The sequence below is a fragment of the Lactuca serriola genome, chromosome 8 (genome assembly GCF_051521515.1).
Source record: "Lactuca serriola cultivar US96UC23 chromosome 8, Lser_US96UC23_V15, whole genome shotgun sequence".
NCBI classification, from domain to species: Eukaryota; Viridiplantae; Streptophyta; class Magnoliopsida; order Asterales; family Asteraceae; genus Lactuca; species Lactuca serriola.
The window spans coordinates 142,907,752-142,979,840 of NC_136415.1; the positions used below are offsets into that span (position 1 = coordinate 142,907,752).

Sequence of the window (72,089 nt, forward strand, 5' to 3'; positions counted from 1 at the left end):
CTGGAAGAGGGATGCCGTAATCCAAGTTATAAAATAGTTGAAGGTAGGTAAATGATGATTTACCAATTTCCACCATAAGAACGAAATATTTTATTATTATATTTTATTGGTTTTGAAACTCCTAGATCTTTTGAGATATATTGAACTTTTCAATGGCATGTTTGAATCTCGATTGTGCCCTCTCAAGTTTGTGACTGGGATGCCGAGGATCACAAACAAGGTGTTAATAACCATACAAATTGACTTGGTACCCTTAACTTTATCACCTAATCGATGTGCTGGTTAGCCACACAGCTCCACCGATCTATAATAGGTCAAGTTACCCTTTACCACACTTACTAGTTCTTGTTAGTGTGTCGGTTAACCACACACGCTCCACTAACGACTTGGTAAGGTACAAAGTGTAATTTTATGGGTTAGCACCAAATTCACATTTTCCTAAAGTAACTAAGATTAGGAATTATTAAGGTATAGTTACTTTATAATTTCATTATACTTTTAATGAGGATTAAGGTCCTATCCTACCTTTTTCGGCTAACGACCCTCCACCATTCAAGGAAGCGGTGGGTGAGAGTGGACACCCATTAAACACCATTTTATAGGCAGTAATCTTATACCCTCCTTATAGACCGGCTTCGTGAATGAGGCCTACTAATGGTAAGATTGACTTATTCTTATACATATCTATATAATTAAAATTATAATAATAATATAAGGGTGTATTTTAAACATTTAAAATACTTGGTGGTTTAATCTATTAATTAAACTACACTCTTAATTTAATTAAACTTAAACCATGTCTTTATGGAATTATTAACTCTTTTAATTAAACACTTTAATTAATTTAATGAAGTCCATAAAGTTTGAATTTTTTTTTAACTTTTAAAAAAAGATTTAATTTGGAATTAAAGTGGAAGACTTTACAAATTCCAAAACTTGAGGGCAAGATTTGAAACTATTCCAAGTCTCTTCGATTTGTAACTTATGAGTTTTAATGGTTCATAAAAATGAAGACTCTTCATTTTATGAAACTTCTTTAGTTCTTTAATCACAATTTAAAGAAGTGATTTTTGGTTATCCATAACTTGAGGACAAGTTATGGACACCATCATTGCCATTAAGATCATGAATTAATCAACCATGCAAGTTACAAACAATTCCTATGATCTTCTAAAACTCATAAGACAAATATTCATATCAACAATTTCAAGAATCATAAATAAACCATATAAAACTTGAAATTTTGATAATAACCATTTATTTGGATGAGAATAAACATTATCATAACATCAAGATCAAGTTTTAAGAACAAAAACACTTTGTGGTAATGATTCTAATCCAAAACAGGCCAAAAACAATTTTTTTTCACTTAACAGTCACCACCACGTGGTAAAATTTACCACCTCGTGGTAAACTAGCAGATTCCAAAAAAATGATTTTTCTTGCAAATTGCATCAAGTATACAGAAAACAATCCTAGGCTCTGATACCACTGATGGGTTTTGAACATTCTAACACTTCCTAACTGTGCATGCAACCCTAATAACCTTGAATCTATGTTTTCTCTATATACATGCAAATTTCTTTTTCAAGGTTATTTCCTAACTAGTATGGCATGGGGATTACATAAAACATAAAATCTAGTAGAAATACATACCTTGTTGTTGTTTGGATTCCTTCAAGACTTTGTGAGCCTAGCACCCCAAATGTTGTGCCTCAAATGCTTCACACAACACCACAAAACTTGGAATAACTTGAGAGAATACTTCTTACACATGAAAATCGGTTATGCCCTCTCTAGAAACACTCTAGTGCCGATTTTGCATGCTATAGGGTTTCTTTTATAGTGTGTCATAATTAGGAGTTACAAATGTAAACCCTAATTGTCATGACTCTTCATTTCTCATGACCCATGGGTTTGTAACTCCCATGGAGCTCCATATGGTTATAACCAAACCCATAAACCATGGATCATTAATCCACCATAAAAGAATTGATGATTGTCATAATCAACCCTATATATTTAATTAGTCTCACTTTGATCACCAAATTAATACTAGATTGATACTTGATCAATACTAATTAAATAATACTATTATTAATATATTAGAACTTATAATATATTAATAATCACAAGTGTACTTTCTCTCATTTTGTCTATCCAAGTATTGCAATGCCATCCAACCCAAATGGACCATGCCGGGTTGGGTCAAGTACATACCAAATAAAGTTATGGACTTAGACACTATATCCAATAGTTCGATCCCCAACCTGACTCACAGCAACCTCAGCCCTGAATGCCCTGAGTCTCTCCTCCATGATCTCCATCATACCCTCCTTGACCATCCCAAAAATGAATGGGGTAGCATCAAGGATGCCCCTGGTAACCTCGGTTGCGATAAGCTTGCGCAGCCTCTCATCAATGACATCGGCAGTGTCGCCCGATCCTGCTCCGGACCCAAACCCCGATCTTGATCCCCCTGCTCCAAATCGTGTCACCACCATGCTGAACTGAAATATCATAAATCACAACGATCAGGATTTCCATATAAGGGATCTTCCCACACTAGTCCTCCTTGAAGTCGTCAGATCTAACAGTGCTTCTGGTATAGGTCCTGTGCGTCCAGTAGTACGGGCTCAATACTACCTTCCATACCTACCTATACCTTTCCCCACTGTTCTTGTCACAACTAGCATTTTAGCTAGGAAATTCTATTCTCGTGTAATCATTCAACTGTTGTAAAACATACACTCTAAGTAAAACATCACTCAATGCCCATTTAAATGCACCTCTTATGTTCAACAAAGAGTATGAAAAACCTAAGAATCCCGGTTTGAGTCCATATTGGACTAGGATTCCCTTATTGGGCCTAATGGACCAATAAGTGTCCAATTCAATTATTTTGGACATGGAAACCCTATTTGGATTCTAATTGGACCCACTTCCATAAATCTATAACATTTTAGACCATTTGGGCCTAGAATGATTCATTCTAACCCTAATGGGCCTTATTGGGCGATAATTAATCCAATTAACCCTAGTAAGCCATAAATATATTCTTTTATACCATTTTAGGCCATGAACCATCTAATGAGCCCATTGGGCCGAAAACTTCTCTATGGGCCTTATGATTTCGAGTAAGGATCCAAATTTGGGCCAAAATGAATCATCTTCTCCTTCATCATGCAATTCTCGGCCCAACATCAATTAACAAAATAAGGGGAAATGGCATGAGGGTTGACTATGGAAGTGCCACCTCCATATTATTCACCATGTAACAAGGCATGGTCTTTCATATTCCCATGCAAGTCACCTCGCTACCTCTCTACCCGCTCTTCTTGATATATCGGCCGAGTGGCAAAAACAAACACACACACACACACTCCTTCAAACATTTTCTCAATCACTCTTAAGAATCATTCTCCTTTTCCTCCAAAATCTCGAAATTTTTCTTGTGTTTCAAGAGGGTTTTCACAAGAATATCATCATTTCTTGGTAAGTTTTTACATATCCAAGTTATATAACTCCCTTCACATGATAGATCACTTATCCTAAGCATTTTTGGTGATCATACTCTTAGAAACCCCCCATAAGCTCGAGATCTACATCAAAGGTGTTGTTAGGACCAAAAATCTCTTCCACTTCTTCTTCAAGACTGAAACATCAAAAAAAAAGCTGAGTTCATACCCCCTTGTTTTCGGTTTTCATATGATTTTGTGGAGGAATGCAAGTAAAATGTGTAGATCTATGTGTTATATGCATGTCTTGTGTGAATTCTTAGTTTATTTGGTAATAATATATTAGATCTTAACAAATCTCTACATTTTAAGTAACAATGAGAAAAGATTCATGAACTAAGACACTTTATACATCATCTTATCAAGTCTAAAGTGTTCATATGTTTAAGTTATGAAAGTTTGAAACAAAAACCTTGTTAAGGGTTGAAATTGTCAAGAAAACAGAAGATAAGGGCAAAAAGTGACATTTACGGTTTTTTAAGGACCAAACAGGTCCTACTTGTCTAAAAAGGAATTTTTAGGATAAACATGCTTTCCAAAGGGCCAAAAATGTAAATTTTAGCTTAATGGGCCAAATTTTTGGGCCTCACGGTTTTGGTCCCAAAATTGCGAAAGAAATGAAGTTTTAGGGATTAAAATGTTAATTGGCCAAGGTTTGAATCATAAATGTAAATAGACCAAATTTTGGGGTGAAAATAACATTTACTTCTAAATTGGACCAAAAGTGTACCTTTTATCAAAATTGGGCCGAAAGTGACAACTTCTAAAAACAAGATGCCGAAAATGTAATTTTCTGCAAAACTAGGCCATAAATGTAAAAATGTGAGTTTTTGGATTAAATCCGTGAATTTCTAAACATTTGGGACAAAATTACAAATTATTACGAATTATGGACTAAAGTGTCATTTTTACAAAACTTTGGGCCTTAATTGAAAATTTGAGGATTATTGGCCAAAAATGTCATTTTTAAAAAAAGAAGACTTTTATCATAAATCTGTTAAACCTCGAGCTAAAACAAACAACGGAACAAATGCGAATGGATGAAATACATCGTTAACTATTGTATTGGGTCTAATATTCACATTATAAGGCCAATGGGCCTTAAGGGCCAATTCATGTGTATATTTAGCCTAATATTTTTCCATGACATGTATATTGGGCCTTGCGACCCATTTACATGTTAGTTTGGGCTTGAGTTATGGGTTACATGTTTGTGGGCCTTTGTGGTCCATTTACATGCCTATTGGGCCCAAATTACCCTCTTACATGTTATTGGGCCTTTGTGGTCCATTTACATGCTAATTGGACTTGGAATGAAATTCACATGCTAGCAGATCGTAACTATACCTTTGCATAATCATTAAACTTCGTATACTTATATATGTAGTTTTCGAATACGAAAACATACCACATATACGTAAACATTAAACATAGTACAAAAGGGTTGAGAATCTAGTACTGAGACTTGTCGGTTGGCACCTCTGAGTGTACAATCGTAACCTGTAGTTATAATTAGAGTTTCCTGGAGGGAAAACGGGAGTTTGTGTATAGATCTATACGGGGTGACCCCCCCCCCCCCCACCTTAGTTGTTCGCTACAGCTAGACTAGACCAGTCTATGGCGACAAATGTTGAGCAATACCGGCATTTGGAAAAATGCCAAGACGAGCAACCTAGTCATTATCATGCATGGTTATAACGGCTCATATAGGGATTCAATACCATATTTAACATTTCGAAGATTAACTCTTCGATTGTGTCAATGCAAAACGACTTATTTAACGATACAGGAACCTAGACATTGTTATAAAACAGAAAAATATCGGATTTTTTGGGGAAAATATTCATATACATTTATCACTAATTTCACAATACAATGAAGCTAAATTTCACTCATATATGTTATAACTATGAAATTCACACATGTATTTATACTTGATTTTCACATCATTTTCAGACATTTTACAGAAAATATCATATTTTTTGGGTTTTTACGAAAGATACAAAGACTTTTATTCAACCATACTTATGAACTCACCAACATTATATATGTTGACCGTTTTCAAAATAACTTGTATTCTCATGTAATCTTTAAGCTGGAAGATTTTCAAGTGTCTATGGTTTCATTTTATGTAACATCACTCATCGTACTTTTAATATTTTGAACTTATGTAACTTATAATAATGTACTTGATGTGAACAATGCTGGTTGTTATATGTAATGCTGGTGATGAATGCGTTATGATTCATGTATATTAAATTTGAAATTTCTCACTCTAATTACATTAAATTAATAATTGATTCTTCATTTTAAATTTCACACTTTAACTACATTAAATTAATAAAATTAGAATAAAAATAAAGTAAAATTAATATATATTACATGGTGATATAATTTCATGTATTTATTCAAATCAACGATTATAATTTTACGTAACTAAAAAATATCTCTTAATTAATAATTTGTTTGAAATAAATGATTAATAATTTTAAGTTTTTATCATAAATATTTAATCAATTTTATAACCGTGATTTTGAGGGTTATAAAATTTTATAAAAATTGTTCAAAAGGATATATATATATATATATATATATATATATATATATATATATATATATATATATGTATGTATGTATTAGGTGTGAGACCCATGTATCACATGGGTTTATTTAAAAAAAAAATGAAATATGAAATTTTAACAATTTGAAAAGTTTGAATTTATAAGAAAAATGAGAAAAAAATTTAAATTATTAAAATTAATGAGACTTTAATACATTGAATACATTACATATATAAATCCTTTCTAATAAATACGTTACATATATATTACCTTACATATTAAATGTGGAATTTTAATTTAATTTTAATTTAATAAAATGAAAATTACAATAAAATGACAAGTGGAAAATAGAAAATTCAAAAATTCTAGAAAATGTCTTGTGTCCAAATGAATGAGAAGAGGACATGTGACAAAAACAACCTTCATTTATTAAGGAGGATAGGGAAAAGTTCAATAGAGAATCATAATCATTGGTTCTTCAAAGAACCAATTCTTTTTTTTAATTTCTAGAGCTTATTCTTTATCGAAAAAAAAATCTAAAAATATCTAAATTCGTATATTAACATTGTGAATGTGAAAAATATTTTTCCGATTCACCGTGTGAATCCGGATTCACGTTGTGAATTTTTAAAGATTCACATTGTGAATTTGACGTTAAAAAAAATCGAGTTTTATATCATTGGAAAAAGGATAAAAAGTTATGAATTTCTGTATTTTTAGTTTTTTTTTTATAAAAAATAAGTTCTAAAAGTTGAAAAAAAGATTGGTTCTTTGGTTAATTATGGTTCTCTATTGAACCTCACCTTTATATATATATATATATATATATATATATATATATATATATATATATATATATATATATATACTACTTTATAACCCGTGAGAACCACGGTTACAAAATTAATTAAACATTGTAAGTAAAAATTCAAAACTATTAATTAATTATTTTAAATAACTTATTAATTAAGATATACTTTTTTAGTGATATATAAAATTAGAACCATTGATTCAAATAAATATGTAAAATTATATCATCTTATAATTTGTATAAATTTTATTTTAATTTTTATTCCTATGTTATTATTTAAAGTAATTAAAATGAGAAATTTAAATTTTGAATTTTGAAATTTAAAAGGAGAATCAATAGATTGACAAGTGGCAACACATTAATTAAAATGTCTAATATGGTGACACATGGCAAAATAGCTACTCTTTTATTAGTATAGGGATATATATATATCTATATATATATATATATATATATATATATATATATATATATATATTGTGACATCCCCATTTTCACGGCCAGAAAAGACCGATTTGTTTATGCTTTGTTTTATAAAATCAGAGTAATCTTTTAAAGAAAACAGTTGCGGAATTTGTTCCCAGAACAAAATATGATAAAAATTATCAAAGCATTTCCTTAAAGAAATGTATTTTCATTATATAACAAAATCACGGGATGTCATGTTCAATACAGACCAAAAGCATAAACAGAACAAAATAGACCTTACAACAGTTATTCATAACTAATGGCCTATACTCCAAAATCCCTCGTCAAGTCCACCAACTTATACTCTTGTGCCATTACCTGTAATGCAAAGAAAACTGAGTGGGTCAGGCTTGGGATCCTGGTGAGCATATAGGGTTTTCAACCCACAATAATATAATTATTATATTCAACCATCAAACAATCAACTCAATTACCCATCCCTATTATCTTTCTTAGGATTTTACCTCTGGAATTCAACTACCCATCATTCATTCATTCCTAAGGATTGACCTAAGGAATTAGCACAAACTTCCATTGCTACATAAGGCGCATCTGCCAACATTATCCTTTAAGCGCCTCTGCCAGGATTACGTCATACACTATGAGGCGCGACTGCCAGGTTTATGACATTCTCTTTTAGGCGCATCTGCCGACATTATCTTATAAGCGCATCTGCCAAGATTATCCTATAAGCGCATCTACTATTGTTATGACAATCTCTATTTGGCGCATCTGCCAAGTTCACGACATTCACTACTTGGTGCATCTACCGATATTATTCTCAAGCACATCTGCTAGTTTTATGACATTCTTTAATTGGTGCATCTACCAATATCATTCTTAATCATCTTTCATACCTCATCATTTTATCACATACCAACTATCTCATCTACCCATGTTCTACCCAACATATTTGTAGATATAAAATACATATACAGTTTAACTCATTTAAAAACTATATAAAACATCTATTCCACACTCATCTCAAATAAACAACAATATATAAACACATAGCACGTATTTTATAACAAATACTTCATGTTTATGTGTTAGAAGAAAGTAACTACACACCCACACATATAAACAACAATATACTTAATACACTCGAACCATACTTGTATTATTATCGTGTTTATGAAAGGTAGTATACACTCACTTGATCAGAAGATGATCAGACAGCACTACGGCTTGCAGAAGTAGTATCTCTCCGCAGATCTGGAAGATCTCTAAAAAAAATCGAACTTCTCGTGGACAGAGCTTCGGCTCGGGAATCGCACTTCTCGGGATCTTCGGGGCTTCGAAACTTGCTTCGGGACTCGGGAATATTATTGGGGCTTCGGGGTACTTCTGGCACGCAAATCGAGGTAAAAATGGAGAGAGAAGAAAGAAAGATAGCAAAGGAGTCGGCTGCCTTCGGATCCTATTTATAAAGGCTGGAACCTCGGAGTACGCGGGGCGTACGCCTCGGATCGTCATGGCTTACGTATCCGAAATACTCGAGTGCGAATGTCGACATACCTCGGTGTACGCGGGGCGTACTTCGGATGAGTCCGATGACTCGTCTTCGGATAATACCGGGATTTAATAATTAAATTTAATTATTAATTATTTAATAAACTTCGAAAATTCATATCTTCTTTATACGAACTCCATTTTCGACGTTCTTTATATCCACGCGTAGGTGAGACTACGCTCTACAACTTTCGTTTAGACTTCGTCGGCTAATTTTGACTTTATTTTTATTATTTATTTTTAGTAGGCCCGGACAGGAAAACTTCGTTATAAATTCATAACTTCTTCGTTTGACGTCCGTTCTCGCCTAACTTTTCATCGCTTCGATACCAACAACGAGATCTTCGATTCTCGTTTAGATTGTTTCGGCTAAAACCCGCTCGATCTCAAATCGAGTATTTCAGGCTGCATACCGCTAAGTCGAAACTTCAGAAAATCATAACTTCCTCATACGAAGTCAGATTTTGGCGTTCTATATATGTACGGAATCCTTGTAACATATACTACAACTTAGTTATGATTATTCATTCTAAATAATCTTTCATCAAAAATTCATTTTTGACGCCTATCGTCTCTAAATTGACTAGCCCTGATCTACGGGCGTTACAATTATCTCCCCCTTAGGATGATTACGTCCCGGAATCATCAACAAAAATAGAACTTGTACAATGATTCCATACGCTATCTCTTCATCCTAGGTAATAACCGTAAATTCTATGTTTCCTCGAAAGAGTATTTAACTCTATGGCTTTCTTGACCGCAGACAATGCCCAATCTTGCATCTGCTTATCGTATTATGTTGTACTTTCAATCGTAACCCTCGAGTTACCAAATAAGTCGTTATTATGGACTCCTTCTTCTTCTCAAGATAAATACTTTCCTTTATCTATTGTAACAAACCGATGGGTCGTGCTCTACTGACCTCTCATCGAATGATGCAATGCTTAGACTCAGGTCTCTTAGAGTTAAATTCCAAAATGGAATATACCTTCCTTCATATTCTAATGTGATATAATCACATTTCAGCATGTAGCATTTCTACCTACAAACTTCTTTTAACAACAAGCGCGACACTATCAATCGCATTAACTTCAACCTTCTGACTTAAGTCAGATGTTACATCTAACTTGGTCCTCTAGACCACGTAACATACTCCTCGTAGTCGAACTCAAATTTAAATATGACCACTAGGGTCGGAACAAGAACCATCGTAGTGAGAAGTGTTATTTCATCGGCTATCCGCAGAAGTCTTTTGGCTACCTTTTCTATAGACCGAGTGACAATGTTGTCTTCGTTGCTAGAAGAGGAGTTTTCCGAGAAAGGGAATTGATAGGCCAAGAAGACAGTGGGAGGAAAATTGAACTTGAAGAGATTCAAGATCAAAGCGATGAAGGAACCTCTGACACTGGCACTCAACTTGAGGAGGAAACTCCTGTTGAACCTGTTGACGAGTCCCTACCTCTTCGACATTCCACTAGGGCTAGTGTTCCACCCCAGTTTTATGGTTTTCATATTACTACTGAAGGGGATACATTTATTAGTGATAGCACACTAGTAAATTTGGATGAACCTAGCAACTATAAGGAAGCCATGGCAGGCCCGGAGTCTGCAAAATGGAAAGAGGCTATGGACAGCGAGATTCAGTCCATGTACGACAACCAAGTTTGGAATTTGGTTGATAATGTACCGGGTCGTAAGACAGTCGGGTGCAAGTGGATCTTCAAGAAGAAGACGGACATGGATGGGAAAGTGCATACTTATAAAGCGCAATTGGTTGCGAAGGGCTTTACTCAAACTCCCGAAGTTGACTATGATGAGACCTTCTCACCAATTGCGAAGATAAAGTCTATTAGGGTGATGCTTGCCATAGCTACGTTTCATGATTATGAAATATGGCAGATGGACATGAAAACCGCTTTCCTTAATGGAAAGTTGGCTGGGGATGTCTACATGAATCAGCCAGAGGGTTTTGTCGATGCGAAGCATCCAAATAGAGTATGCAAGCTTGAGAAATCCATTTATGGATTGAAACAAGCATCTCGCAGATGGAATCTTTGTTTTGACGAGAAGGTTAAAGAGTTTGGCTTTCTGCGAAGCGAAGATGAATCTTGTGTGTATGTCAAAGCCAGTGGGAGTATAATAAGCTTCCTCGTATTGTATGTCGACGACATACTACTCATAGGAAACGATGTCCCAACCTTGCAGGAGGTCAAGTCCTGGCTTGGTAAATGTTTCGCTATGAAGGACCTCGGAGAGGCTGCTTGCTTATATACTGGGAATAAGAATAGTTAGAAACAGGGAAAAGAGACTGATAGGACTCAGTTAGGATACATACTTGGAAAAGGTACTAAAGCGTTTTAGTATGGAAAATTCCAAGAAAGGGGAGTTGCCGATCCAAAGCAATACCAAGCTGAGTAAGACTCAGAGCCCGAGTACAGAGACAGAGATAGCTGATATGAGTCGAGTACCTTACACTTCCGCAGTAGGCTCTATCATGTACGCTATGACTTGTACTCGCCCTGATGTGGCCTTCGCTTTAAGCATGGTCAGCAGATATCAAGGGAATCCTGGTAGAGCTCATTGGGTTGCAGTTAAGAATATTCTTAAGTACCTTCGTAGGACCAAGGAATGGTTTCTAGTCCTCGGTGGGAGTGATGACTTAAGGGTACGAGGGTACAGTGACGCTAGTTTCAGACAGATCGGGATAACTTCCGATCACATTCGGGCTGGGTCTTTACCCTAAATGGAGGAGCAGTGACTTGGAAAAGTTCCAAGCAAGAGACCGTAGCTGATTCAACGTGCGAATCAGAGTATATTGCGGCGAGCGAAGCGTCAAAGGAGGCTATATGGTTGAAGAACTTCATTGGAGACCTTGGAGTTGTACCATCCATAAAGGAGTCGATGGAAATTTTCTGTGATAATGAAGGAGCAGTTGCCTTGACCAAGGAACCGAGAGATCATGGCAGATCTCGACATATTGACAGAAAATACCATTTCATCAGATATCGGGTAGAAGAGGGACTCCTCGTTGTGAAGAGGGTATCATCAGAAGAGAACCCAGCAGATCCCCTTACGAAGGGACTAAGTAGGGTTAAACACTTGCAGCACGCTAGGAGCATTGGGCTGAAGGATGATATAAGTTTGGATTAGATGGGAAACTTGTAATAGATAGTTTGTACTTGACATTCGATGAATAAATAAAATGTATTATTTATGAGTAAAGCTACTATCTTGTGTTGGTTATTTATCTATTGTTTCCATTTTGCATGTTTTGACTTCCTGAATGATATGATTATTCAAAAAGTCCACAGTCGGTCATATTTTGGAAGTAGATATGAATGAAGATTGTCATGAATTGTTTGTAGACTGTCTGAAAGGTTTTAGACATAGCAAAGGTTTGCTGCAAATTTCATGAGTGCTTATGAATATGAATTGAGCATTGGATTAAACCCGAGGTTGCTGTATCACTTAGTGGTGTTTTATCTTAAGTGATCGCAAAACGATAACATCATATAGTCTTAAAACTTAGAGATATGGTTGTTGTTTGTTGGTTGGTTGTACATTGATAATGTGTAAACGCATCAGTAACTTGATGTTATAAAACACATTGTTGTGTATGATCCATTAGTAAATAATAGATGCATATGAGTCGAAGTTGATCTGTTCCTTTTATTCTATGAGAATAAAAGTGATATATTGGCCACTTGATGATTTGTTTTGACTTATGTGTCGGGCCCGGTCAGAATGAGGTTGATGTGTTCAACTAAATTCTATGTCGAACAAATCGGAAATCAAGGAACTACTGCTGGACAATAAGTATTGTCAGCATGATATCCAGAACAGAGGATTATACGATCCCTTATCTAAAGGACAAGTTGATCAGAGTTGACAGCGAAGTATAAGAGCTACGATTGCTAATCGGATTCTGAAGTCATATGTGAGATATAGTTACTAGACTTATCCAAGTGGGAGACTGTTGGAATATTGTCTAAGCCCGTAACTATATTTGGTATGTACTTGACCTGGTTATGCATGGTCCTTTTGGGTTGCCTTCTCCAAAGCAATTTGACAAGGTAATTTAAGGAGAAAGAGAGTATTATTATTTATTAATATATTATAAGAATAATATATTAAAGGAGAAATCATATTTATTTAATTAGTATTGGTCATGAATTAATTAGGAATTAATTTGGTGGTCAAAAGAGATTAATTAAATAAAGGGGTATAAACTGTCAAATGTATGATAGTTGAGTTTTAGGTTAAGGAAACCTAATGGGCTTAAGGGGGAACGAAATTATGATGGGTAACCATCATATTTTCGTCCAAGGGCCTCATTCCAGAAGGTTCCATGGGCTGCTTGGTGGCTAAGCTGTCCATTAGGGTTTAGAGTGAAACCCTAGTAACCTGTAAGTATAAATATGACCCCTAGGGCATGAATTCGGCTACCACTTGATTCTAAGAGTACCCTAGGCCGACTTCTAGCCTCTCTCTCCTTTTCTCATATTGCCTTCTTGCTTGTGGGGTTTGTGAACCATTAGAGGAGTTGCATTTGTGACTCTAGGCTCAAAAGAAGAAGATATACAAGATCTAAGCCAACTATTGAAGAGGTAAACATCTAGATCTGATTCTATATGTTAATTTTGTTGTTTATATGCTAGATTAGGGTTTGTAAGTCTTGGAATCAAAGCATGTTCAATAGTGAAACCTAGATCCAAGCATTAGGGTTTGCATGAGCACATAGGAATGTTTCTTATGCTTAAAACCCATCATATGCATCTACTACCTTTCACACCTACTCATACTCGTCCCAAGTATTGTCCCGCAGTCGACCAAGTCACCATACAAGAAAATCAGACAATCATTCAACGCATCAGTTAGCAAAACTAGGGTTTATATTAATTCCTTGAAACGATTACACAAAAGTTCAAGTTCCCCCTATACTATGCCTCTAATAGGCTATATACATGATACTTTTCATATCTCTACTTTATAACTTGATCTTTAGATATAAGATCCTTATTCCTGATTCCTTGCATTGCCATCTGCTTCATCAAGGATCATTTGAAATGCTCTTGCCTTTAGCTTTGGCGGCGCCTCTAGCCTTGCTGCTTGATTTTTCCTTGGGCAGTCTTGCTTGAGGTGCCCCTCTTCGTTACATTCGTAACACACCTTTTTGTTGAAAATACATTCATCGGCGTAATGCCCATGCTTTCCACACTTGAAACATGTCACCTCCATGCCACATTTTCCTGAGTGCTTCTTCTTGCACTTATCGCACCACCTTGCCTCATCCCTTCCTCCTCCTCCAGACTTCGAGAATTTTCTTTTCTCATTAGAACTCGAAGTTCCTTCTAACTTTCTCTTCTCGCCAACTTCAACCTTACTGTCAGTCCTCCCCTTGATCATATTCTCAACAGACTTGGCAGCCCAAATAGCTGCCTCTAGAGTAGGTGCCTGACACACTGGCACCGCATACTCCCAAGGGAGTCCCTTTGCGTACCGGTCGACTTTTGTCAGTTCGGCTGGGACGATGCGCAAAGCAAACTCCATCTTGTCTGTGAAGGCATTAGTGTATTCATCCACTGACATGTTGCCTTTCTTCAATATCAGAAATTTGTTCTCCAACTCTAGCAGGTTTTGGGCCGAGCAGAACTTGCGCTTGAATTGCACCAAGAACTCTGCCCAGGTCAGTTGCAGTGGCTCATTAGGACTTAGGATCTTCCCCAAGGTGTTCCACCAACGAACAGCCCCACCCCTGAACTGACGTACTGCGAAAGTGGTCTGCAACTTGCCTCTGCAACCACACGTCATGAAGGCTAGCTCCATTTCCGATATCCAATCCATAACTCCGATCGGATCCTCCTTTCCAATGAAGGTCGATGGTTTGCAAGTCAGAAAATCCTTATACTTGCATCCCATTCCATCATTCCTTCCATTCTGGTTGTTTTGCCTAACTATCGGTGGGTTGGCTTGACCAACAGATCCACTGAAGTTTCCTCCTTCCGAGTGCCCTTCATTTAATTCAGGCTCTTCCACTTGAATTGACAGTTCTTCACGATTCTGTTGAAGCAACCGCCTGGTTTCATCCATCTGACGATCCAACATCGTCTGAATCATCAATTGTACACCAGCCATTGTTATCGGCTCAGGTGCTGCTGCTACGACAGGTATTTGCTCAATCACTGGTGGTCGATTCCTGTTTTCATCAGCATTTCCAACTCCACTTCTTGTTCTCACCATTTTTTATCTATACACCGAATAAGGTGAAATTAGATCCTCATTCACGATAGATATTCAAATCATCCTTATCACTCCGAAACGTTTACATGCTAGTTCTAATATCGTAGACGTACGCTTAGAATCCTACACACATAAGGTTTCTAGATCCGGTCGGCAACAGACTATAGATCCGAACAAATAATATCATATATGGCAATATATAACATTTAGCACATAAAGCATTTTAGGCAACTTTCCTAAAATAAACTAGTGCTCGTGTCTAAAACATAACAGACACACATCTCAAAATTCCATTTAGCATTCTAAGTTTAAGTCTAGAAATCCTACAAATTCCTAGTTCGCTTAAACTAATGCTCTGATACCAACTGTGACATCCCCATTTTCACGGCCAGAAAAGACCGATTTGTTTATGCTTTGTTTTATAAAATCAGAGTAATCTTTTAAAGAAAACAGTTGCGGAATTTGTTCCCAGAACAAAATATGATAAAAATTATCAAAGCATTGCCTTAAAGAAATGTATTTTCATTATATAACAAAATCACGGGATGTCATGTTCAATACAGACCAAAAGCATAAACAGAACAAAATAGACCTTACAACAGTTATTCATAACTACTGGCCTATACTCCAAAATCCCTCGTCAAGTCCACCAACTTATACTCTTGTGCCATTACCTGTAATGCAAAGAAAACTGTGTGGGTCAGGCTTGGGAGCCTGGTGAGCATATAGGGTTTTCAACCCACAATAATATAATTATTATATTCAACCATCAAACAATCAACTCAATTACCCATCCCTATTATCTTTCTTAGGATTTTACCCTAGGAATTCAACTACCCATCATTCATTCATTCCTAAGGATTGACCTAAGGAATTAGCACAAACTTCCACTGCTACATAAGGCGCATCTGCCAACATTATCCTTTAAGCGCCTCTGCCAGGATTCGTCATACACTATGAGGCGCGACTGCCAGGTTTATGACATTCTCTTTTAGGCTCATCTGCCGACATTATCTTATAAGCGCATCTGCCAAGATTATCCTATAAGCGCATCTACTATTGTTATGACAATCTCTATTTGGCGCATCTGCCAAGTTCACGACATTCACTACTTGGTGCATCTACCGATATTATTCTCAAGCACATCTGCTAGTTTTATGACATTCTTTAATTGGTGCATCTACCAATATCATTCTTAATCATCTTTCATACCTCATCATTTTATCACATACCAACTATCTCATCTACCCATGTTCTACCAAACATATTTGTAGATATAAAATACATATACAGTTTAACTCATTTAAAAACTATATAAAACATCTATTCCACACTCATCTCAAATAAACAACAATATATAAACACATAGCACGTATTTTATAACAAATACTTCATGTTTATGTGTTAGAAGAAAGTAACTACACACCCACACATATAAACAACAATATACTTAATACACTCGAACCATACTTGTATTATTATCGTGTTTATGAAAGGCAGTATACACTCACTTGATCAGAAGATGATCAGACAGCACTACGGCTTGCAGAAGTAGTATCTCTCCGCAGATCTGGAAGATCTCTACAAAAAATCGAACTTCTCGTGGACAGAGCTTCGGCTCGGGAATCGCACTTCTCGGGATCTTCGGGGCTTCGAAACTTGCTTCGGGACTCGGGAATATTATTGGGGCTTCGGGGTACTTCTGGCACGCAAATCGAGGTAAAAATGGAGAGAGAAGAAAGAAAGATAGCAAAGGAGTCGGCTGCCTTCGGATCCTATTTATAAAGGCTGGAACCTCGGAGTACGCGGGGCGTACGCCTCGGATCGTCATGGCTTACGTATCCGAAATACTCGAGTGCGAATGTCGACATACCTCGGTGTACGCGGGGCGTAGGCTAGTACGCGGGGCGTACTTCGGATGAGTCCGATGACTCGTCTTCGGATAATACCGGGATTTAATAATTAAATTTAATTATTAATTATTTAATAAACTTCGAAAATTCATATCTTCTTCATATGAACTCCGTTTTCGACGTTCTTTATATCAACGCGTAGGTGAGACTACGCTCTACAACTTTCGTTTAGACTTCGTCGACTAATTTTGACTTTATTTTTATTATTTATTTTAACGTCCGTTCTCGCCTAACTTTTCATCGCTTCGATACCAACAATGAGATCTTTGATTCTCATTTAGATTGTTTCGGCTAAAAACTGCTTGATCTCAAATCGAGTATTTCAGGCTGCATACCGTTAAGTCGAAACTTCAGAAAATCATAACTTCCTCATACGAAGTCAGATTTTGGCGTTCTATATATGTACGGAATCCTTGTAACATATACTACAACTTAGTTAAGATTATTCATTCTAAATAATCTTTCATCAAAAATTCATTTTTGACGCCTATCGTCTATATATATATATATATATATATATATATATATATATATATATATATATATATATATATATATATATATATATATATATATATATATATATATATAATCCATATTGATATTTCTTGGGTAAATTACACGGATGGTCCCTATGGTTTAGGGTAATCTGCGTGTTTGGTTCCTAACAATATTTTTTAACACGGACCGTCCCTACTTTATATTTTTGTTACACGCTTGGTCCCTATTTGTCTTAAAAAGACTATTTTGCCCTTATAAGAATTTTTATTTTTTACATTTATTAAAAAAAATAATAATTAAATTCAGGCCCCACCCTATTTACACATTCACCTAGTGCGTATACCCCTTGTGAAAATCCCAATCCGACATCTCACAAGATCTTCCTCATCTTCTTTTCTTCTCCGCCGGTAACTCTTCACCACCATAATACTCCCGTCATCGGTAAATTGATCCCCACCCAATCTTTTTCATGCTCTAACATCGACATCCTCATATCACATTCTTCTTTCCCCAGCAACCCTCCGCCTCTGACGATTCATGGCATGTAGAGCCAAAGAAAATAGAGATGATTGCTCCAGTGGAACAACTGTTGTCTCTCTAAAATCAAATCATTAAGGGATTCAAATTACTAGTTTCAAGTGAGTAAACATTTTAACCCATAACCACCGATTAGATCTTTAAAAGATTTAATTTACAGACCTCCAAATTTAAAAAAAAAAAAAAACAAAGATTTAAAGGACTCAATTTGCTAATCCGAAGACTCATTTTATGCACAGAGATGAGTTACAAGTGATAACTATGTTGGCAATTTTGGGCATCACGAAACATCTCTTTTAAGCATTTCATCAAACACCTCTTGTGCAACTCAAGTGGAATCCATTTTTTCGCACCAATCACAAAGTTATATCCAGATTATAGTAACCTATATAATCAATACAACATCACATGTCATGTACAGTTAATACAACCACAACTCACATAAGAGACCTGAGAAAATAGAGAGAACCAATAACGACAGAAAGGGAATCACGGAGAGGGGTAGAAGAAAGGATTGGAATTTGTTTTTTTATTCATATGATGTTACCTGGAAATAAGTTTCACAGATGACACCCTCATTTCTGATTATAAATGTAGCTCTGTGGACTCCATTGTTTCCGGTGATGGTTGGATCGACTAGCATCACCGGTACTTCACGAGGTTGGAGGGTTGTAGGTGCGTTAGAAGGATGTGGAGTAGATAGGTGGCAGTGGCTGGTTATCGTTGAAGTTTTTCGGAAAGAGAAGACGGATGCAGAATCAACGATTGTATCTCCGGCAAGGTGTGAGGTTGGTTGTCGGTGGAGTCGGCGTTAAAGAGAGAAGATGCGGGGATGAAGAATTGAAGATGGGTGCTTTAGGTTTAAGTCTTTTTTTCTTTTTGTAATTTGTTTTAATGTATTTATGTTATTTATATAATAAAACAAATACATTAGAAAACTTAAAAAAATTAGAAAAAAATTTATTAAGGGCAGTATAGTCATTTTATCTCGGATAAGGACCAAACGCGTAACAAAAATATATTTTAAGGACTATCCGAGTTAAAAAGAGTTGTTAGGGACCAAGCACGCAGATTACCCTAAACCATAGGGACCATCTGTGTAATTTACCCATATTTCTTCTATTTTGCGTTTGAGCAAACTGATAGAAGCCGGGTAAAGTTAAATAACGATAGAAGCTGAGCTTCTTTCTCGATCAAAAAGAACAAAAAGTTCGAATCTCGTCGATTCACTCGATTAAGGTTCTTCATTCTGCAAAATTCGGTTAATTGAGACTTAAGATCACTGGTACGTTTTTGTACGATTAGTAGAACTGTTTGTCTCCAAAATCATTTTCTCTGTTTATCATCTGTACTTCTAATTTGTTTCTCTTTATCATTGTTGTGAAATTCCGATATTGGTGTTTCGGAATTAGTATATCGATTGGCCCTTCGATTTTTGGTGGTGTATATTTGATGTTTTGCTCTAGTTGATTTTGAAAACTAGGGTTTTGAATCGCAGCTCCGAATTTTATAACAATTTGTAATCGAGGGATTAGTGATTTCAAATCAGTTTGTTTTATGTGAAAATCGTCTATAATTTATCGAAAAAACATGGTTTGGTTTTTCATCTCGGCTTGAGTTTGACTTTTGCCCAAGTGGTTCATTGAAATTGAAGATATTATGGAGTTTACACTCCAAATTTAGAGTGTAACTATTCATTTCTTTATCTATAGTGTGCAAAATAGAGTAGGGTTGAAGCTTTTACTCAATTTTACACTATAAATAAAGTGTAATAGCAAAAATAGAGTGGGGTTGGAGATGCTCTCAAAGAGTGTATTCATAATATGCTTGTGTTCTTCTTCTCTTATTCCTTTTTGTGCAATTGCATCAGCAATTATGTGACATTTCTAAACTTTTTGTGGACTAGGATATGGCTGTTACCTCTCAAGAACACAACAATCTAACAGATGATTACCCTTTGCTCATAGATCACACAGAAAACCACGAAAACCACCATTTTATTGATGTGGAAAGAGGAAGCTCTAATGCTTCATCATCAGGGTCATCTCATGATTCCACTCCACCTCCATCAAATGGATCAAATCCACCTGGCAGGAGGGGCGAAAGGTGGAATCCATTCAACACATTATTATGGATTTCAATTGAGTTATTATTCACATTAGGACAAATTATTGCTGCCATTGTTGTCTTATCAATCTCACAACATGAAAACCCACAAAACCCTTTGTTTGCTTGGGTTATTGGTTATGCCGCCGGCTGTGCTGCATGTCTGCCGCTTCTATACTGGCGGTACCTTCACCGGAATCAAGCTTCCGGGCAGCGGTCAGCTCAACTCGGGCAGCCACATTCAGAAAGGAACACTCCACCAGAACCAAATTCTTACATAACAATCTCATTTGCTCCCTCTTCAGAAGAGCAAACTCGTCAGACTACTACTACTACAACATCTTCAGATGCTTGGAATGGTTTAAACGTTGTGGGTTCAAATGTCAGGTAATTTGACAACTTTACCCTCAACTGCTACATGATTATTACTCCATCTTTTAAAAGTATTTTCCTCCTGTAGGGTTAATATGCTAGTGGACCATTTCAAGATGGCTGTGGATTGCTTCTTTGCTGTATGGTTTGTAGTTGGCAATGTTTGGATCTTTGGAGACCAGTCATCTTCTATCGATGCTCCCAATTTGTACAGGTGCTACTCTTGGTTCTTAAATGACCATTTTACCCTTCTGTCTAAAAATGGTATTATTTCTTCAACTTGATGAGACAACTTACAGTTTTTCTTGGTTGCAGGTTAAGTATAGTTTTCCTTGCCATAAGTTGTATAGGGTATGCAATGCCTTTCATTTTATGTGGAATGATATGTTGCTGCTTTCCTTGTATTGTTTCTATCCTTGGAATCCGTGAGGATATGAATCAAATCAGAGGAGCAAGTCAAGACTCCATTAATGCTCTTCCAACACACAAGTTCAAAATAAAGAGAGCTCAGAAAAACGACTCTAAGGAGTATGATTCAGGAGTTGATGAAGGTGGGATTCTAGCAGGTGGAACAGAAAATGAACGCCTCGTCTCTGGAGAAGATGCTGTAAGTTCTTAATATACTAATTTAGATACTATTTTTAATTATCTGGTTAATGGTTTTTAATTTTATAATTTATAATGGTACAGGTTTGTTGTATTTGTCTGGCTAAATATAGAGATGATGATTTGTTGCGGGAGCTTCCATGCACACATTTCTTTCATACGGAATGTGTTGATAAATGGCTGAAAATCAATGCATCATGTCCATTATGCAAGTTTGAGATTTGTACCCAACAACCATAAACTGTTGACAAAAATCATGTTACCATATATTTTTTTTTTATAAAATCAGTTGATGAAGAGGATTGATTGATCCGAATGGCTATATCTGGATTGGTGTACAAGTTTGACAACACGAGGTACATGTTGTCGCCCACATGCTTTTTTTAATGTCTGGGAAATGAAGATGAAGTTGTGTAATTGACAGATTCTGTCTGATGAAATTGCATTTTCCCAAGTGCTGATAAATTGTGAAGAGGGTCAAGTCTTGAAGGTAGGGGTGTTGTGTTTGTTTGTTGAAACTTAAAAGTTAAAAGTGACGGGGGTTGTAAAGTTTGTATGAATGACTACTGAATTGAATGTAAGTGTAATTATTTATTAATGCTTATTATGTTATGCGTGGCTCTTGTCGGAAGCAAATGCTGAGAAAATGCAAAATGAACATGACGTTTTGTGGCAGTGATATGATCGTTGTTGCATTTTTAATCTTCATAATCTATAATTTTTCCAATAGAAAGCGAAAAACATTGTTGGCAAATGGGTGGAATTTAATTTCGTCAGATTCTTATATTTTATATGATTACACCTTTCTTCTATAGGGATCCAAAGGAATCTAATTCCTTCTTTATTTGTAAAAGATAATAAAAAATTTTATTTTAGAATTTTATCTCTGTCAGGTCAGCTGTAAGAATGTGAGAAATTGAATCCATAAGATAAAAGTGGAGGGACTGTTGTCATGGGATCATTTGGTGCTGGTGGTGGCCCTAAGAGTTGGTTATGAGATAGTATATTTGAAGAAATTGTTTGAGGATTTTGAGTTTCATCTAACTTGTAGACTAGGAAATTCAGCTCTAGTGTGCATTGAATTCTTTACGGGCATTGGGTTTTTGTAATGTAGAGGATTCTTATGTCAAATATATATTGGTTTGCTTTGTACCTAAGATATGTACAAAAATGAGTTTTTAGGGAGGATGGTACTATAGCCGGTTGGACAAACGGGAAACGGCGGTACCACCCGGCGGTGGTACCGGCGGTTAACTATACCTTGTTTGGTTGGGTTCAGCGGGTTAATGGCATGAATCGGTTTCACCAACCCATTACTTTTGCCTATATTCAATTCAAGTGTGAATGATGTAGAGAAATCAAGGCTATACAGAGAAATAAAGGCCGTCCACTTTTAACTTTTGCATTGAATCCGTTGTTTTTTTTTCTTTTCTTGTGTGTACAAATCAAGTTTCCAATTTAATTCATCTCAAGTTAATTCAATGCATGTGACCAATTTTATACAGATAATTGATTCTCCTGACCATTCACTTTTGACCATATTATTTTGAATGAATTTCATTTTGACCATATTCATACGTGTGTTTTTCTTTATTTTTTAATTTTTTTTGTTTTATTTAAGTTTATAAAAATGAATACACATTTCATTCATTTGTAGTGTGTTTTCTCTGAAAATTTATATAATTCACTCAATTTCTAGTAATTACATTCAATGGATTTCCGAGACAAAGATAAACAAATCGGTTATAGCCAAAGACGCAAAGTCACACAAGGCGTTTCAAGTCAAGATATTCCATATTTTTCTTCATATTTTCAAAATCCAAACTATCAGAATCTTTCTCTTTATTATTATGTTTTTTATTTTAATTTTAATTTTAATTTTTATTAAGATTCTCTCTATATATACCCTTGTTTCATTATATATATATATATATATATATATATATATATATATATATATATATATATATATATATGTTTGTTTCATTTTCTCTCTATATTTTCTCTTTTCAAAGTGAGTCCAAACGTTCGGAAAATAGTAATGGAAGTTAACGATAATAGTTCATCGTCTGAGGATGAACTTATCAACAATAATTTGTTACCTGTATTGTTTCGTTTTGCACAAATTCTTCTTTAGAATAATGCTAGCCCAAACAACATTCAAAGGAGAAACACAATCCACATAGATCACTTAGAGGTTGAATGAATGTTGATCCGACATTATTTTGCGGATGATTCAACCTATAGTCACGCGCAATTCACCAAAAGGTTCTGTATGAGAAAATTTTTGTTTATGCGACTTGTTGGTGATCTAGAGATGAATTATCCTTATTTTCAAACAACATTTGATGCAACAAATCAAAGAAGTTTCAGTGCACTACAAAAATGCACATCAACAATACATCAATTCGCGAAGAGTTATAACACATACTCGTTAGATGAGTATCTGAATATGTCAGAAATAACTTCTCGTGAAGCTCTTAAAAACTTTTGCTATGGTGTTGTTCAAATGTATAAGGCAGAATATTTACGCCGTCCAACATCCACTGACATTTACCTATTGTATGAAGCACATGAAGCTAGACATGGATTCCGTGGAATGCTTGGTAGCATTGATTGCACATATTGGAATTGGAGGAATTGTCCAACAAAATTGAGAGGCCAATACATGAGGGGTAACCATCAGTATCTATCAATGATACTAGAAGCGGTGACATCATAAGATTTATGGTTTTGACATGCATTCTATGGTGTAGCCGGTTCGAACAATGATTTAAAGGTCCTCTACCAATCACCACTGTTTAATGAGAAATATCATGGAACGGGACCCGATTGTTCATTTTATCTGAATGATGAACACTACAAGCATGGTTACTATCTTGCAGATGAAATATATCCATCATGTATTGTATTTGTGAAGGTATATCCATGTCCTATAACCGGAAAAAAAATGGTTCAAGGCAGCACAAGAATCAACAAGAAATGGCGTAGAACGTGCTTTTCGGGTCCTTAAATGACGTTGGTACATATTAAAAATACATGCACGAGCTATGATGGTGAAGAATACAAAAAATATAATGTATGCTTGTATTATACTACACAATATGATATTGAAAGATGATGATAATGTGATATCTCATGTGTATCAGCCCGATCCCCCCCCCCCCCCCCACCGACAAAGTCGATGACCAAGAAATAGTATATGAATTACTGATCATATTGAACATGTCTACGTTCCAAACTCTGGATACTAACTAGTTAATTTTAATTGTCGTTTTAGGATTTAAATTATGTTGTCTTTTTTAAGTGTATTTTTTTTAATTATTGTGTGTTTTTTTAGTTGTAGTGTGGTTTTTTAATTAAATGTTATTTTTAATATTATTTTAGAATCTTTTTTGTTTTAAATTAGCAAAATTTTATTTTTAAATGAAAAAAATATTATGTTTTATTTTATTTTTTATTTTCTAATTTAATTAAATAAAAAAGAATGATATGGAAAATGGGTTGGAAAAGATATGTTTTCCATGTGTTGTGGGTTGGGAGGGTTGAAAAAAATAGAATAGAGAGAAAATAAAAAAACTGATATAACAATGGGTTGAGTGGGTTAGGAGGGAATGACTCTCCTCCCTTATATTACCCCCAGTGGGGTGATCTTGGTGAACCGCTCATTGTTTTTAAATTAAACGAAAATGAAAACTAAAACAAATTTGGTGACCTAGTCTGAAGTAGGGGTGTTCAAAATCGGATATCCGAAAATTCGGATAGTTGATTTTTGATATCCGAATCCGTATCCGAAATTTCGGATACGGATTCGGATATTAAACCGGATATCCGAATTTCATTAATTTTAAATAAATATCCACATCTGAACATCCGATCCGTAAAATCACATCAACTCTTAAAATTAATAATAGCAACTATGTTAAATCTTGCGACATAGATGGATATCGATAGCAACAAATAAATATATGTAGCATTTACTTAATAATTTTTTATTATAAACCAATGAACCAGGATTATAACAAACAAATATATAACGATTGTAAATGGAAAGGTTTGCAATAAAAGTTTGGAAAAAATGGTCACGAAAAAGTTGAAAATGATGGGGAACATTAGTCCATTAAGCATGTCAATGTTTCTAATTTCTCATTTTAAAATATTAAAAAATAAAGAAAAACTATTTTTTTTCGGATATCGGATATCCAAAATATCCGAAACTTTATAAATTCACTATCCGTATCCGAATACGAAAAACCAGATATCCGAAATTTCGGATAATTTCGGATCGGATATTTCGGATGCGGATATTTTTAAACACCCCTAGTGTGAAGGGGCCATCTAAGTTTACAAACACTCTTCTTTTTAACATTAACTAACCTACGTGTCCATCGTTTAACAGGGGAGTTAAATTAACTTTTTTAATTAAATATATTTTTGTTAATAACAACTTTTTAATTAAAAAAAAAAACCAAAATACATGATAAGTTTTTGTATACAATATGATACCAATATTGATATCATTTTTTTAACATAAAATTGGGTTGAGTTGAATTGCTAATGAAAGTAAAAAAATTGAGTTTAATTGAGTTGTGAATATGAAATAGAGAGAAATTAGTTTTTTAATAGATGATTGAATTGGATTGTGTTGTGAATGAGAATAACCTTATGCTATTTCCATTGGTGACCTTTTTTTCTAGTTGGTTACCAAAACTAAATTAAATAAAAATGAGAAATAGAGAAAAATGGTCAACTAAAGGAGAGGAGGCGTCGATCCACCAAACAAAGTCGTGACTATTTGTGTTAATTTTCAATTTTTTTTCTTTTCTTAAATAAATCTTATAAACATTAAATTAGGCTTTTATCTTTTTAAAGATCAAAATAAAAAATAGACCTAGATTTATAATTTTTTTTCACAACAAATAAAAACCAATATCCATATATTTTCAAGCAGGTACTTCGGTACTTCTCTGTCTTCGCTACATTTTAGGCTTTGGAATAGAATACCCATCTACCGGTATCAGAATCGAACTGGACCCATACCCTCCTATTTGGTTTAGTTTTCCGTTCCCCAAAAAGATGAAATTATGTTTAGATCATATATTACATCACAACCAGGACCAATTTTGTAATTTACACTATACAATACAAATGGTTTATAATCATAACTCTCAATATAAATGTTTCTTTCTCTCTTGACAACTATTCAAATTCCTATGCACGTATCACAATGGTTTAACTAAAAACAAACATTTGCTTAAAAACATTCAAAACTTTAACAAAACAACATTCTACACAAAATGCAAATATTACCAAGAAACAAAATTGGTGAAAACCCCTAACAAGCAAAAAACTGAAATTGTAGCTATCTCATTCTCAACAACTCATCTCAAAACCAAAACCATTATAACAAAGTAACTTACCTTACAGGCTGCTGGTTGTAGTGATTCTTCTCTTTCTTCTTGGCTGCTGCAAGCCTTGCACTCCTTGCCGCCGCCTCACTGGCGGCAGCTCTAGCGGCACCGTCCATTTCCTTGCCGGATTTCTTCTTCTTCATGGAAGCCATTTTCATAATCTTCTCTTTCATGTTCACTCCAGACAACTCTTTTTCTTCTGCAGCTGAGCTTTCAGTCTCCTGATCCTTTTCCTTTTCTTCTTCTTTTGCTTCCTTTGATGCCTTCTCTTTCTTCTTCTTTTTAGCACTTTTGCTCTCACCACCACCTCCCATGGTTTTCTCTTTCTTCTCTGCCACCCCTTCATTTTGATTCTCTACCTTCTCTTTACCTCCATCTACCAAGTGAATGTATCAACAAGATTACATGTTTTGATTTAACAGAAATTTCAGAGGCTTACCAATGGAGTTCTCTTTGCCAGGGTTGTTATTCAAACCGAATTCTGCAAGCACTGCTTCGAGCTCCGCTAGCTCCTTCTTCTTCAATTCCTTCTTCGAAAGCTGTCTGTCGGTTTCTTTGGGAGGTAAAATTGGAATAGTATTTTCAATGAATGGCTCTTCTTCTTCATCGGTTTCATCAAGGTCTTCATCTTCATCTTCACTTTCACTTTCACTCTCCTGGAAATTACGAAAAAGGTTTAAATCAAGATGTACAAAATCGAAGTTGAAAATGGAGTAATAATTAAGCGGACTCTCACCTCAACTGGAGTTTCATTTCCTTTCTGATCATCTTCACCGGCAACCCAAACGGACGGTGGCGGAGCGGTGGTTGCGTAGTAATCATCATCGTCTTCATCATCCACGTCCGCCCATGACTTCATTGTTAAAGGCGCTGGAGCCCAGAAAACCTGTTCCTCTACTCCATTTCCTTCACCATCATGTTTCGTCTTAGAGCTGCCTGCATTTTTTGAAGAACTATCACCTTTATCCGATTTCTTCTTCTTCTTTAGGCTACCAAGAGCAGCAAAAACATTGGTGCTGTTGATTGCTACTGGTCCATCCTTTCTACTTCCACCTCCAACCATTTCTATGCGAATTCCCAATCTCAAATTACACTTCAGATCGATATTTCAACAACCTACAGTTTTGTTTGTATCTTTGTAGAAGTAATCAGAGTTGCTACAATCGAATTCGAAAACCAGCACGACTTCGATTAACCTAAAACTTCGATTGAAATGCTGACAGGATTAAGGCAAAATGATGATGTCCAGTTTGGTGATTTAAGAGCGATAAACGATCTCTCCAAAAAAAAAAAAAAAAAAACAACAGCAACAGATCACAAACCACGATTAGGATTTGATTGAAGTTCGAAACGACTGGAAGCGTTAACGATTAGCTTTTCTTCTTCGTTTAATATACAGGCATTGGGTTCTGCGACACGATTAGGGTTCGTAAGAAGACGATGATGAAAGAAAGAAGGATATGAGTTTGGATTAGGGTTGGGATGAGCATCAGCTGCTGCTGCTGTGAGCTGCTTTTTGTATGTATGCACAGCACAGCGTTTTCTTCACTACAAGAGTAGTTTTTTTTTTTGCCTTCTGGATATTCACAGGGAAGGTAGTGGGTAAATCTCAGCCGTCTATTAGGAGAACGATGTAGATTGAGCTACGTGTGCTCAACATTTTGAAGTTGATTTGACCTTTAACTATCGTCAAATCTGTATTTTCTCCCCCTCCCAAAATAATTTTTGATGTAACAGTTTTACAGTAGTAATATGAGACAGAGTATGCTACCTTCATTGCATAGTCAATCAGGCCAAGCATGACATGTAGGCCAAAAGCATGACCCGGTCAAAGCCTGGTCAACTGAAGCCCAAGAAGGTCCAATTGGGCCCAATTGCACCCTTATAAAAATTAGCTTATTAAGGCTTGTAGGAATTGCCTAGATTGCCCGTAGGAGTGTTGATAGGGTGGGTTTTTTATGTTAAACAAATTCCTGACCAATATTAAATTCGGGTAATTCGAGTAGTGGGTCGGATTTGGGTAATTCAGTTATTACCCGAAAATATATAATTGTTTAATGACACTTGAAAATAAATTTAATGAAATAAATATGTCGTGTTTGAACATTGAGATTTTTTAGTCAGTATACTTGAAATATCAAGTAATCTTTTAACAATTTAATCTAATATAATAAGATGTTAAAAAACAAATACTTAAAGATCTTAGTTTAAAACTTGAATCTCTTGATAGAATCAAAAACTTAAAGATCTTAGTTTAAAAATTGAATCTCTTAATAGAATCAAAAAGAGTTTAATATATAGACTAGATTTCCTGCTCATTGTTTTAGATGAAAGATTTGTAAATTAAAACACTATGATAAGCAAAAAAGAAAAGGAAAAGAAAAGCATACAAGAATGCATTTTGATGAAATAATAACAACCAAAGTCAACCATCTAAATTACTTGATAACAATGTATATGCATGTATTTTACATTTACCAAAAAAACTCACGTCTTAAATCTAGAAAACATAAACATTACATATTATGAAAATAATAACATGTCAAGTTCCAAAAGACATTCATAAATATACTCGTTCTTCTTGCACCTTCACTACTTCATCTTGCTCAATTCTATATAAACAAAAAAGTCAAAAATTATTAGCATTAAAAGGAAAAGATATTAAATTTACAATCATTAAAATAAGAAATGAAACAATTACCTTTGTGAATTTGTTGATTTTCTTCCCAATCATTTTCATAATCGATTGTGTCACTTATGCTACCCCGAATTCAATCTTGTGTACAAATTAAACTTTCAACAATCTTAGGAGTCAAAGAACTCCTAAACGAATCCAAAACCCTCCCACTAGTGCTAAAAACGGATTTTGAAGCCACCGTTGAGACGGGAATGGCGAACACATCTCTTGTCATCAATGATAGAATCGGGAATCTTTGACTATTCACTTTCCACCGATCTAGAATATTAAACATTTCTGAGTCGTCTTCAACACTTTCTTGCAAATACTTTTATAACTCCCCAATTGATTCATCTATGTTCGTCTTCATCTTTTCTCTTAGTTTATTTCTCAATGGGGGGTTAGGTGCCATAAATTCTGGGTTTTTGTGTTTCCCAAATATCGATGATGAAATGGTAGACTCGACAATACTTGAAGTAGAACCTGGAGAATGAATTCTAATATAATCATTATATAATTCATATATAGAATCCATGATATATTTCTTTTTGGCCTCCACCCCTTTTTCTCCATAACGATCCTTGAAGTAGTATAACAAAATACTTTACTTTGTTCCTCGGATCAATAATCAAAGCAAAGTAGAGCAATAATTCTTTTTTTCTATGTCGAAAAAATACTTATCAAACTTTATTTTCATGGCCAATGCAATATCACAAAGACTAGAATCGGAAATAGCATTATCCAAGAGCTTACGAATGGAATATATATCTTCAATGCACGTGTTTGATGTCAAATAAAGTGTCTCGGAAATCCTCAAAGTAACATCATGAAAAGGTTTTAAAAAATGGCATACATTCCTAACCCTTTCTGTAACATCCCGGAATAGCAAGAGTAAAGTTGAAGGGCTAAAAGAGTAAAATGGGAAGGAGCAACTCGGCGAGTCCACGAGTGGACTCGGCGAGTAGGGTCGCGACTCTAGTCGTGTGTTAAGTGACCAACTCGGCGAGTAGCATGGGTGGACTCGGCGAGTTGGTGCTGAGTGGAGAAAACCCTAAATCCGGAGGTTGAGCCCTATATAAAGAACATGATGTCTCCTCCCCAGCCTCCTTATCCTCCCTTGAGTTCCAGAAGCCCTAATTTCGTGAGGAAACCCCATTGTTGAGTGAATTGGAGCTTGGAGAAGTGGTTGTTGAAGAAATCTTGAAGGAGAAGAGACTTGGATCAAAGGGCTTTGCAAGGATTCGGATTAATCTTCTCTTGGAGCTTCCTTTTGAGGTATTATTTCATTGTTTGAGCTGCTATTGTCTAGATTCATCATTTTTGGGGGTGTTAGAGATCATATCTTTTGGTGTATTGGAGTTAGAGGTTAGATCTGAGGTTGCTACCTCAGATCTGGAATGGAGAAAGGCTTGAATGCATAAAGTCCCTGTTGATGAGTGTTTGAAGGAGCTGTTTTGTCCCAAACCCTAGCCCTAGAGTGTAAAGTGCCTAGATCTCCTTGGATTCACGTAAAGTTTGCCACTTTACGTGATGGATGGCCTTAGGAAGGGTAGATCTATGGTTTGGATCATCTGCATGGCTTGGAAAGCCTCTGTATGGATTCAGACCTAGTGGTACTCAGCGAGTCACATGGGTGGACTCGGCGAGTTGCTTGAAGATAGGCTGGAACTCGACGAGTGGGAAGAACAACTCGGAGAGTTGGATGAAGATGGCCTGGAACTCGACGAGTTGGAAGAACAACTCGGCGAGTTGGTTGAAGATAGCCTTAGACTCAACGAGTCTGTTCTTGGACTCGGCGAGTCTTGTCGAAGAGTCCCAATCTTTTCTGGTTGAGCCGTGAATCAGTGAGTCAAGGGGATGACTCGGTGAGTTGTTTGTGAGTGGACTCAGAGTTGTTGAACTCGGCGAGTCTCGGGGTGACTCGGCGAGTTGAGTCGCGGATTGGGGAATTTCTGAGCATGGGGACTCGGCGAGTCATCGGGTTGACTCGGCGAGTAGAGTCAGTTAGGGGTTGACTTTGACCAAGGGTTGACCAGTGGTTTCCAGGGGCGTTTTGGTAATTGTTGGATATTGTTTTGAGTTTAGTGCCTTGGTGGTTGTCCGGTGGTGGAGACCGTATCAGTGATCGGAGCAGCTTGGGTTATTTGTGATGGGTTTTGGTCCTAAGAACATCCTATGTGCTCATATAAACCCTAATGCTTGGATCTAGGTTTCTCTATTGTACATGCAAGTTATCCAAGACTATAAACCCTAATTCTAGCATTCAAGTAATCATATTAACATGAGAATAGGTTTAAGATGCTACCTTGATTGTTATGTAGCAATAACAATCCCAAATCTCCTTGTATTGACTTTGGAAGGCTTAGAGTCACAAGTGTCACTCCTCTAATGGTTCACAAACACCATAAGCAAGAGGATGAAGAGGAGAGAGGATGGAAGCTGCCCAAAAACGTCTACAAACCCTAGAGAAGTCTTGTCCACGTTTTTGGTCCTTTATGGATCTATATATAATGAGGCTATTAGGGTTATCTAACAAGGAAACCCTAATTTGGATGCTTAAGCCCTAAGCAACCCATGGAGTCCATTAATTAAGGCCTTGGACGATTTCATATGGGCTTCCCCCATAGAATTCGTCCACCTTATAATATAAGGCAATCCATGGCCCAAATTGCAATTATCTTATAATTACAATTCCAATCCCTTAAGTTTAATTAATCTCTTTTAGTCACAAAACTAATTACCAATTAATTATTGACTAATATTAATTAAACAATATGATTTCTCCTTTAATATATTATTCTCATAATATATTAATAAATCATATTTAATCCTTTCTCTCCATGATTCATCCTATCAAGTTGCTTTGGTGAAGGCAACCCAAAAGGACCATGCACCATCGGGTCAAGTACATACCAAAATAGTTATGGACTTAGACACTAATCCAACAGTCTCCCACTTGGATAAGTCTAACAACTATTCTGCGTATGACTTCAGATCCTGATCTGCAATCGTAGCTTTCCAAAGTCGTTGTCAACTATGATCCTATCAGATACGCGTGTCCTTAGATAAGGGATCATATATTCCTCCATTTTAGATATCATATGAGATATGATTTCAAATCATTCTCTTTGAACTATATCTCGATTTCCGATTTATGACGACTGACTAATTGAACAAATCAAATTAGCCCTAGCCTGGACGAGCATTTACGTTTGTCATCACAAAATCATCGAGGGGCCCAAAGATATCGCTTTTATCCTACTTTGGATAAAAGGAATGGATAAACTTTGATACAATGCTTGCTTGCACTTACTCACCGAATCACACACAACAATATGTTTTATAACACCAAGTTACTAGTGCGTTTACATATTATCAATGTGCAACCGATTTGCAAGATACAACTCACACATCTCGGTTTCAAGAATATAAGATGTTATCGTCTCACCAATCACTCGTGATGCAATTCATGGAGTGATCCAAGTGAGCATGGGTTTAATCCAATGCTCAAATCATATTCATAAGCACTCATGAACGTTGCAGCAAACATTTGCTTATGTCTAATACTCTTTTAGACAATCCACACACCAATTCACGACAGTATTCATTCATATCTACTTCCAACATATGAACGACTGTGGCCCGTTCGAATAATTCGATTATTCTTAATAAATTCAATTATTCTGGAAGTCAAAACATGCAAATGTGAAACACAAGAATAATACTAATCCCATATGGCCTCAAACCTTTGAGTATAAATAAAACACCTTTTATTTATCACCATATTGATTACTCATTATTTTTCGTTTCGGTTAATCAACTTCTTACTTGAATTACAACACTTGTCCCATGCTCCTAACATGCACACAATGTTTACCTATGGTTCTTACTTTGTGAAATAGATCAAATTGAACACACTTCCAATCATTCTCATTTTACAACTCCAAATCCTTTTTCATAAGTGAAAGAATATCAAATTCTTGCTACTTATAGAATATGCTAGATTCTAATATTCTATGCAACGATCATTTCGTAATGTCACTGCACCAAAGTCACAAAGACTATTGCCAATGATATTACAAAGTCTTCTATCGGGGATTGTTACAAGACAATTCCTTAGATATGATGTTTCTCACTCAAAGTATATTCCTTTGAACATCCTTTTGCATAAAAGTTTCTAATCTAGTCATAGATTTTTCAATATTCAATTCCCAATATGGATACATTTCCATATTTTCCATATGACAACTTATTCTTAATAGAATCTTATCTATTCATAATAATGTCGATATGGTCCATCCAATATGGAAACATTTCCATATTTTCCAATACTATACTTCCAACTACTCACAAGCGACCAATCATCGGCGAACTTTGGATTGTCCTTTGATAGTTGTTTAATAATCTTAGTCAAAACCGATTCTAGTCCCTTTTCCCTCTAAATGCGCAAGACATTTGGAAAATTTTAGAATGGTCAAATATTAAAGCATTTGCAATCGATCCTATACCCGAAGCGTATGAGACACGATGCATAATGTTTTATTTGCTATGTTCTCAAAAATCGAATTGTGAAGAGGAATGCCGTAATCATAATCGAAATTTTAAGAACACACTATGTACCTTTGACTAAATTTATTAACATTTCTCAACCTAAGCCTTTAGATTTGAAATGAAGCATAATATTCTCTCCCTTAATTATAGCAAAACAACTTTACAACCCTTACGACTTTGCAAAGTATAACTCTTGTTTTCTATAATTAATATTGCCAACTTGCAATACGTGCCTTAATAATCATACAATCATAACATTTATGCTCCCACTATCATGATGATTATTATAAAACATAACACTTATGCTCCCACTAGTTTCGACATGTATTCATAAACATCTTAACTTTCAGAAAAACAATACCTATTGAATTTCTTAAGTCCATGTTTCTAATACTTAATGCTTTGATAATCTTTTATCAAGGCCTCTTAAACTTATACACCTTTGCCATAGATAGTTCATATGTGTGTCTAAACAATTAAGACTAATTGCCAAACCTCACAATTCAAATTATGGAAAGGCATACCGTAACCATAATCGAATTCGAGAATGCAATTTTACAATCACTATCTTCTTAAAATCTTTCTTAGTGAAAGCATTTCCTCACAATCATTTTCATGAAGGAGGAAATCTTATGACACTTAGATTTAAACGGTGTATGTGTTCCTATCCATGTGAATTTGTTAAAACCAAGGTTTACGACAAATTCAAACTTATATGGATCGAACTTTCTTAATCTTGATTTCTTGACTTGTGGTAACACAGCTGCCCACCATGTCTTCCAAGTAGTTAAGCAGCTCACCTTTTCCTATCAATGTACCTTTCATTGATTAAGGTGCTTTGCCTTTTATGCGTTCAAAATGAGAACTCATAGAACTCACATGCATAATTAACTCGATTGGATTGGCACAGAAACAAAATAATGTCAACACGATAGGTTGTAAACCTCAACTCGTGTGCTAGTGATGATTGATAAGGTCTATTTGATTTGTTCTTGAAACCTTTCAAGACCATTAAGACTCCCACTTACTCCTCGACATATAAGATTCTCTTGTCAAAACATTTCTTGACAAACAAATACTCAAGAGTTAGTATAGCTTTTATCAAAACTCTTAATAAATTGGTCCTAGTTGGTCTTTGTCTTATCCAAGACATCACAACTTTCCACATTTGATGAATGTTATAAACCTTTCTTAATACTTATCACTCAATGTTGCGATCTTAACTCTAAGACTTGTTATTGGAACGAAGTATGATTGACTTCTTGATTTAACCATTTCTCCAATCCTTGATTCCTCTTCTTAAACATACAATTGTACTAAGACTCACTTAGAGGATCAATTGAGATATAGTTCTTAATCATTAAGATCTATCATAAAGCATAAAAGGTACTCTCCCTTCTTCTTAGAATGGAGAAACTTTTATCTTTCTGCCTACTTGATTCTTCTTATTCGTTCTGCTATTGATTTAAACTTTTTCAATCAATTCAGAATTACACTTAATCTTGTAAGTATAATCATATTTACTACACCTTTAGTAAATCATGACAAATATCTTTGTTAATCTTATGGTGGACTTGATCAACACGCAACTTTGTGTATTCGATCTCCAAGTCCATCACTTGACACTTTGTCAATGAATTTGTCTAATTTCCAAATATGAAATTTCTCATTCATCATGCAACCAAGTTGCATGATTCCAAGTTTATGTCCAATTGAAACTTGGGCGATGAGAAACTCTCCCTATTTGGTAAACTTTCGACTTTCCATAAATAACATAATGAGAACCAAATCCATTATAGAAACATTTTAACATCAATTTTTTCATACACGCCATTGTAAGGATAAATAAATAATATAAAATCAAAATTTATTTTATTGCGGAAAAATTTATCCTTACAATGCAACTCATTGAAAAACTTATGCTAATACATCTTTCTTAGCAATCTAATTCTAACTCTAAGTAGTAGCTCAAGAATCTAATCTCCAAGTAATGCGATCGAAATCCATTCCTTCACGGTTAGATTCTGCTCACTTCTTCCCTTAAGCTTCCTTTCTTTTCTTCGATCCTACAAAACATCAATTGTAATCTTATCACATTATGTATTAAGAATCTAGAATAGAAGCTTAAAAGAGTTAGTCAATGGATTTTACCTAAAGCAGAGCCATACGTTTTGACTCTCCTATCTCTTAGATCTCTTAGGTAAATAGGGCAACTTCGTCTCCAATGCCCCTTTTCTTGGCAATAAAAGCAAATTGACTCTTTTGGAACATGACATGGAACTACTTCAAACATTGCCTTTCTCTTATGATCAAACCTTTCAATCATAGCATGTCTTTCGTTGCCATTGTCTATATCCATAGAGGTCTTAAAGGCAGATTCACCAATCAACTTTGCTTTTCCATTGCGCCAAAACATTTCTGATTCAGCAGCAATAAGCATATAGGTGAGATCTATAAGGGTCACGTCGCGGTTCATCATATAGTACTCTCTCACGAACTCACTATATGAGTTAGGAAGTGACTGAAGAACCCAATCAACAGCCATTTCCTCACAGATGACGGATCCCAACATTCTTAACCTATCAATGTGTGACTTCATCCCTAGGACGAGTGCACACACCGACTTTCCTTCTTTATGTTTACTTGCCAAAAGGGCTTGAGTGATCTTGAACTTTTCAAGCCTTTGAACTTGTGGGTTAAGGAGAATAATTGGAGGAGGAGGAGGAAGTGAAGCATGATTTCTTGTTCATCGATCAAATCGTGGAATACCATCTTCATGTGGAATGCTTGTTCCACGGGATTTGGGAAGACCATAGTTGTCGAACTTTGACATCTACAAAACGGGAGAAAACGAATTCAAGTTAGTTGATTGATTGAGTCCTTAGTAAATCACCCAAATGAGATACTAAGGCTAGGACCCAACACAATATTCTACAACTCGGGAGAGAGATGCCGTAACCCAAATTGCAGAACATTTGAAGGTAAGTGAATGACGATTCACTAATTTCCACCATGAAAAACGAAAAAGAAATTTAAGTTTTAAATCTATGAAAACTCCTAGATCCTTTGAGATTCATTAAACTTTCAATGGCATGTTTAAATCTCGATATGCCCCTCTTGTTTATGACCGGGATGCCGAGGATCACAAAGCGGGTGTGAATAACCATGCAAACTAACATGGTTCCCTCACATGTTACAGTCACCTATTCGATGTGCCGGTAAACCACACACGCTCCACCGAACTATGACAAACATTGAGTCACCCTTTGCTACCTTTGCTTAGAACCATTTAGTGTGCCGGTAAACCACACACGCTCCACTAACGTCTTCGCAAGGGTACAAAGTGTAATTTCATGGAATTGCATCAATTCACTTTTTCCTAAGTAACTAAGATTGGGAATTTTATGAAAACATTTAGTTACTTTAATAATTCATTATACTTATAATGGAAGGTTTCGTCCTATCCTACCTGTTCGGCTAACGACCCTCCACTAGTCAAGAGTGCGGTGGGTAAGAGTGGATACCCATTCAATCGCCATTTTATAGGCAATTTCCTTAAACACCCCTTATAGACCAGCTTCGTGAATGAGGCCTACTAATGGTAAGACTGACTTTTACTCATACATATATATATATATATATATATATATATATATATATAATGTTAGACTTTTAATGTTATATATAGTATAAGGTGTGTTTTACAACTTTTAAAATACTAGGTGGTCAAATTTAATAATTATACTTTTAATTCAATTAAATTGTACATCAAGACTTTATGGATTTACTAAATCTCTTTTAATTATACACCTTAATTAATTAATAAAACCATAAGGGTGTGATTTGAACTTTTTCAAAACAATACTAGGGTTTTAGAATTTAACATTCCTAATTAAACTTGTAATCAACTTTTAAATTCCAAAACTCGAGGGCAAGTTTTGAAACATTTCAAAATATTAAGGTTTAGAATTTAAATATACATCAAAATTAAACTATTAATCAAAATTTAAAATCCAAAACTTGAGGGCAAGTTTTGAAACCTTTTTCAAAACATTAGGGTTTCAACTATTTAAATTTCAAAACAACAAAACTTTTGAGGTCAAATTTAAACTATAAAACCAAAACGGGAAAATATGAAACATTTCATAACAAAAGGATCAAATAACAAATAATCTAAATTAACAATTAATCACATAATTATCCATATTTGATTTATTTAATGATTTCTTGCAAAACAATTTACCAATTTAATCAAAATAATTAATCAATTATCACATAAGGAAACAATTATCTTATTCATTGATAAATATCTTCAACTAGATCAAGAATATAGTCAAATATATCATAAAATCGGATTAATATTGATCTAATATGATAAGGTAACAATCCATAAGCAAAAACAGCAAGAAATCGCGAAATATGCTCCATCTGACGAGTTGACTCGTCGAGTCAGGCTTGGACCCGTCGAGTCTGCATGGACTCGGCGAGTCCAGCCTCCAGAAACCAAAAAATCGAATTTTTTAAACAAATCAAGCATCAATACAATAGAAACCAATCTAGGCTCTGATACCACTGATGGGTTTTGGTCCTAAGAAATCCTATGTGCTCATACAAACCCTAATGCTTGGATCTAGGTTTCTCTATTGTACATGCAAGTTATCCAAGACTATAAACCCTAATTCTAGCATTCAAGTAATCATATTAACATGAGAATAGGTTTAAGATGTTACCTTGATTGTTATGTAGCAATAACAATCCCAAATCTCCTTGTATTGACTTTGGAAGGCTTAGAGTCACAAGTGTCACTCCTCTAATGGTTCACAAACACCATAAGCAAGAGGATGAAGAGGAGAGAGGATGGAGGCTGCCCAAAAACGTCTACAAACCCTAGAGAAGTCTTGTCCACGTTTTTGGTCCTTTAGGGATCTATATATAGTGAGGCTATTAGGGTTATCTAACAAGGAAACCCTAATTTGGATGCTTAAGCCCTAAGCAACCCATGGAGTCCATTAATTAAGGCCTTGGACGATTTCATATGGGCTTCCCCCATAGAATTCGTCCACCTTATAATATAAGGCAATCCATGGCCCAAATTGCAATTATCTTATAATTACAATTCTAGTCCCTTAAGTTTAATTAATCTCTTTTAGTCACAAAACTAATTACCAATTAATTATTGACTAATTAAATTAAACAATATGATTTCTCCTTTAATATATTATTCCCATAAAATATTAATAAATCATATCTAATCCTTTCTCTCCATAATTCATCCTATCAAGTTGCTTTGATGAAGGCAACCCAAAAGGACCATGCACCATCGGGTCAAGTACATACCAAAATAGTTATGGACTTAGACACTAATCTAACAATCTGTTCAGTCGGCAGTTTCGAGGTGAGTTATCCTCACTATATCAACAGGGTCTAAGGCACCAAGGCCGACCCTTTATCGGATTGAGATCCGGGTATTTGTTGTATGTTATTGCTTTGATATGTTGCATCCTGGTAGCTAGGATGGTATACGTTAGAGACTTGTTTGAGATCGGTATCCTGAGACGTAGGGTGATGCTATGCTAGTGACCGGTTAGGTCGGTATCCTGGTTAGGATGATGATATGTTATGTGATTTGTTTGATCGGCTTGTTGACTATGAATGCTTATATGATTGTATGTTTATGTGCACATGGTTGTTTGGACTGGAGTTGGGTTGAGGCGGGTCCTGCTTTGTGCTGTAGGCCAAGATACCCAGGGCGGACCGGTTGTCCCAAAGGCCCAGCGAGCTGTCCGGATAGGCTGTAGGCCCCAAGAGGGCGGACCAGACGTGCCGAGGCTCAGAGAGTGGACCATGCCGACTGAAGGCCCGGTGCGGGTGGACCAGTCATACTGTAGACTTAGAGAGTGGACCAGGTGGATTGAAGGCCCGGTGCGGGCGGACCAATCACACTGCAGACTCGATGTATGTGGCTAGATTCGGAGAGTGGACCAGGTGGATTGAAGGCTCGGTGCGGGCAGACCAATCACACTGCAGACTCGAGGTATATGGCTAGACTCAGAGGGTGGACCAGGTGGACTGTTGGCCGGTGCGGTGGACCAGTCACACAGTAGACCTGAAGTGCATGGATGTTCTGTGATCGGATATGATATGGCATGTTATGCGTGTATGGTATATGTGGTTGGTATTTTGGGGATATCTCACTAAGCTTTCGGGATTACAGTTGTGGTTTTATGTTTTTTTCAGGTTCCTCAAGAGACTGTGGCAAGGCGAAGGCGTGATCGTACCGCTCCTCGTGTTTATGTTGTGATGAGATTCTGGGAATACTTAAATTAAATTGTATTGAAAACCTTTTTGTAATAACTTTAATGGAATCGGGTTGTTTTCGAAAATTTTAAATTGGTTGAAATTTTACAGTGTTACAAGTTGGTATCAGAGCCTTGGTTTGAGTGAATTAGAGGAACACTCGTGTGACTCCAGTCTCAAATCAAGGAGAGTTTTCAAAAGAGAATTTAAAATGGTTTTCAAAATGAGTAAAGGAGGACGCGTAGGTATGATTAGCCGGAGCCAATAAGTAACCCCAAAATACCATACATGATATTTGTTTTTGAGATTTGTTAGAACAGCATGCTAGTGCTAGGCTAGGGATCTTCAGGATTTCATGATAATGCTTCCTGATTTGTGATGCCTGTAGCCTAGGGTTTCCTTGTGGGAGATTTCCAGTGTTCCTCTAGTGGTGAGGGTTGAGCGCTTGATTGTATGTTTTCTCTAGGGCGTTGTGGTAGTACTTCATACAAATATGGGTAGGTGTGGAAGGTAGTATGGGACCGTACTACTGAAAGCACAGGACCCATACGCGTATCAGGGAAACCATGACCTCTAGGGTTGGGTTGAGAGAGTTGGTTCCCGGGATAGTGGGAAGCGTCTGAGATTTTGTGGTATTTTTCAGTATGGATATTCCGAGGCATGCTGGGAGTGGATCCGGGTCAGGATCAGGAGCAGGAGAAGGAGTTCCGGACGGGTCTGTACCGCCCGAGGTTATTGGTCAGATGAGCACATGCGAGTTGGATGCGAGGATTCGTGAGATCCTGCATGATGAGGTTGTTGCGTTGTTCCGGGTCGAGTTGCCGGAACTGTTTGGGTCGATCAAGACCGCCATGGTTGAGTATTTTGATGAGCGCTGTGCAGCTCTCACAGAGACGGCTGCTGCAGCGGCTACAGCGGCTGTAGCAGCGGCAGGGGGAGGAGCTGGTCGAGGTTTTCAGTATCGGGACTTCGATAATACGAAGCCTCCCACCTTCGATGGAGTTCAGGACCCGATTGTTGCTATGAGGTGGTTATCGGACGTGGAGGGGTGTTTCTTCACGTGTTCATGCCCTGCTGATCAGAGGGTGAGGTGTGATCTGAACCTGTTAAGGCTCGGGGCGAAGGATTGGTGGAGATTGACCAGGGGGTCATATTCGGATGTGCAGAGGGCTGCGGTTTCATGGGATCAGTTCAGAGAGATGTTCATCACTCGTTATGTTCCGCGGGTTGGGAGAGAGAGATTGGCTCAAGAGTTCCTGGAGCTGAAGCAGTGTTCGGAGTCGGTGACGGAGATCACCAGGATGTTCACTGAGAGGGAGATGTTTTTCCTTGAGTTCGCTTCGGAGCAGGCTCAGATGTCTCGATATCTGAGCATGCTCAAGAGGGATATCAGGCAGTTTGTGTCTACGCAGAGGTGCGAGACTTTGTTGGAGTTGCAGGAGGCTGCCAGGCGGCGCGAGTTAGAGATTGAGTTGCAGATGCGTGAGTTGAGGCAGGCTCCGGTGCAGTTGCAACCGGCGCCAAAACGGTCCAAGACCGTTGATTCTAGAGTGGGGGATCTGAGTAGCCACACTTGTGGGAAGTGTGGGAGGAGTCACACCAGAGTTTGTAGGTCCGGTGGTGCATGCCGCAAGTGCGGAAAGGAGGGGCACTATGCGAGGGATTGTCGGCAGTCAGCGCCGGTTCGGGATTTGAGGATTTGTTACCATTGTCATAAGGTTGGACATTTGAGGGTCAACTGTCCACAGCTCGCTGCAGGACCGGTGCAGGCTCCAGCACCGGCCACTTTCAGGATCACGGGTGGAGGTCAGGGTGGAGCGGAGCCCCCAAGGGCTCAGGGTCGTGCTTTTCAGCTTACAGCAGAGGAGGTCAGAGCAGTGTCGGATGCAGCTACGGGTATGTTTCTTCCTTGATGTCTTGTTATCTTGTGATTATTGTGGAGTATTGTTTATGTGCTAGTATCTTTGTGTGGTTCTCGGTGTGGTATTCGTTGTTCTTTGAGGGTTATGGCATGGCTATGGGTTTAGTTTTGGGAGTTTCGTGGTTATCATTTATGGGGGGGGGGGGTTGTTAGTGGAAACCTGGCATTGGTCTGAAGGCTGGGTAGCATCTGCTTTCTGAGAAGTGGTTAGCTGCAGATTGAGTTCGTTCAAGCGGGATAATCAGTGTTGATATGGGATTTTTTTAAGGTTGTTTATGCTTGTGGGAAGCAGTCCGTGTGTAAGTGTTGGTTTTGTGCAGGGTTGTTTTGGGTGGTCGGTAATGGCGACCGGTGTTTGATAGTCAGTGCTATAAGTGGGGGAGAATTGGAAAATTCTCCGGAAGATCGATGAGCATGTGAGGTTGCTTAGCTGTTTGGGATTCAGCAGTGTTCTGTCAGCCCAGAGTGTAGGCTGGTAGGAGCAAGTGTCGGGCATGCGGGGCGGGATACAGACCTAGAGCATTTGATTGTGGAGGGCCTGGGATCAGGCCGAGATCGATTATGTGTGATGGAGATAGAGTTCGGAATCCCTAGAGGGCTAGAACAGTATGCATGGTAGGATTTCCCGGAGAGATCGCTTGGAATGAGGAATGCTAGTTGAGCGGTCCGGATAGACTGAAGGCCAGTAGGCGTACCAGTCAGGCCGAAGGCTCAGAGAACGGTCCAGCCAGACTGAAGGCACTGGAGGGCGGTCCAGATTGGCTGAAGGTTCTGAGAGTGGTCCAGATTGGTTGAAGGCCTAGTGAGGCGATCCAGTCATGCTGAAGACTCTGCAGGTATTGTTGGATCGGTTCGAGGAAATGGATTGAGTATGTTGCAATGTGTTAGCGTTAGAAGGTCTGGCCCCGGGTATTGATCTTGATTAGTGGAGGTGGTGCATGGACTCGAGAGTCCTTGCGAGTAGAGTCAGAGCATGTGTGTTGGATGGATAACGGTTACGCTATGAAGGAGTGGTGTAGCATTGGGCGAGCACCGTGGCACTTGTCGTAGTGACAAGGCGGCCAAGTGGATTTCCCTGGTAAAGGAAAGAGAGAGGAGTGTAACTCCGAGAGGGAGTGCAAATTCACGGAAGTGAAAGCATCAGCACAGAGTTATGTTTGGAGTAATCCAAGTATGGTCATTGAGCAGCGTGTTTGCGGCAGTGGAATGGAATCACATTCGGTTTGGGATGCCTGCTGAGGTCGCGGAAGGAATTTTGCGGGTGTAGAGCCAAGAGGGCTCGGAAGGGATGCAGGGAGGGAGACTCGGGCTCCCATTGTGATTCTGATCAGGAAATTGTGTATGTAGTAGTGGTTCATCCTGGGGGATGTTTGGAGATGTCATCAGTGTATCGGGTTTTCCCAACCTGAGGGTGCCAGAGCTAGTTCAGCATGTGTATGTGATTGCAAGAGGAGAACTCATGGGAGTTGCTCTGAAGAATGTGTCTTTCTGTCAGCAGAATGATTAAAGTTGGACTCGGATCGGGAATCCGGTGGCGCATGGTTATTTTCTAGCTCATATGGGTCGAGTGATGGTTGTGATTTGGAGCAGTGTTGCATCTTGAGTAGTACTCAGTTGTTAAGTGTGGTTATCAGAGGGTAAAGCTGGTGGCCGGCTTGAGACGGTGGTCAGGACACCGCAAGAAAGGAGAATGTGAGTTTCTGGTTCGATGGTTGTGCGTTAAGGAGCCTGGTCTGGAAAATGCCAGGTGGTGCATTACGGGAGTAGTTCTGGAGTCGAATTGTCGTAGGCTTCGAGGACGAAGCCTAATGTAAGTGGGGGAGAATTGTAACATCTCAGAATAGCAAGAGTAAAGTTGAAGGGCTAAAAGAGTAAAATGGGAAGGAGCGACTCGGCGAGTCCACGAGTGGACTCGGCGAGTAGGGTCGCGACTCTAGTCGCGTGTTAAGTGACCAACTCGGCGAGTAGCATGGGTGGACTCGACGAGTTGGTGCTGAGTGGAGAAAACCCTAAATCCAGAGGTTGAGCCCTATATAAAGAACATTATGTCTCCTCCCCAGCCTCCTTATCATCCCTTGAGTTCCAGAAGCCCTAATTTCGTGAGGAAACCCCATTGTTGAGTGAATTGGAGCTTGGAGAAGTGGTTGTTGAAGAAATCTTGAAGGAGAAGAGACTTGGATCAAAGGGCTTTGCAAGGATCCGGATTAATCTTCTCTTGGAGCTTCCTTTTGAGGTATTATTTCATTGTTTGAGCTTCTATTGTCTAGATTCATCATTTTTGGGGGTGTTAGAGATCATATCTTTTGGTGTATTGGAGTTAGAGGTTAGATCTGAGGTTGCTACCTCAGATCTGGAATGGAGAAAGGCTTGAATGCATAAAGTCCCTGTTGATGAGTGTTTGAAGGAGCTGTTTTGTCCCAAACCCTAGCCCTTGAGTGTAAAGTGCCTAGATCTCCATGGATTCACGTAAAGTTTGCCACTTTACGTGATGGATGGCCTTAGGAAGGGTAGATCTATGGTTTGGATCATCTGCATGGCTTGGAAAGCCTCTGTATGGATTCAGACCCGGTGGTACTCGGCGAGTCACATGGGTAGACTCGGCGAGTTGCTTGAAGATAGGCTGGAACCCGACGAGTTGGAAGAACAAATCGGCGAGTTGGATGAAGATGGCCTGGAACTCGACGAGTTGGAAGAACAACTCGGCGAGTAGGTTGAAGATAGCCTTAGACTCGGCAAGTCTTGTCGAAGAGTCCCAATCTTTTCTGGTTGAGCCGTGAATCGGTGAGTCAAGGGGGTGACTCGGTGAGTTGTGTGTGAGTGGACTCAGAGTTGTTGAACTCGGCGAGTCTCGGGGTGACTCGGAGAGTAGAGTCGCGGATTGGGGAATTTCTGAGCATGGGGACTCGGCGAGTCATCGGGTTGACTCGGCGAGTAGAGTCAGTCAGGGGTTGACTTTGACCAAGGGTTGACCAGTGGTTTCCAGGGGCATTTTGGTAATTGTTGGATATTGTTTTGAGTTCAGTGCCTTGGTGGTTGTCCAGTGGTGGAGACCGTATCGGTGATCGGAGCAGCTTGGGTTATCTGTTCAGTCGGCAGTTTTGAGGTGAGTTATCCTCACTATATTAATAGGGTCTAAGGCACCAAGGCCGGCCTTTTATCGGATTGAGATCCGGGTATTTGTTGTATGTTATTGCTTTGATATGTTGCATCCTGGTAGCTAGGATGGTATACGTTAGAGACTTGTTTGAGATCGGTATCCTGAGATGTAGGGTGATGCTATGCTAGTGACCGGTTAGGTCGGTATCCTGGTTAGGATGATGATATGTTATGTGATCTGTTTGATCGGCTTGTTGACTATGAATGCTTATATGATTGTATGTTTATGTGCACATGGTTGTTTGGACTGGAGTTGGGTTGAGGCGGGTCCTGCTTTGTGCTGTAGGCCAAGATACCCAGGGCAGACTGGTTGTCCCGAAGGCCCAGCGAGCGGTCCGGATAGGCTGTAGGCCCGAAGAGGGCGGACCAGACGTGCCGAGGCTCGGAGAGTGGACCAGGCCGACTGAAGGCCCGATGCAGGCGAACCAGTCATACTATAGACTCAGAGAGTGGACCAGGTGGATTGAAGGCCCGGTGCGGGCGGACCAATCACACTGCAGACTCGATGTATGTGGCTAGATTCGGAGAGTGGAGCAGGTGGATTGAAGGCCCGGTGCGGGCGGACCAATCACACTGCAGACTCGATGTATATGGCTAGACTCAGAGGGTGGACCAGGTGGACTGTTGGCCGGTGCGGCGGACCAGTCACACAGTAGACCCGAAGTGCATGGTTGTTCTATGATCGGATATGATATGGCATGTTATGCGTGTATGGTATATGTGGTTGGTATTTTGGGGATATCTCACTAAGCTTTCGGGCTTACAGTTGTGGTTTTATGTTTTTTTCAGGTTCTTCAGGAGACCGTGGCAAGGCGAAGGATTGATCGTACCGCTCCTCGTGTTTATGTTGTGATGAAATTCTAGGAATACTTAAATTAAATTGTATTGAAAACCTTTTTGTAATAACTTTAATGGAATCGGGTTGTTTTCGAAAATTTTAAATTGGTTGAAATTTTACAGTATTACACTTTCCCAATCGCTTGATGAAGGTATCGACAAACCCGCCTTTTTTATTTTATTTCTTGAAGGTATTTCAATTTTACCAAAGACCAACACTTTCTTTTACAGAACACTAGTGTTTAGCTATATATCTAGTCTACTAGCTACTAAGCCTGTATCTTCTTATTCAGAAACTTCTAAAATTATAACAGTTCATACTTTAAGTCGAAAGTATGCCCTTCCCAACACAAATGCAACAAGAGTTGTCAAAAAGAAAACAAAAGCAATCTCAATTCTGAAATCATAATAGTTTCTATATATTAGAAGTTTTTCATTTCCAGAACGAAAGCAATCTCAATTCTCATAACCTACTATATAACTGGAAGTTGTCGTATGTATATTACAACATGACAAGTGTTTCTTTAAATCTTTAATCTGTGGTTATTTCTAATATTCTATGTCAAAAAGAGTATCAATTGGATGTTATTACTTACATTCAAGTTTGAAGTCCAAATCCGTGATTGTTGCCTTGTTGGTGGTGAGTGATGACGAGCCGATGACTACGACATTGCGACGAGTCGATGACCAGCTGATGACCGGTGAGGCGGTGACGAGCCGATGACCAGCTGATGACCTGCAAGGAGGTGGCGACGACTAGTTGAAGCTGATTGATCGGTGACGAACAAAATGGGACGGATAAACTCGTAAAGGGATATTGGGCAATTTATTGTTAAAGATATTTCGGGTGATCGGGTATACTCGAAACCCAACAAACTTACCCTTTATCCGACCTGAAAAAAAAATCGGATTACCTAAATACCCGAAAAAATTAACCCGATACCCGAAAAAATCAGGCGGGTAATTCGGGTGACAGGTAGTTTCAACAGGGCTACTCGGGGGTAACATCCCGACCTGTTTTGGGAAAAAAAATCTTTTGCTTATGTTTCATTGTTGTTAAGTTACTATCGTAACATCCTATTTTCATTTCTATAATGCGTAAGACAAAATAGAAAGAAATTAAAGTATGATGTTATAATGCATAAATAAATGAAAATATATCTGATGTTCTTTTCATTTAGGCCATTGCAGTTCACAGTTCACATGATGAAGGTGTCCATAAAGTGTGGTTAAAGATGAAAGTAGATGCTCTTTTCATTTAGTCTTACCGATTTCGTGTTTGGTTCTCATAATTGGGCTTAATCGGTTTCGGTTCCTAACCGAGTTTAGGTCGGTTGCTGACCCCTAGTTCAAACATTATAGTCGATGTAGAGCCCACTGATAACTTATTACATTATTCCCTCAGTGTTTGTGAGCAAGAAATTTTGCAAGTTGTTGTGATTTTGGTTTGTGTGATTTAGTCGTGGCCTTTGAGAGAATTGATAATTTCTCTTTTTTGTGTTCCTTGGTCATAAACTTTCACAATTATTCCATATGTCCAAAAATAATTCTAAAACAACTTCGACTGATAAGATTATTGCCAAAAACATGATGTCATACAATATGGCAAAAGAGCTTGCCTTCTCATGCATACACATACACAGAATCCATATTTAGAATTTGCAAATTTATGAAAAGATCATAAACTATCATTCCAAAAAAAAGCAAAATTCGGCATCAAGATTCAAGATGAGTTATCATATGTTGTTCCAACATGTTGAATCACAAACCTGTAAATCTTCCCTTTCAACCGGTCAACCGCTCCGGTCATCACCTCATCTTGCTTCGAAACCATCTGGTCCAACCAGTCATTAACCCGCTTCAGCTGCGATAAAATCACCTTAATCGGCCCCACTTCTGCTGAACCGGTCCCGGTCCCACCACCATTCTTCCCAAACACCTGAAAACCCGCATCCAACGACTCCTCCACAAATTTCAAAAACCAAATCTGCATCTCCTTCTGCAACTTCATCCCCAATTCCACACTCTCATTCACCCCACGCCCTTTAATCCACGACCCATTAAAAGAAGAATTACAAGAAGAAATCGTCAAATGGGATTTCATTGTTTCGGTTAGGGTTGAACCTGAACCTGAACCTGAACCCGGTCGGATTTTAGATTGGGTTTTCTTTTGGGGCTGAACCGGGGTCTCGAACCCTTGGTCCGCTAAGAGGGAGACGACTTCGAGGTCGGTGGCTAAGGCGGCTTCGATCCAGAGAGCGAGGGATTTTGATTGGTCGGTTGGTGGTGGTGGTGCGGTGGTGCGATTGGTGGTGGTGAGTGATTCGGCTGTTGTGGTGGCTTTTATGGTGTCGTTGTAGACAGTCATGAACCGGTCGATTGTTGGCAGTGGGTTTCCGGCTTTTGAGATTGAACAGAGATTTGAGAACATGCTGCAATTGAGAAGATAAATAAATAAATATTTATCTCATTAATCATGGTTAACTACTTGTTGTAATAATAGCAATATACCTTAAACTCCTGAGAATAGCTTCAGTAACAAGGGCTTCTTGCAAAGCTTCAGCTGCAGCTACTGAAGCCACATTTCTCCTTCGCATAGCATCCTACAAAATCGGTTCAAATATTAATTACAAAACATTGGTGATTTGTGGATTTAACATAGAAGGGCATTCATGTCTTTTCTACCTGTCCAAGCTTTGCTAGGTCTAAAGACACTGCATCCAGAGGGACACTACCATCAGTCCATTTCTTTTCATGAAGTGTGATTCCAAGAGGTGTAGTAGTAGTAGTAGACAAAGGAGGAGTGCCACATGAGCTAGGATTTGCTTTTTCTTCACTAGAAAAATCTTCTTGATCATGTGAATGTGCATCACTTAAACGCCTTGAAAGAGCAGCCTGAAAGACCCAACAAGGGCAACAACTTCATTAACATCATAATGAAATTATATAATTTTTATAAAATATAAACAAGTTGGGTTTCTGATTTTTTTTACCTGGGTTTTTAAAATTGCTTGCAAATCCGGTTTGCTTTTAATCCCACTCTTCTCTTTCACTTCTGTTTCATCCCAATTCTTTCTACTTGACTTTGTGGAAGACCCAACAAGTGCCTCTGAAACCTTTGAAATCTCAGCAGCTAAAGTTGCCATCTTTTTCTTGTTGCCGGAATCAGTTGCCGGAGAAACTTTAACTCCACTAGATAACCGCCTACCTGGCGACATTGACATTCTTCTTGAACTTGGAGATGCTTGTCTCCGGCCATTTGGTGAAGGTTGTCTATATCTTGAAGGAACAATAATGGCAGGCTCTCTTGCAGACTTTCGGTTCTCTTCTTTAGCCATGGCTAAACTAGGAACCACACACTTTGAAGGTACCGGAGAAGATGATCTTTTTGCTTTTCCGGCAGGTGAAGGATCCCTTTCAATTACGTTCTTCTTTCCTGCTGACACTGATCTTTGTTGCTTCATGGCTGGGCTTGAAAATCTCTGAGGAGGCTTTTCTGCAGTCTTTGTTGACTCATTAGAAGTATTCATGTTCTCTTTAGGTGCAAGAACTTGTCTGTTCCTAACCTGTTTAACAAACAGTAACACCCATTGTTAAGTAGAAGCTCTTTCTTTTAACTACTATTATTCACTACAAATTTAATTAAACTAAGAGAAGTTTATGGTTGCCTTTGGTAAATCAAACTACTCGTTGAACAGATTGATACAGTCGGTTTAGCAGAAAATGTTTGTATCTCAAAATTCAGACATTTCTAATAAACTCTATGTTAATAGATGACAAGTTGATGAATATTCACGATCAAGCACATAAGTTTTAGATTGTCATGTATAAAAATCAAATCTGTGAATAGAAAAAAGCACTAACCTCGTTTTTTGTTTCCTTCGAGTCATGTACAGGTCCATCTAACTTTTTACTCGACAAATAAGCAGCAATAGGATCACCAGAGGCATCTGAATCGGAAACAGTCTGGATCACGAACTCTCTTTTAGAACTCGAAATCCTAGCAATGAGCTGTTCAGGACTTCCAACAAACGGATGACGACCAGCAATCGGACGTACTCCAGATGCTCGTGGTACTGGAGAATCAAACTCGAACTTATCAACATACACAAACTGCCCTAACTGTAATCGATTAGTGAGTATGAGATCTGTGTCCCGATCAGATAACGAGACGTAAGTTGAGTTAACCGAGTCAGAGAGAGAAACATAGAAGCCATGGTTAGGCCAGAGGTCATCTGAGCCTGCTGCAAGAGCAGGAACAATTCCGATGACCTGGAGAAGAGGGGAGCGGTGGTCGCCGGTAACTCGTGTGGTGGTGTTCATCGTCTGGAGGAGTTTTAACAAGATTCCTGGTGTTAGAGACGCCATTGAAATGGAATTTCAAGGTTTGAGGAGAGAATTAGGTGTGAATTTGGGGGAAATGAGAGTAGGGTTTAGATAGATAGAGGGTCGGGGAGGAAGAAGCCGTTACGAAGATCTAATTTTGAAAATGGGGATTGTAATTTTGGGCGCAGTGAATGATTGAGATGTATTTTGAAATTAGTGGTGTGGATGTCACTCGTGAAGGCAACGGCTTCAGACGCCGTTAAGTCCTTTGTACGTTTGAAATTGGTAAACAGAACTGACAAAAAGTTATAATAAAATTTTATAAATGGTCCCTATGGTTTGTCACATTCATAATTTTTGTCCCTAATACTTTTTAGTTACATAAAATTTTCTTATAGTTTCATTTTTATTTGCATGGTTGTTCACTAGCTCATGTAATCTTTTATATTTTCTTTTATCTCTTTTTATTTAATAGTACCATTTATATTAATATTTTATTAGAAACTCCTTCAAAACTCACCCATCCCACCACAAGTAATCTTGTCTATTGTACTCCCACCCCCTTCCCCAAATTCGTTCTTTTCTTTGTCTTAATGACTCTGACGACGACCATCTCCTTTGTAGACCAATTTACAACCATTGGAAAAAAATTTCAAACCAAAAGCAACTTCATCATCAAGCTATAAACAATAGTCATGACATAAAAACAATTCTTGAGCTATCTGAAGAGACCCAAATGCATGGCTAATAAGAAAACTAAATTTTATTACTGGTATAGGAGAACACAGTTCAATGAAGTAAAACAGCATGTATAAGGTTAGAATCTCAAAAGAACATACGATCATATAATAGAAATTCAGAAGTTTTGAGAGGATGTGGAGGAGGATCTCGCCAAAAATGAGAGGAGTAAAATCATCAGATACAACAATTTAGGGTAAGTCAAACCTACGGATTTTACGGAGAAGAGGCTGTGTAGGAGGTATACCATGTGAGGAAGAGAGAGACCTTGAAGTCGAAGATGCTATATTAGATAATCATAAGAAGGAGCCATCGGAGGATGTCTATGTAAAGAGAGAGATAGAAGGGGAAAGAGAGAGAGAGAGAGAGAGAGAGAGAGAGAGAGAGAGAGAGATTTGTTTGGTAGTTGGGGTTGTTGGAGATTCTCAACGAAAGAATTATCAATGGAGAATGTGAAATATGAGAGTGTCATCAGGTCAAACTGATGGTGATTGGTAACATCGAGTTTCTAATTAAGGTTTCTTCTGTCAGATCCTATCAGAGTGTTTAAACATGGTTTCTTATGCACAGTTAGGCGACGTAAGAACCTAAAATTTAGAGAAAGTTGACTTTTAGTCAAATATGGACCAAAAGGGAAAAATTGTCATTTATGAGAAAAAAATGAGATTATGAAGTTATAACTTCATGAAAATGGTCAAGATAAGTATAAATCACTTATAAGAGGTTAAATGAATAAGTTCAAGAGAAATGATGCATGAGAATATATAGTTTTGGTCAAAAGGGTAAATTGATAATTTTATGCTTTTTGGGCCAACTTTATGACTTAATGGATTAAGACTCGTATTAAGTCAGTGAGATATGACTTAACAGAGTTGCAAACTATGTTCCCGCCTTCTCTTGGATATAAGGATCATAGAAAATGGGTTAGAACGAAGAAGATATGAATGTTTGAAGATTGGAAGAAAACTGTCCCAAAGCTGGAATCAGTTATGGAGTTTCCATCAAGCAGTTACTGCGACATGATAAGTAGACTCCACGACATGGTGAAGGTGCCGGAGAATGGGTCACATTCTCGTCGTAAGTAGAGGGCAATATACTTTGTCCCACGATGCAATATATGGGTACCATAGCACGGTAGCCAAGGTAGGATGTTGTTATGGGAAGTCATCATAACTTGATTACTAGACATTGATAAAGATTAAGTACTTAATGAGTTAAGTAATAGATGTGTATTAGAAGACCTTTTGATGATATAAAGAGATAGATTGTCCATGGGATAAGTGTTATGTGATGAGTCACATTACAAAGATAGAGATGTAGAGTAAAATGGTTCTTTCAGGGACAAGTGATAGAGATTCCTTCGGGAATGAAAGATAGATATTCCTTCGGGAATAATAGATGTGTATTAGTTTTTCCTTTGATGTGACCTAGGTTCATATCACTAAGTTTTAGTCCTATATTCCTAGCGACTAATGGTAGTCTAGATTCCTCATTAATCCCAATGTCTACATCAAGATCTATCAAATAAGGAACAACCGGATAGCAATGTTTTAAAAACCGGTTTAAACCGGCTGGTCGAACCAGTTAGACCGGGAACCGGTGGAGAGAGCGGTCCAACTATCACCGGTTTTATGTCGATTTCTGAACCAAATTAAACCGGCCGGTTTTTAGAAAAACCCGGTTGAACCGGTCAAAATAAACCGGTTAAACCGAATAAAAACACATGAAAAAGAACCATTTACACAATAATCTTTGTTGATTATTTTTCAAATCTATTTAGTTTTCTATAAATAAAAACATATGGTTAATGTTATAAAGTTTTTTGATGTGTTTGTATTCATCTAAAACTATATTTTGTTTCAGTATTATTCTTTAATTTCTTTTTGACGTATATGAATTTATGTAAAACACTAAAACTTATGGTTATGTGTTATTTTAATGTATTTGGATTCATCTTCAACTTATTTGTATGTGTATTTTTAATGTTTGAACTTGTAAACATCAAATTCATGATTTATATATGTATGTATGTGTAGGAAAATAGGAAAAACATAAAAATTATAAAAACCGGTTGACCCGGCGGTCGAACCGTTTAATCCGGGAACCGCTCACCATACCGATTCAACTAAAAAACCGATTTTTAAAACATTTTCGGATAGGATCATATCGGAGGTAGGGTCCGTTTAGTATATAAAATATAATATTTGGAAATCCCAATTTAAACACCTCACTAAATCTAGCGTATATATCATTCTCGTAAGTAGATCAATTAGTATAATGACTTGGAATTACTGATAAATCTTATTTATAAATTCATAACGAAGACTATGAATATAAATATAAGTTACACTGAAAGCGATATAAGTGCTTAACTTACAGAGATTTTCCAGACCAAAGTCCAAAAATTACACTGGTAAAACTTCGACCTGATAGCTATTAATGTCGGGAACTCAGGGACCTCAAGGCTTCGCCGAAATACCCTAAATACTAGGAAAAACTGGGCTAGAATCGAAAGAAAATCGAGAAAGAAGTTGAGGTTTGATTTGTAAGAAGCATATACGGAGACCAACCCATATATATATATATATATATATATACACACACACACACACACACACACACACATATGTGTATATATATAGATTTTGAAAAAGCACGTTGCGTCCAGGCGCGTCGAGCTTGTTGACGTGGCCCATTCTGCTTGCAACACATGGCGGGAATTGGCTGGACTTGTGTGGCTCCTTGTAGAAGATCATGTGCATCGCGCGTTGCATGTGGTGCATCTTGCGAAACTTCAAAAATTAGTAACTTCTCCATACAAATTCCATTTTTAACGTTCTTTATATCCACACGTATATATCAACGAGATCTACAACTTACATTTAGACTTCGTCGACTAATTCTCACTTTATTTTTATTTATTATTTTAGAAGGCTTAGACTGCTTATCTCCATTTAAAATTCAAATATTTTTCGTACGACGTCCGTTCTAGACTGTCTTTATATCGATAGAGTCCTATTAACGAGATCTCGACTCTAATTTAGATGGTTTCGGCTAATAATCGATCGATCTAAAATTCGATTTCTGTCCTAACACAACTGCCCTGGAACTTCGAAAAATCATAACTTCCTCATATGATGTCAGATTTAGACGTTCTTTATATGTACGCTCTCAGTTTTACGATTATTATCACTTTCATTTTGATTGTTAAGGCTAATAAGCAATCTATCTAAAATTCACTTTTTACGACACGCATAGCCGTGCTGGTTTAATTGTGAAATTTCGAAGAAGCATAACTTCTTCATACAAAGTCGGATTTCAAAGTTCTTTGTATGTATGGAATCATTGTCAAATGTCACATATGCTATAACTTTGGTTAAGGTTATTTACCCTAAATAACCTTCTATCCAAATGTTGTTTTTATTGCTCATTATTTCTTAATCGTCTAGCCTGAATTTGCGAGCATTACACCCAAAGATCTATTTGTTTCCACAAGTAATGTCACGTCGTGGTCACTCGAATTTAATATATATATATATATATATATATATATATATATATATATATATATATATATATATAAGAACTTGTACCTGAATGCGGGTGTTACAACTCTCTTCCACTTGAATTAGATTTCGTTCTCAAAATCCGTTGCTGCAAACAACTTAGGGTAATGCTACGTTATCTCTTCCTTAGGTTCCTACGTACATTTGGAATCCTTTCGGTGCTACCACTACACCTTTACCAAACCTACCACCTTATTGTGCATAGTCTTTGTCTTTCTGTCAAGAATCACAACCGGTTTCTCCACATAGTTTAGACGCTCATAAACCTCAATATCATCCAACGGGACCAGTGTGGAATCATCGGCCAAACATTTTCGTAGCTGAGAGACATGAAATGTGTTGTGGATATGACTAAGTTCGGTCGGTAGATCCAATCGATACACAACCTTGCCCACACGGGCTATAACTCTGAACGAGCCAATGAATCTGGGCCCCAACTTTCCCCACTTCCGGAACCGGATGACACATTTCCAAGACGACACCTTCGGAAGCACGAAATCCCAACCTAAAACTCAACGTCGGAACGACGTTGGTCGATATATCTCTTATGTATGCTTTGCATGGTTTGAAGCCTACCACACACTTGCTTAATCAAACTCTGTGGTCTTAAGCACTACCTCAGTGCTCCCTATCACTCGCTCCAACAAATCGGAGTCCGACATTTACTCCCATACAACAGTTCAAAGGGAGGCATACTAATGTTGGCGTGATAGCTAATGTTGTAGGAGAACTTAGGTAAAAGAAGGTAAGTATCCTAGCTCCCACCGAAATCCAATACACATGCACGAAGCATATCCTCAAGAGTCTGAATGGTCTGCTCACTTTGTCCTTTAGTCTGTGGGTGATAAGCAGTAATGAAAAGAAACCGAGTACCCAACTCCTCGTAAAACTTCCTCTATAACCTGAAAGTAAAACGGACATCACGGTCGGAAACAACTGAAACCGACACTCCATGACGTGCGACCACCTCCTTAATGTAGATCTCGGCTAACTTCTCAGCGAATGAGAACCACCACCAAAATATTGTCGTTAATTTAAAATTTAATTGAACTTACACCTCCCATTTCCTACAACAACCATCCATATATCTTATGCTAACAACCACCACCAAAAGAACCTCCTAAAAACTATTACGATGAACAAAACTGCAAATTATTCTTATATTGTATATTAACAAAATCCTTTTCGATGAACAAAATGCATATGAACAAAAGTGCATCCCTTATACACATCAATTTTTTTTTTCTCTTGTTAGCTTTTTTTTTCTTGTAGGCTCCATCCATAATTATCAAAAACCAATGAAAACAGTTCGTCTTTTTCGTTTTGGTGAGTTTTCTCACTATATTTCATATGATAGTAGATATCTTTTGTATGATAGGATATAAGTATTGTTAGTGTATGTTTATACAAGTAGACCATATTAGTCTTTTGTATGTATGTTGAGTTATTGATTATATCGTGCATTTATGTATCATGTCTGAGGGGTTGATGATAGAACGACGATAGGATGCAAGTCTAGATACTCAGATTCGTTGACAGAATAACGATATATTGTGAGTTAACCGTTGATCTTTTTTGAGGGTTGATGATGGAACAATGATAGGTTGCAAGTCTAGATACCCAGAGTCAGAACGACGATAGACTGCGAGTGAACTATTGATGGTGGAACGACGATAAGTTACAAGTCATTTGTTTGTCTCCAGTGTATATGTATTTAAGTATGTTGTATTATAGGAGACTCACTGAGCTTTATGCTTACGATTATTGATTAACTATTTTCAGGTACTTACGGAAACAAAAGGAAGGCCCAAACTTGACTGTACCGCATACACATCTCTGTTGATTTATGATTTAGACTTTCGTTGTTGTTGTTTTCATGATGATTCTAATACATTTTATCATAAAGTAACGGGGTGATGAAACAATTTTGATATATTGGTTTTATGAAAATGATTTTGGATGTTTGATTTATGCCTTTTAAAAAGAAATTTTGTTTGTTTAAAATTCAGGACGTTATACCAATGTATCTTCGTGAGGAAAAACTTTCATTTTATAGATTCTTATATATTTACTATGGCGATTAATCAACTTGTTGTAAATGACATTGAATTTGTTGATATTTTCGTCCATGTCCTTCCACTTTAAATTCATTTGACGCACAATATGACTGGTAGTTTGTATTTGTTTTAGAAAATTATCAAGAATCCATTTCCAAAAGGACTCAAATCATTTTAATTTGTAGTATCTGAATCTTCTGATCGACAATGTCGATCGAAGCCTTAGCTAACGCGACTTCTTCTTTGATGTTCCATTGTTTTACCTTATGCTCGTTAGAAGTCTGCGTGGGGTGGGGTGGGTGGGGGTGTGGGGGTCATGTGGCTCATTAATTTCTTCTTGGATTTTGTGTTGTGTTAGGTTTCGTTGCTTTCATCATCCAAAACTTAGGTTTAGGGTTGACGATAGGATATGTGCGGGTTTTCTAGCTAGAATGGATTAAAAGTTTGGTTTTAGAGTAATGTTTTTGAAGAGGGTCAAACACACAGTATTTAAAATTAAATCTCTTGCCCTAGTGAACTTCTTATTAGAAACAGTGATCCTATAATCCGCAAACATAAAAGAAAGAGCAAGAAAAAAGGCTCGTTGTTTCGTTTCATATCTCAAAAATATTGTTATATTAAGCAACAAAGAATAGAAAAATCATGAGAAATACAATTAATACAAAGAATATCTTTATCATGAGCCACCTGTTAGATGATATACTGTTGAGGTACCTCATCAGTTGCCCTTGTGCTCCTTCTACATTTGCCAATGTATCCTCCATGTTTTCATCAATCCTGTCAACCATATCATTTTCTTACTTAATACAGAAAAAAAAAACTCAATACAGAAATTTGTATTTTGGAATGTAAGGGTAAAATGGTCATTTAGTCTCTCATTCATACGGTTTATTCAGTCTAAAAAAATGGGACTAACCTGATTGCAAGCTCCCCCTGCTGAGAAACCATAGTTGCCAATTGTTGAAAAATGTTGCCTAATTCATGAATGGTGGACTCCACATTGTGAAGAGCTTCAGCTCTACTTTGCATGTAACTATCTTGTAATGGAACCATTTGTTGTTGCTGATTTTGTTGATCTTGAATCAATGGTTGAGATTCTGCATCAGCCTGCTTTCTAAAAAAACAGAAATTAGTTAGCTGTGTTTTTCTGTAATTTAACTTTGTTAAGATTTATCTTTACCTAGGGAACAATGCAGATGAACTTGAAGAGTCATTAGCCCATGGAGGAGGTGAATTTGAAGAACTGGATGTTCCCTTGTTTGCTAAAGGGCGTTGACGAACGAATGGATTAGCATTCTCTTTTGAAGTAGTTGCAGAAAATAACTGTCTTCTATTTTCATGAACCTTCAAATGCTGCAGACAAATGATTCAAAGTTCAACAAAAACATTGATAGAGAGATGATATGGTTCAGATAAAAGTATGGTTTCATAGTAACTGAGCACCTCTGTTCGCATAGTAAGAACCTCCTTGAACTCCTTTGTGGCTGACATCAATCGATTCTTCAGATTATCAACAACTGTAGTTGAATGGGTAGTTGTATCACTTGAAATACTTGCAGTTTCATTTTGGGAATTGCAAACAAACTGCAAATCTACTACTGCTGAATTGAGAACAGTAATGTCCTGTTTGATGACAGCAGTCAGCTCTTGGATCTCCATTGTTGGATCATCAAAAACAGATGTCCTCTTTGCCACTAGAAATACAGAAGTTAGAACATGTTAATAATACTTCTTCCTCCGGGTTTACAATTCAACATAGATTATTGATCTCACTTTTTGAAACTAGCCTGATACTAAAGCACAATTGCATATACAATTTTCCCAATATATTGATCACTAGTGTATCTAGTTTTATTAATAACTGTATCTATTGTTTAGTAAAAGAGAACTATGAGTGCATGAAGCAACTTACATTTGGCAAGCTTCGCTAGCTTTTGCGACGTTTGGTGAATTCCATACCCAATTTTGGAAGCCCTTTTGTTAAATTCCGACTGGACTGCAACCGTCGATCGCGATCCCGCAGTCTTGCTGGAACCACCAGCACCACTCCCAGCACCGCGGCTATTAACAGTCGTCTCTGTCGCATCTGAAATTGGATGTGATTTTCTTAGCCTCTCAGCTATGCTCGAAAACTCCTGACTCCGATCTCTATATGATGATCCTTGCCCGGATTTCACATTCATGATATACGCACAACGTGAATTTGTTTATGGAATCGAAGGAAAAGGAAATTGATCACAGTAACCCTAAAAACTAGTTGAGTGATTTCACGAAGGCATGACGAGAATTCGAATCAAGCAAAACACATGCTAATCTGCATCTTAGAGTGTCAAATTACAAGGGTCATTGATTGCATCGAGAGATTGGATTGCAAAACAAGACTTGTGAGAGAGAAGAATGAAGATCTAAGGAAAAACCTAGATCTGGGGAGATTAAAATTATTTGACGAAGAGTAACTTGCGACAGCAAAGAAATTTCCCGGTTCTCCTTTCGACCGCGTATCGCCGTATCGTTTTTTTTTTTTTTTTTTTTTTAAACAAGAAAAACGAATCAAGTGGAACCTATTCGTAATATTTCAAGTTTCAACGAGCATGTTCGAACTCGGCCGTAAAATATATTTACTCCAACCACTACAAAACAGGATTTGGTCCAAGATATGAACAACGCCTCATTTTCCCGTTTTTCACACACATACCCCCACATAAACGATTGAAGTTGATCCCCTCCTCTAAGAGCAGGTGCGTCTATGAGTTTTTTTTTTTCGAAAATTATTGTGTAAATGGGATCAAGAAAATGACGTTTATGTTCTACAATTGCGTCATTAAATCAATTTCGAATTTCATTGATTCGTCTGTTTAATTTTTGATGTTGATCATTGGATCTTTAATTTCTTCCTTAAGATGTGATTACGCTAATGATTTGATTATGAAATAATCGTGTAAATTGTTGTTATAAATGATTACAAACGAACGAAAATATTTGAATTTGAATTGGGTTTGAAATTTTTTACAGTAATTGTGTTGTTTTAGTTGTGTACGTGGATCTTCTCTTCAACACATAGAAGATCATTTGGTTCCTTGGTTGTTATTTGATTTGTTGTTAATCGTTTTTTCAATCGTTTTTTTCTTTCTGTTCTACATATGGTGTGTATGTGTGTAACTTGATGACAACTAAAGAATGTAGATAACTAATTTTAGTTGTGTTAAAATCTTGTCTAAGGGGCTGTTTGACATGATCTGAATTTTTAAGATCTAAATTGTTAACATGCTGTTTGGTTGGAACCTCTGAATTTCTATATTGAATTATAAAAATGACTATTTTATCCGTCGTATTATTTTATACTGAATTCAAGATTTTTATAAAATAGTTGAACCAATTCCTTCGATAGTTAAAAAATATATATAAACATCATACACATTCAAAATTAAACATACAAAATTAAACAAAAATCTAAATAGAAACATTTAGGATGACATTGTTATAAAATAATTGAACCAATTCCTTCACAAAGCTTATTTCTTCCCTATAAACCAATGGAAAAAAAATTCATTCACCAAAAACTAAAAACTGTTGGAGTAGTGTCTAAGTCCATAACTATTTTGGTATGTAGTTGACCCGATGGTGCATGATCATTTTGGGTTGCCTTCATCAAAGCAACTTGATTGGAGAAATAAATAGAGAGAGAGGTTATTATGATTTATTAATATGTTATAAGAATAATATATTAAAGGTGAAATCATATTTGTTTAATTAATATTGGTCAATAATTAATTAAGAATTAATTTTGTGATCAAATGTAATTAATTAAACTAGAGGGGCTAAATTGTAATTGTGTGATAGTTACAAAATAAGGTAAGGATTATCTTATTAATAGGTTGGACGAATTTAAGGTGATAAGACCTTAGAATTCGACTAGGATAAGGGTTTTCAAGGCTTATCTTATGGTTACTTGGTGGGCAAGCAACTAGATAAGGATAAGGATTAAAACTCTAATCTCTACACCTATATAAAGACCCCAAGGCTCATGAATTCGTCCATGCCTTCCCAAGAGGTCTTAGAGACGAATTCTTATACCTCTCCTCTCTCCTTATACCTTCTCCATTTGCTCTTGGTGTTTGTAAGCCATTAGAGGAGTGACACTTGTGACTCTAAGCCTTCCAGAGTCAATTCAAGGAGGAACTGGGATTGTTATTACTACATAACAATCAAGGTAATATCTTAAACCTAATTATATGTTAATATCGATTTCCATATGCTAGAATTAGGGTTTATAGCCTTGGATAACTTGCATGTACAATAGAGAAACCTAGATCCAAGCATTAGGGTTTGTATGAGCACATAGGATGTTCTTAGGACCAAAACCCATCAAAAACAAGGCGCCAAAAGTTAAATTCAACACTAAACACATGAGAAAATTCCTCAAAATTAAACAATAAACATAAGAACATCTCATATGAGATGCAAATTTGTAACCAAACATCATTATAATGGACTATTTATTCAAAGTTATATCACCATAAACCAATTGTTCATTAAATTTCTTGCAACTATGAAGTATTTTTGTATTCTTTGATAAAAAAAAACTAAAACTTACAGTTACAATGGAATCAAGCTTCTAGCAAGCATGTGCATAAGAATATAGTAGAACAAGCAAACAATCACAATAGTGATGTGGCTGTTGAGCAACATTGCAATGGCATTGGTCAAAAGGGAGCCTGTAATAGTTTCTAATGTTCTTGAAACTACTTGGGTTGAGTTGGAACCCATTGTTATGGGGAAATTGATTTCAATTTAGAAAACCGATTGCAGAAAATTTGCAATTTTAGAAAACTAAATTTCAGAAAAGTTGAACACTATCAGTAAAAAAACGAGAGAAACAGAGCGAGAGAAATACAAACCTATGGTAGAAGCGGCCGGAAATAGTGATTGGGAGGGTGGCGATGGCCAGAGATGGCAGTGGTGATGAGGGTTGTCAGCTATTCTCCGACTATTGGTGGAGAGGGTAGAGAGCGAGAAAAACATATTCGAGAAAGAACGAGGTTGTAGGGAGGCATAGGAAGCGACATTGGAGGAGGCGGAGGTTCTGGTGAGGTGATCGGCCGATGGAAAGAGTGGTGGAGGGTTGCAAGTCGTTGGAGATGGCTAGGAGGGGAAGCCGTGTCATGAAATAGAAAAGATGGGAGGGAATATATTTTTGGCAAAATAGGAACACGTGTTACTTTTTTTTTCCAGATATAAACTTATCTCTGAAAAATTAAGAGGTTGTAACATCCAAAATTTTGAAGACCAAGAAAGGAAAGAAAACCCTAAGTTTAGGGGTCGACTCGGCGAGTCCAAGGAGGGACTCGGCGAGTCCGAGCGGGATCCGGGTCGAGGTGTAAGTGACCAACTCGGCGAGTCGGCCAAGTGGACTCAGCGAGTCTAGTCTGTGCAAGGAAACCCTAAATTCGGGACTTGGAGCCTATTTAAGCGCCTCATTCTCTCCCCTAGGGTTCCTTTACTGCCTCTTTCACCCAGAACATTAAACCCTAGCCGCCATATCCTCTATTTGAGCCATTTTTTGCCTTGGAAGGTGCATTAAAGCTTGGAGAAGGAAGAAGGAACTTGGAGGAGCAAGAAGGGACCATAGATCTTGGATTGTGAGTTCATTCTGAGCATTTGGAGGTAATAAACTAGTTCCTGGACCCTTTTTGCACCTAGATCTATGTGTGGTTGTTGGGGCTTTTTAGCCATAATGTTATTATTTTGAGTTAGAAGCCAGATCTGAAGTTGCTACTTCAGATCTAAGCATATTATGGTCTTGAGAAGCATAAAGTAGCAGCCCTTGAGTTGATTATGGAGTCTCCTTGCCTTAAACCCTAGTTTGTGGTGTATTTTGCCTAGATCTCCTTCTCTACACGTAAAGTTTGCAACTTTACGTGAGGAATGGGCTTGGGAAGGGTAGATCTACAGTTTGGAGTCCATGCATGACTCAAAAGTCCTCTGCATGTATGGAGATCTGAATGGACTCGGCGAGTCCTTTGAGTGGGCTCGGCGAGTAGCATGAAGATTTGGAGAAACTCGACGAGTGGGATGAACAGCTCGTCGAGTCAGATGAAGTTGGGCAGGAACTCGGCGAGTTGGATGAACAACTCGGCGAGTCTATTGAAGGTTGTCTTGGACTCGGTGAGTCAGGTCGCGAAAACCCCAAACCCTTCGAGTTGAGACTCGAATCAGTGAGTCGAATGGAGACTCGGTGAGTTGGACAGGTCAGGACTCGGAAATCGGTAGACTCGGCGAGTCATGGACTGACTCGGCGAGTCGAGTCGCGAATAGAAGGACTTTGAACATATAAACTCGGCGAGTCAATAGGGTGACTCGGCGAGTAGGGTTGACCTGGAAGGTTGACTTTGACCAGGACTTTGACTTAACCAGAGTTGATTTGGTTGTCTTTCGGGGGCCAGTTAGACTTAGTGTTGCTTTGACATTGGTAGCTCGGGGAGCGAGTGGAGCAGGAGTTCAGAGAGTTGTCGGGCAGCAGCTAGTGGGTTCATTAGCCAGTTCAGCCAGTGCAGGTGAGTTTCCCTTTGTATGAATGGGTCTACGGCCACAATGCCGGCCCATGTAGTTATGAGTAGAAGACCTGGGGGTTAGTCCTAGGCACGGTATGCTAGTATGATATTCAGGACGAGGTCCAATGATAGAGGGCGGGTGCCCAAGGAATGGTTATGTGATAGTTTATATTTGTTGTCTGCGTGATACTTGTATGTGCCTTGTAGGGAGGTGAGTGTGGGCGAGGTCTTGTGTATCACCAATTGCAGAGTGTGGATGGTGTTCCGCATCTCATTAGCAGCAGATCAGGGGCGAGGCCCAAGTTAAGGAAAGAGTGAGTGTGGGCTGGGCCCGTATCTCACTATCAGTAGGAGCATGGATGGGGTTCCATGACTCATCAGTAGAGTTCGGTTGTTAGGACCGGAGGGTATTCAGACGCCCCAGAAACGTCTGACAGTATGTGATGATATGTTTATATGCTGGCAAGTTATGTTATATGTGATAGTGGTAGTAGGAGGGGGAATAGTCCCCAAGTTCGGTCGTTAGGACCGAAGGGTAGATCGGACACCCCAGATATGTATGATAATATGTTATGTTATGATATTTGTGATAGTAGCTGAGTGTGGGCAAGGCCCGTATCTCAGAGATAGCGGAGTGTGGGCGAGGCCCGTACCTCCATGAGTGTGGGCGAGGCCCGTATCTCCTAGCTGATTAGTATATGATTGTATATATTTGTATATTATGAGTTAGCGGTTGAGTGTGGGCAAGGCCCATATCTCTCCGAGAGTGGATTGTGGGCTAGGCCCGTGTCTCCCAAATAGTAGAGTGTGGGCGAGGCCCGTATCTCCCGGCTAGCGAAGTGTGGGCAGGGCCCGCATCTTCACGAGTGTGGGCGAGGCCCGTAACTCCTAGCTGAATGTTGTATGTTATATGCTTGCACGGTATGTGGTAGGGTGGGGAACTCACTAAGCTTCGTGCTTACGGTTTTCAGTTTTGGTTTCAGGTACTTCCGGTAGCGGAGGGAAGAGCTCGGGGTGATCGCATGGCACACACCATAGTTTAGACAGCCTGGGGATGTTTACTCTGATAACGAACATGTATTTTGGAAACTAATAATCTGTTTATGTTTTGAAATGATGAATTTGCTTAAAGTAATGTTTTATTAAAAGAAATTTTTAGTCTGAAATTTTGGGACGTTACAGAGGCATTTTCAGATAAAGAGGCAAAAAAATAATATACAACCAAACACTCTACATCTTAATTTTTAAGAGGTTGTCTCTTAAATTTTCAATTAAGAGGCTACCAAACAACCCCTAAGTCTTGAAATATTGAAGGAAAATGCCATTACTTAGTAACCAATTTTTATAATATTGTTTTGTTATGGAATCTTGTTAGAGTGATAATAATGTTAATATTCATGTTTATTGTAAAGATTATAGTATTCATCAGTGATGACTCGACCTGTAATGATGTTGTCAACATTTTTTTTGGATGATAAAGGAATTATTAGATGTAAATGTCATAAAGTAAATTGTAAATCAAATGAATTATTATAAAAAGTGTTGTCTGAGGGTAACATGGTCATTTTTCTCTTGTAATATTTATACAAATTTATGATTGCAAAACTTTAATTTTGAATATGATCAGAAGGGTATGAAGGAAGCTGAGGAAGATGATATCAGTAATGATATTGCAAATCATAGATTAAATGCCAATCACAAGTCATCAAGTAATGGTGTTCGTGCAATGCTTTCGGGGTCAAAACGGTCATCTAAGAGTGGTAAACAATCTGATAGCAAGAAGTGCAGAACCCATTTTGTGAATTCCAACGAGACTCATTTCCGTACTTATTTGCAACCAGTTGCAAGAATGGAATGGAATTGAATTCCAATTCCAGACCATCCAAATCTCATAAAATCCCATGAACCAAAACCCTAAGAGATTTGCATGGTCATGTTGGTAGTTCCAGTAAGTGGGTTGACTTTCTTTTCACTATTTTCTGACCATCGGTATTGCAACTACTCTGATGATTTGTTTTTAAAAGCTTCTATTTTCTTTCCTCTCCATTTTCTCTCACCACTTCATTTTCTTTCCTCTCCATTACTGAAAGACCCCAACTTTCATATTTCTGAAAGACCCAAACTTTCATACTTCACAATATTATTACTCCAAAACATGCTACTTGCATATTCATAAATGCAATATTTTACATTGATAAAGAGGTTACAAATTACTGGATACAAATCGACTATTACAAAGTGTTATATAATACATAACTACCCAAGATATTGTAATTTATACAAACATAAACTGAAGTACAAAGTACAATTACAAACTATTCTAAATCTTCGAACAATATACGATCATACTGTTTACTTATCTCCTGTAATTATTAAACATTAATAGGGTAAGCGGTGACGCTTAGTGAGTTCAATAATAGATACAATATAACGTTATGTCATATATATACTTTAATATGGCAGAAGCAAAGAGAAACAAGGAGCAACAAAGGCATATGTGAATCATGTGTTAAGCTTTCCATATCAATCAATGACATAACAATTTCCATACTTGATATACATCAATAAAGCTTCGGCCCAAATGGCACAGAAGACATAAGATTTCTGATTAACATCTTGGTAGATTTCAGGCTTATAGCCCTGTCTAACCATTTGCCAATGCCATAGAATAAAATTCATTCTCTTACGGAGACATGCTCTACATGGCCAGAGGCTACGTACCAGTACCAATGTGAATCTAAGTCCTTTCACAGATCACATGGTCAAAGGTATTACTTTTGCTATAAAAATAGCGAATAAAATAACACGGGAAAATAACTCAGAATAATAACACCGAAAAGCACATAGCACATATAAAACATAACATACAATTGTTCCTATATATTAAACTCACCTTGAATTAACCGGGGGTCAAAATAGTAATTTGGGCAACACTTCGGCTTTAAATATGACTTTCTATGTTGAAAACCGGAAGCTTAATTGAAAACCCGGCTCTGCGAAGGTAGGGCTTCAAAACCGAAAAGATAAATTTTTCGGGGTCTTCGAGCACCTCGGGGCATGTTTTGGGTGTTAAAAATAATATCGGGGCTTCAGGGGAAGTGGAAATAGCTAAAATATGAAATTTGGGGTGAAAAAGTGACAAAAATCCAAACTTACCCGACAAGTCTCGCAGCCCCTATGTATACTTGCGAGGTGCGGAGTTTGGCCGAAGGAAGGAGGACACGCGCCGCAGGATGCGAAGCTCGGTACACGCAGCAGCTTCGGATTGGTCCAGCAGCACGGCTCGGATGCGAGGGTCGGACGCCAAACGGCTCGGCTCGGACGGTGGCACGCTTTGGACGCGGGACTCAGACAGCTGTGCGACACACGTCGCTCCTCGGATGCGCCATGACTCGGATGATGCAGCTGCTTCGTGCGAAGGACATGGCCGATACTATTCATGCGAGTTTATCTGAAATTCTCGGATTTTGAGCCAAATTCTTCCGAAATTCATAACTTTCGCATATGAACTCCATTTTTGACGTTCTTTATATGCACGCGTAGCTAAAATTATGCTCTACAACTTTCGTTTAGACTTCATCGGCTAATTTTGAATTTAATTTTAATATTATTATTTTTAACAGACTGGGATAGGAAAATCCATTAAAAATTCATAACTTCTTCATCCGACATCCATTTTCGTCAGACTATTTATCGTTGTACTACAAATGACGAGACCTTCGATTCTCGTTTAGGTTGTATCGGCTAAATATCACTCGATCTAAAACTCAAGTTTTTAGCTGTCTACTACTATTCCGAAACTTAGAAAAATCATAACTTCCTCATACGAAGTCAGATTTTGATGTTCTTTTTATCGAACTTCTCGGTTTAACGAATATTACGAATTTCATTTAGATTACTAAGGCTAAAAAGTAGTTTATCAAAAACTCACTTTTTACGTCATTCGGCGCCGTGCTGGTTTTGTCGCGAATCTTCGATTGGTTATAACTTCTTCGTTATAACTCGGATTTTGATGAGGTTTCGCCCAAATGTTTCTAACGAGATTATCTAAAACTTTCAATAATAAAATTTTACTTATTTCAAATTTTATATTTTCGCTAAATTTCACTATTTGACATTTGATTGGAATCTCATAAGACTTCCAATACATTCTGAATGATTTTAAGCATAGTTTTACTTCAATTCTAGTAAAAACTATCTGTTAGAACTCAACATTCAAATTCACATAATATTTCATAGTATTATTTACTTAAAACACGATTTCAAAACGTGTATGTTACAATTACCAATAATTAGGGATCTCAATGTTACACTTAATTCTTTGGTGGGAAGCAGTTTATCCAACAAGGTATTTATGTTGTTGATTCAGTTTTCTAATTTAGTAGGATACCCAATCTTGATCCTTTTGATATTCTATTCAATGAGCAGGACCCAAAGGTCACATTCCCTCAAGGAAAAATGGTACCCGTGAATTCTTTCAACACATTACACCATTATTCAACCTTTTGGGGCTTAATGCTTCAGTTTTCCATAAGTTTAATGGCTTCTGATGTATTAAGAGTTTACACCATTATTTAGCCTTTTACAATCCATTTTCTTAATCAACTTTTTTTTTTCTGAGCAATTTGCAAGGCTTCATCAGGTACACATATAATTTGATGGGTGTCCTGTTATTTGGTCATGTATATCAAGAAATAATGAGCAATGGAACATATGATCTCTAATTATCTTTTCTCAAAAAAAAATTCCTTCCTGCTCATTTTCCTCTAATTATAAAGAAATAACTTGATGTATCATTTCTACTAATGTTATTCACACATTAGTTAGATTTTTACTATTATACTTTACAGGTGAACAGGTATAGAAGGCTCGATAATAATGTGACACGTTATTCGGTTGATATCGATTCATATGGCTTGGTTAGTTTCTTAGTGTTTATAAATATACCTACTTAATCATTTCTTATTTTATTATGTTAGATTATATAGCATTCAACTGATATGTCAGTATGTCACCAACTTTTAGGTCTTGCCCCTTGATGAAAACCAATTACAAAAAATATTGTATTTGTATGATTATCTATGCAACTATTGGTTAAGAGAATTAAGTGGAATGTTGTTTCATCAGTGTTATCATTTTTTAATTACACTTTAAGATTGTGAAAAATGGCACATTGTTTTTTTACTGATTTTAGATATGGACTATATCGCCCTTAGGGGAGACCTATTTCAGAGAGACCTTTAGGATGGTAGATACAAGATGGCACATTGGTCTTTATTTGGTGTATATGAATTATGAAACCACTAAAAATTTGATTCAACTTGCTTGCATTGCAGACAACAAAGACTAATCAGGGTATATAATACAATATTGAAGAGAGTGGTAGAGTCTATTGCAAGTGGTGATTCTCATGTACCTGTCAGAGATAGCAAGTTAACTATGCTTTTGGAGGTAAATGTTAACATTTTACATATATTTTAAGCTATTAGCTATGTATATATTATATCTATGTAATATGAACTTAATCTCAAAAAATGATGTGCATATAGCTACAAAAGGATATGCAATTTCATGAGATGGATTCATCTTTAAATGGTGGAGTTGCAAGGCTTAAAGCCGTCATGGAGACTATCAAATGAGAGCTTACTCACATGTTAATTTTAATGTTGTGTTTTGTTTTACTATAACAAATACTATTCAATATTAGCAATTTTGTACATTTAGTTACTATTAGAATGATTATTTGTATTTGACGTATGATATTTTGTGAAACGAATTATCTTTCTTGTGTATGGTATTTTATTTTGTATTATGAGAATTTAAATGGGTTATTTAATTTGAAAATTAGTAAATCTATCAAATATATATATTTTTAAAAAACATTAAAAATTATGACACGCAAAAATGTGTGTCGTCTTCCTTTATTGCATGGGCTTTAATGATACGCATTGCGTGTCGTAAATGCATGTCGTACACTTACGACACGCAAATGCGTGTCATCTTCATTTGCGTGTCGTCTTCATTTCTGATAGCGCCTTCCTTGACACGCATTCGCGTATCATCTGTCCCTTTTATGACACGCATAGCGTGTCATTAAAGGCACTTTTTCTAGTAGTGGGAAAAAGTTGAAAATCAGTACGACAATAAAGTAAAAATTATAAGGTCATATCAAGGATAAGAATAAGAGTCCAACAACTTTGTTAAATTTTGTTCTTTATATGGCATAGATATCACACATTTGTTCATTATACTCATTGATAGAATTGAGTAGCTGAAGGAAAGAATAAAACATTGAAAAACATGATTAATTCAAAATTAATCACTTTACAAGCATTATATGATTTGTAAGGTGAACCATGCCTTGCAGTAAACGTAATGCTTGATATAATTCCTCATAAAGAGAGTGACAAATCGCCATATGATCTACAGAAATGGACATTACCCTCGTACAAGATGATGAAAGTGTAGGGTTACCTTACTAAGGTATAAGTACATCAACCTAAGAGGACTAAACTGGAGCAAAAAGGCATAAATTTTATATACTTTGGTCCAATAATGAATAGTTCAACTTATAGGTTCCTAATCTACCTTTTATATATAGATGATATACATAATAATACAATCATGGAATCAACATATTTGATTTATTCCTTACAAGGATAAAGGGGAAGAGATGTCGGATTCAAGAAAAAACCTCTAGACGATGGAATGAATAAAACATTTCTGACAAAAAAGTTTACAATCAAATAAAGAGAGCTCTTCTATGGTTCGAAGACAGATCTTGGAACCAAGAAGAAGCAAACAAGACAAAATAGCAAAAAAAAATTAGACTTGATTGTATGATATTTTTTTTTTGTCAATAATGAACCCTAAACATATAAGGATGCTATGAATTCTTCAAAAGCTCATTAATGGAAAAAGGAAATTAATAAGGATGTCAAAATTCGACAGGCCACGACAAAAATACATGACATGAAATGAGAGTTGGGACTAAATCTGGTTTTGAATTCAGGTTGTTTTTGCGTTCAAAACTCGATATGATAATATCATGAAATGTCCTTGTAACGTCCCGAAAAAAATAGTAATAATTTTTTTTAAAAGTTTATCAAATCATTCATTAATTGTTCAAAATCATCCTAATTCCTAATATTCAAAACATAAGAGTACAAATATATCAAACGCCGAAAACATGAGGGGATGATGTTTTTCCATCATGTCGAACCCTTCCTTTTCGAATTGGAAGTACCTGAAACCATAAACATAAACTATAAGCACAAATATTAGTGAGTTTCCCAAAATACCACATACACAAAACATACAAGTGTCATGCGCTACCCCATGGTCTTTCCTTGCAATGCTGAGGGCCAAATCCCGGTCACACATACAAGTGCCAGGGGACAAATCCTGGTCTTTCACACAATTACCAGGGGCCAGATCATGTTGATTCATGCAAGTATCACAGAGAAAACTAGCATACCATATAACAAGTAATGGCCGAGATTGGTGCCTACGACCCATTGATATAGTGAGAAAACTTTCCTCACAGACAGACAAGCAAACTAAATAACACGTCGCTCTGAGATCAACTCTACCAATCACCTTAATAAATTAAGTGACACAATCTCAACATAAAGGCCAAATTACCTAAAAATACCCCTAGGTCAAACCCAAGTAAAAATCCAGGTCAAAGTCAAAAGTCAAAGACAATGATCAAGATGGACCCTCCACGTCGTAGCCATCCTTGGCCACGTTGTGGCCTTCAAACAAAAAAACAGACGCGGATCCCCCAGTCTCCACGTCATGGCAAACTAAGCCACGACGTGGGGACTGGATCCAATTAAGACGAATCCTTCAATTCCAAGGGTTCCAAAGTCTAGACCTGATCATCTCTAATGTCCAAAAGGGTAAAGTTGCCACGTTTATTAATTGTGATCCACCAAGATGTCTAGATCTCAAGTCTTAGATCCAAAAGGCTAAAAAGTGGCAAGGACTCATCAAGAACCACTTAATTCCTTGAGTCTCAAGATCATTTGCTCCAAAAGATCTTATAATACCAAAACCATCCTAAAGTTTGACGCTTTTTAGACTTTCATGTCCAATGCAAGTCTTGGACTCAACTTTGGTTAAAACTGGGGTTTTATAACCACAATCTGATGCATGGCACAAGCCAACCATTAAACTTCAGATCCAAACCATGAACTACTCTAAATGGTCAAGATATTTATAAAGTTGTAACCTTTATGAATTCTCTCTATCCTATCTAACAAAATCAAGAGGAAATGAAACAAAATATAAGATCTAACACTCTATAATCAGAAATCTTGGAACTTGGGGACTTATAAGAGTTCAAAAGATGCACAATAAGATGGTGAGAAGAGTTGTTTATTGATTCCAAGTCTAGAAGTCACCTCCCCCTTCTTCTAATCTTCAAAAATCAACACCAAAAAGCTTAAAGAGCAACAATGGGAGTTATGGTTTGCTTGCAGGCTGAGAAAGTGTGATGGAGGCTAAGGGTTAGCAACCTTGGCCATCACATCCCCTTAAATAGGGTGAAAACCCTAGAAATTTAGGGTTTCTCATTAAACAGTTACCATGTCGTGGCGTCCATTTAAAATTCGTAACCCATCAACCCTCACCATGTCGTGTGATGCCTTTCACCACGACGTAGTACCGCCTAATATCCAAAATTCATAAATTTTAATTACCTCCAAGGGTCCGAACATTATAACTCTCCCCCACTTGGATCAGACTTCATCCTCGAAGTCCGCTGCTGCAAATAAATTTGGGTAGTGCTCTCGCATCTCCGTCTCAAGCTCCCATGTCCATTCAGAACCCTTCCGATGTTTCCACTAGACC

At 37.3% G+C, this 72,089-nt stretch overlaps 5 protein-coding genes and 1 long non-coding RNA gene across 6 annotated transcripts; 3 read left to right on the forward strand and 3 right to left on the reverse strand.

Moving 5' to 3' along the window:
* Positions 1-19,199: 19,199 nt before the first annotated feature.
* LOC145068850 (E3 ubiquitin-protein ligase At4g11680-like) lies at positions 19,200-21,757 on the forward strand. Its single transcript, XM_079015824.1, has 5 exons — positions 19,200-19,346; positions 19,968-20,554; positions 20,628-20,753; positions 20,855-21,146; positions 21,230-21,757. Exons 2-5 carry the CDS (start codon positions 19,971-19,973, stop codon positions 21,383-21,385), a joined length of 1,158 nt encoding a protein of 385 aa, XP_078871950.1. The 5' UTR covers positions 19,200-19,346; positions 19,968-19,970; the 3' UTR covers positions 21,386-21,757.
* Positions 21,758-23,597: 1,840 nt separating this feature from the next.
* LOC145067468 (uncharacterized) lies at positions 23,598-24,491 on the forward strand. The gene is made up of 3 exons (XM_079014602.1): positions 23,598-23,820; positions 23,902-24,065; positions 24,486-24,491. Exons 1-3 carry the CDS (start codon positions 23,598-23,600, stop codon positions 24,489-24,491), a joined length of 393 nt encoding a protein of 130 aa, XP_078870728.1.
* A 1,885-nt stretch (positions 24,492-26,376) lies between these two features.
* LOC145069999 (uncharacterized) lies at positions 26,377-27,765 on the reverse strand. The gene is made up of 3 exons (XM_079016920.1): positions 27,293-27,765; positions 26,996-27,212; positions 26,377-26,932 (listed from the first exon to the last, which is right to left on the reverse strand). Exons 1-3 carry the CDS (start codon positions 27,617-27,619, stop codon positions 26,562-26,564), a joined length of 915 nt encoding a protein of 304 aa, XP_078873046.1. The 5' UTR covers positions 27,620-27,765; the 3' UTR covers positions 26,377-26,561.
* A 19,774-nt stretch (positions 27,766-47,539) lies between these two features.
* Positions 47,540-50,363, reverse strand: LOC145066515 (serine/arginine repetitive matrix protein, putative (DUF936)). Its single transcript, XM_079013800.1, has 5 exons — positions 49,860-50,363; positions 48,989-49,561; positions 48,681-48,890; positions 48,507-48,598; positions 47,540-48,427 (listed from the first exon to the last, which is right to left on the reverse strand). Exons 1-5 carry the CDS (start codon positions 50,361-50,363, stop codon positions 47,719-47,721), a joined length of 2,088 nt encoding a protein of 695 aa, XP_078869926.1. The 3' UTR covers positions 47,540-47,718.
* On the forward strand, positions 49,260-50,724 carry LOC145066516 (uncharacterized). Its single transcript, XR_013688775.1, has 2 exons — positions 49,260-49,398; positions 49,892-50,724. It is a non-coding gene; the product is annotated as an uncharacterized LOC145066516 (long non-coding RNA).
* Positions 50,725-57,237: 6,513 nt separating this feature from the next.
* Positions 57,238-59,281, reverse strand: LOC145069865 (syntaxin-32-like). Its single transcript, XM_079016809.1, has 5 exons — positions 58,595-59,281; positions 58,126-58,376; positions 57,863-58,035; positions 57,599-57,796; positions 57,238-57,459 (listed from the first exon to the last, which is right to left on the reverse strand). Exons 1-5 carry the CDS (start codon positions 58,863-58,865, stop codon positions 57,300-57,302), a joined length of 1,053 nt encoding a protein of 350 aa, XP_078872935.1. The 5' UTR covers positions 58,866-59,281; the 3' UTR covers positions 57,238-57,299.
* Positions 59,282-72,089: the final 12,808 nt, after the last annotated feature.

Bases quoted from the DNA above. Each gene is read 5' to 3' on its own strand.
- LOC145068850 (XM_079015824.1), top strand. From the start codon at position 19,971: ATGGCTGTTACCTCTCAAGAACACAACAATCTAACAGATGATTACCCT. The intron at 20,555-20,627 runs GTAATTTGACAA...TTCCTCCTGTAG, and splicing joins GTTGTGGGTTCAAATGTCAG to GGTTAATATGCTAGTGGACC. The intron at 21,147-21,229 runs GTAAGTTCTTAA...ATAATGGTACAG, and splicing joins TCGTCTCTGGAGAAGATGCT to GTTTGTTGTATTTGTCTGGC.
- LOC145067468 (XM_079014602.1), top strand. From the start codon at position 23,598: ATGTCAGAAATAACTTCTCGTGAAGCTCTTAAAAACTTTTGCTATGGT. The intron at 23,821-23,901 runs GTAACCATCAGT...TCTATGGTGTAG, and splicing joins GAGAGGCCAATACATGAGGG to CCGGTTCGAACAATGATTTA.
- LOC145069999 (XM_079016920.1), bottom strand. From the start codon at position 27,619: ATGGTTGGAGGTGGAAGTAGAAAGGATGGACCAGTAGCAATCAACAGC. The intron at 27,213-27,292 runs GTGAGAGTCCGC...CGTAATTTCCAG, and splicing joins GAAATGAAACTCCAGTTGAG to GAGAGTGAAAGTGAAAGTGA. The intron at 26,933-26,995 runs GTAAGCCTCTGA...TTCACTTGGTAG, and splicing joins TGGCAAAGAGAACTCCATTG to ATGGAGGTAAAGAGAAGGTA.
- LOC145066515 (XM_079013800.1), bottom strand. From the start codon at position 50,363: ATGGCGTCTCTAACACCAGGAATCTTGTTAAAACTCCTCCAGACGATG. The intron at 48,599-48,680 runs GTAGAAAAGACA...CCGATTTTGTAG, and splicing joins ACCTAGCAAAGCTTGGACAG to GATGCTATGCGAAGGAGAAA. The intron at 48,428-48,506 runs GTATATTGCTAT...TCTCAATTGCAG, and splicing joins GCTATTCTCAGGAGTTTAAG to CATGTTCTCAAATCTCTGTT.
- LOC145069865 (XM_079016809.1), bottom strand. From the start codon at position 58,865: ATGAATGTGAAATCCGGGCAAGGATCATCATATAGAGATCGGAGTCAG. The intron at 58,377-58,594 runs GTAAGTTGCTTC...CTGTATTTCTAG, and splicing joins GCTAGCGAAGCTTGCCAAAT to TGGCAAAGAGGACATCTGTT. The intron at 58,036-58,125 runs GTGCTCAGTTAC...ATTTGTCTGCAG, and splicing joins TTCTTACTATGCGAACAGAG to CATTTGAAGGTTCATGAAAA.